Source organism: Pinus tabuliformis, chromosome 3_2 (assembly GCF_031772625.1).
Source record: "Pinus tabuliformis cultivar Carrire ecotype Pingquan chromosome 3_2, CPIR1, whole genome shotgun sequence".
Lineage (NCBI taxonomy): Eukaryota > Viridiplantae > Streptophyta > Pinopsida > Pinales > Pinaceae > Pinus > Pinus tabuliformis.
The window spans coordinates 1,121,168,429-1,121,240,517 of record NC_142302.1 but is presented as its reverse complement, the minus strand read 5'-3'; the positions used below and the strand labels follow the sequence as shown (position 1 = coordinate 1,121,240,517).

Sequence of the window (72,089 nt, the reverse complement as noted above, 5' to 3'; positions counted from 1 at the left end):
AGTCTCCACCAGTAGAAATGCCTCCTGGTCTCATCCTCTAGCTTTCCTCGTCCTATCCACTCCCTCTAAGGGGTTCTGGTGTCCTTTTAGTCAAATATCTCCACGAGCCTCTATGTGAACTCTTTGTAGGATGTGATACGTACATGACCCAAAGGGATCATCCCTCAGTACCACCATTCCATAGCATCTCCATCCAAGTGCAAAGTGGCATGTCTAATAACATCTGCCTCTCTCATGGGGTTTAACCGGAAATATGTGTCCAATTCTTGTACCCATTTTCTAACAGAACTCCTAGCTGAACCATAAATGTGGGTGAGGGTCATTTTTCCCTCAATGATACTCACTCTCCCTTGAGCCATGGGCTTGTCTATAGTTCACCCATCACAATGCATACATGCCCAAATCTTCCATGATCTTGATGGCTACTCCACAACTAGCCAAGATCATGCCATGATACCACTGTAATATTCCTAATGGAAATTTTACAATGATAACAAAGTCATGCAAAGATAATAACACAAAAATTTTCAAAAATTCACACATAAATTAGAAATATCTTCAAATCCACAAACTGGCCAAGATTTTATTAATAATAGTGTTGTGGTACAAATGAGTTGGAGAAAATTCACATGGGCTTGCACAAGAAAAATTACAAGCACCAAGTAATGAAAACAAGAAAGCTCAACAACTATAGTAGCAAGCTCCTCTAGAAAATTGCATTATTGCTCCAAAACTACACTGCTGCTTGACTTCACCCCCTCATTTTCTCACTCTAGAGTGCCCAAAAAATTCTATAAAATTAAGAGAGTGCTCCTTGCCCAAAACCCAAAAAGGGTTTGGCCTGTCTCCAAGCCAAAGTCGAACCCACAAAATGGTGCAAATTCCCCAGCTAACTAGAAATTCGCCCTGCTCTCAAAATTAGGATTTCAGATCTGAATATCACCCAAAAAATCTGTAAAAATATCTATAGACTCCTCTCAATAAACCCACAAAAATCCAGAAAGGGTTTTGGCTGAATCCACCAATCCCCGTGACCCCCAATAAGTGAAAATTGCCCAATTTGGCTAAAAAACGCCCCACAAAACTAGTACTGCTGAATTAAGCCAAAATCCACCACTGGAAATCTCTCCCAACTTTGGCTAAATTCTCCCTTGAGGAATACCTCAAATCTCCGACCTTTATCTCTCGTCAAACTCTATTTCTCCAACCCCTGTGCACTTCCAGAAATGTAGAATTTCGGCCCCAGGAATTCTCTCAACTCAACCCAGCAGAAATAACTTGCAAATATGCATAATGGAAACTCTAAATTGAGCTCCCCAAATTGCCTCACTAGGGAGACACTCGAAGTTCTCTGAAATGAGGGTGGAATTCCTGCTCGGAAATTCCTTGTGCTAAACAGCACGGTTGTCTTGGCTAAGCAGCTCAAGAGAACTAATGTTGAATTATCAAATGATCAAAGATACCAAATGGAAGCTCTATTTATAATTGCTAGTCCTCTCCCTTGGTGGTCCCCACCTTCCACTAATAAAATATTACTTTGTCGCCATTCTTCATTAAAATAATAATTTCCACTTTTCTCCCACAAAATAATAGTCTCCTTTTTATTTAATATAACCAAAAATTGGCAAAACGCCTTAGTGAATTTTGCACTCACAAAAATTGGGAACATTACACTAGAGTTGTTGGGTTGCTCATGTTGAGCGAATTAAGAACCCAATCTGAAAATATATGAAACGTGGTTCGCATGGAGGAAGTGAAGGTGTGTGTAGGTTTTAGTATAGACAGTGATTTGGTTGATTCATAGTAGGAATAGTTTTATCCATCCACTAGGATTTAAACAATCCAATGGTGGTTGCGCAAGGATTGTTGGTCGTGGGAGATTCCAGCAGATGATTGTCCATAGATCCGCAAGAGAAATGGAGTTCCAAATTGATAGTTGCCAACATATTCTAGATGAAGTGAAGTCTTTCAACTTATGGTAGTAAGCTAACCCATGTAATTTGTTTGGCAGATTAAAAGAAGATTTGAGTAACGTAGTAGCAGCAGGGGGGGTTTTCGCCCGAAAGGGTTTCCACCAGAAATACTTATGTGCTTGTGTGTGCATGCTTGTATTTCTCATGGTGATTTTTCATGTTGTTATGATTTTGTTTCTTGCTGCTAAAATGTTTGATGAGATAATATTGTGAATGCACATGGATAATAGACTTTAAGGAAAAAGTTTAAATTGGTGAAAAATTATACAAAGGCCACCATTATTGATTCAACCTCCTCCTCCCACCCCCCTCCCCCTCAGTAGTGAATATATTTCCAACACATCCTTGATTTGGAAAAAAATAATAAAGAAAAAAATGCATAGGTAATTGTTGCAAATAACAATGAGAATATCAAATAAATGATCCAGTTATACATTGTTTGCCCAAAATTAGAATTCATGATGATTAGAAAAGAAAATTGATGAACAAAACAACATTACAATAAAAAATAAAAAAATAAAATCAAAATTTAATAAGTTTATCAAGTTGAACATTCCTCAAGATATATACAAAAGATATCAACTCCAAGGAGGGTAAAAGACCAATCCATGCAAGGTGTTATCACTTAGAGGAAACCCAGATGTGGGAAAACCTCTAAGGTAACCTTGAACCTTTTTGAGGTTGAAAGCTGGCCCTTCAACCTGAAGAGGGATCTCTCCCTAAAACACAACTATCCTAGGTCACTGTAGTAGTAGGTTTTACACTTTAAGCTCTATGGCCAGATTTAGTTTGTGGAATGAAATTTGGTTGGGTTGTATATAAAACACACCATTGGGCATGGAGTTCAGTTTCATCAAATGATGTTACAAATCTAATGAGCAAGACACAAAATGAAGGGTAGCAATAACTCTTTTGACAATTTGAGAAATTTGGAACAAGAAAACTAAAGAAAACAATATTATAGCTAATATAAGCAACAAGTACTAATCACTGAGAAATAAAGAAACCAGAGCATAAAAAATCCCAATTTCAGATACTAAAGTTTCCATACATGAAGAAGATTTTTCATAAACAGAGAAATAACGACAGGGAAAATTTTAAGAACCCCCCCAAATTTACATGTATAATAAATGGGCGAATCTCCATGATATATAGGAAAAATGGAAGGCGATTTTATCAATAATATGATATGTATATATAATTTTTTGGCGAATCTCTCACCAGGAATGGCGAATATTTTACTCAATTATAAAATCTTGTGTTTATTGAATACACAAATGAAATCATTGCATTCTTTAAAATATCTTTTGAAATCAAAATTACCGAAATTACATATCAATAACCTAGTGGGTGTAGGATAAAATTCACCCGTGCCATTCACAGAAAGCATGAGAAAAAACCTAATACTATATATAAAACCAAGAAAAATTCAAATTCATCACTTCTAGGGACCTCGTAACCACCCTGCCAATACACAAGTATGTTCTTGTTTGCAATTAGAAAAATTACCCAAATTACAATCTGTTTACTCCAGCATATGTTGGAAAGTTATAGAAAGATGACTAGTGCAATCAATCCATTCCTTTTAGCCCTAGATTTGTTTTAGTTTAAAACAGAAGTATACAAATATACTTGTCCAATGTCTATGCTTTAACCATTCACCTTAAGATGTTTTTACAATATAATTTCCTAAGTCTATTTAATATCTTCATTACCATAAAAACCAACCTATATCCATCTTAACTCCACATCTACCACTCTTAGGGGGATGAAATCTATTTATCCCTCTGAGCACTTGGTAGACCATTAAGATGGATCTAAGATGATAGAATTTCCCCTTTAAATAGTTTATGCTCACATGAATACCATGGTATTACCATGGGTCAATACCATGGGTTATCATAAACCTGGAGCTTAAAAATTACTATTAGTAATTTATAAAAATTAATAAAATTAATAGTTGATTTTTATTTTATTTTATATTTTAACCAAGCTAAAATGTTTAACGTACATTAAATTACAACATCCATTTTTACTCTTGATCGGATCAAATATTTTTTCACTCTATTGTAGTTTGCATATCACAATATTTGATACCTCTCAAGGGTTAGTAGATCCAGAGTAAATATGGATCTATGCTCGTTTAATTCCCCCATTTAAATAGTCTACATTCTAGGTGAATACCATGGGTCAATACCATGTGCCATTTTGGTGAATACCATGGGTCAATACCATGTGCCATTTTTATTTTTATTAATACTAATATTAGGGTTAATAATATTTTTTTGCATGGTATTAATAACAATCTAGTCCATGGTATTTGTCCCATAGTATTTTGCCCATAGGTTTCACCTAAATATAACGCATTTTTTTAGTGTTCGTAAATATAAGGTGACTTATGGAGTAAATATAAAAAAATGTTTTATTTGTTTACCATACCTCTCGTTTATTTATATTTTATTATTTACCATACCTCTTCTACAAATATGGTATTTGGCCCATAGGATTCACTTAAATAAAACCTCTTTCTTGAGCCTTCATAAATAGAACGAGGGTTATGGACTAAATATAAAAAGAGGTTTTATTTATTTACCATGCGTCTAGTTTATTTATATTTTTATTTATTTACCATACCTTTTGAGCAAGTATAAAAAGAGGTTTTATTATTTACCATACCTCCCTTTACTTATATTTTTATTTGTTTACACCCTTGCATGTATATAAGGTGACTTATGGAGTAAATATAAAAAATGTTTTATTTATTTACCATACCTCTCATTTATTTATATTTTTATTAATTTACCATAACTCTTTTATAAATATGGTATTTGGGCCTTTGGCCCATAGGATTTACTTAAGTAAAACCTATTCTTGAAAATGGGCGAATGGATTCACTTAAATAAAACCTATTCTTGAAAATGGGCAAATGGAAGGTTGTAACTCCTAATTTCAAGGGATAAATTTACCTTTTTTACCCTCCCCCTTAAAATAAGGTGGGCTATTTGAGGTGATTTGTAAAAATGTACTATGATACAAAATATTCGCCCACTAAAAATTTAAAACCCCTTAATTTCGCCAAAGGGCGAACATTCACCCCTAAAATTTTCTATGAATAACGGATAGGGAACTACAACACATGAATTTTCTGAAAATGTTCATCAAACTGCAACAAATTTAAGATATGCTCAAATACACCAGAGTGTTAATGTTTTTACAATAAAAACCAACCCTTTTCCTTCTTCAGAAATTGTTTTTATAGACACTACATCAAATGGTCACAAGATTATAGTTTCAATCTTAATTACAATAATCCAAAAATATCAAAATCTTCTAAGTTCATGCATGTGGAAAATATTTTTCAATTACATAAAGTTTTTGTAAAAATACAATATATGCTATAACATATGCTATCATATAGGCAAAGAAAATTATCTTTAGAATATCTTCCTCGAAAATAGAAATAGGTCCTTGACTGATAGAACTGAATCCTTGTTGGCAAACAGGTCCCTCTACAAACAGGTTCAATCTTCACCAAAATTGTTTTCTGTTATCATTCTTTTCCATCGGGCTTCCTGGTGAAATTCGTTGATACTACCACTATCAGCTTCTTTGTTTTTCTGAATTGAAGCTTTCGTTGAAAGATTGAATGTCAGCATTTCCTTTCCACATGTTTTTAAAATTTGTTGATAGTGGGAACGTCAGCATTTTCACCTGTCCAAATTTCGTTGACAACGGAGATGTCAGTGCTACCTCTCAAAATTGTTGACAATGGAGATGTCAACACCCCCTGCTTCTTTCAAAATCACTGACAGTGGGAATGTCAACTCCTCCCTGCTTTTTTGTATATAAAAACGTTGTTAAGCATATTGTCAGCGATAAAGGAAAAAACGTTGTTACTTAAGTTCATAATAAAAAAATTCAAAATGACCCCAAGCCTCCTAGCCAAGGGTGTTGGCTGCTTTAAGAAGCACATCCACCTTATCCAACCTCTATTTATTTCTTTGTCTTGTCTCCATATGACCTTTTCTTATAATGTATGTCTCTTTTCTTCTTAGAGCCTACAGTGTTCTTTTCGTTCATGATAAGGTCCTTCAATGGAAAATTATCCACATCAAATACCTCCTTGGCCAAATCTAGGTTGTTTCTCAATTTAATTTTGAACCTTGATTTGTTTGTTGGCCTTGTATGGGGTCTTTTTCCTCCTTTAAAAGTTTCAAACAATGTTTCCTCAGCTCGAGTCTCAACTTTGACCTCCTTGCCTTTAATAATTTTTGGTGTAGTTGTGTCAGCAGGGGAGGCTTCAACAAGTGAACTCATGACCTCGGGAGAAGTGATAGCAGAAGGTAAGTTTACAGGAGATGCAGGGTCTAGTTTACTAAGCTTGGCACTCTTTCTTTGGTAGACTTTGGGGATTTTAGGGCCAGAGGATGTAGAAGGGACCTCTATGTCTTTTTGGCTAGGATTTGGCTCAACAAGGTTGTTTCTTGAGTCTTTTTCCCCTTTTTAGTAGTCTTTGGCCTTCCTCTTCGATTTTTAGGGGGTTGAGGTTGAAAACCTCCCCAAAATAGGAAGTGGCTCCAGGTTCTTCCTGCCTTGGCCAACTGGTTTTCAATCAACAATTTAATGAGGGCTTTATGGTAGATAAAATGGGGAGAAGGCTCAGTTCTAGCTTTGAAACAAGCTTCCATATGCTTGAGACTCTCTAGTAAATAAAAACAGGGGTTCTTTCTAACCTGACCAACCAAATGTGCAAGAAAATGGAAATGATAGAGTTTTACCTGATTGAATCTTCCTTCGCATGGGAAATATTGTTGAGAGATGCGAAGGAGGCCGTACCATTTGTCTTGTAGCTAGTCCCTCTGAACCTCGGTTCTCCAATTGTGATTCTTCAATCCTTCCTTCAAAAATGAGGGCACATCGACCCCTGCCAACACATGGCTTCTAAAAACTCATTCTTTCTCTGTTGGTAAGGTTATGGCTTCTAAAATTATCTGCTCTATAACGAGGAAGGAGAGCCCACTGACGTCCACTTGGTTCCCATCAAAATTTTGAGTGAATGAACGAGCCACGACATCGTGGTAGTCTATGTAGTGGTGGAAACAATCATTCCAACCTGCCTACTAAAATTGCTAATGGATATTGGGATATATGTAAAAAAAATCGGTGCTTTGGGATCAACCCAGTTAGCTTTGCCACCTTCCCCCATCATAGTCTTTAACTGGAAACTGAAAACCCTGGGATTTGATACTTGATCCTTACAGGAGAAACCAAATGATATCTTGCTAGTCGTTACAAAATAAATATCATTGTAACGAAACTTACAAATGAAAAGATGAATTTACAAAATGCAGTGAGTTTAATGGCGGATAAGGGAAATCATTACAATTCGGAGAAAACATATTTTAAACCATGATTATTCAACGAAGCATACACCAATGGCGGTGGATAAATATATGATTTAACCTCACACTTACTCGTGGCACGCTTGCAGACCTCATCACTGACACTGTCGTGGTCAATGTAATTCCACATTTTAAATTTGAAATTTGTTTTTGGCGCTGACAATTAGCCTGTCAATTTTATAAGAAACACTGATAAGCCCATTGTCAGCAAATTTCTTCAGAAAATATAATCGGAACACTTAAAGCATTGATAGCCCTGCTATTGATGATTTCCCTGTTTATTACAACTAAAATGCTGACATTGAAATTGTCATCATTTTCTGAAAAATAAATAAGTAAATAAATAAATACAATAATATATATATATATATATATATATATATATATATATATATATATATATATATATATAATTTGATAACAGTTGGCTCCACGGGGATGTTTTCGATCAATTGTGGCAACAAGAACCCCATATATTGGTTGCCTTTTTATTACAGAACACTTTGTTCAAAACAAAGACTATGTTCACTCAAAACTAAAAAAAATCATCTCTTAAAAGATGTAATTTCACAAAATCTGAATTTTTTGAAAAACATAATTGGTTGTCAAACAACTTATTATTTTGAAAAACATAATTGGTTTTCAAACAACTTATTCTTTTGATAAATATTGTCAGAACCTCAGGGCCTTCTCTTTGGGCTTCAAGTTCCTCAAAATTCTCATCCACACCTCCAAGATTTTTCAAACAAAATATATGATATGTACAATGAACTCTGAAAATTATCCTTCATCTTTAGGAAATGAATGCTTCAAGAATCGTCCATTAATTGGACATCCTAACAGCACTACTGCTTGCAAATATTCTAGAATGAAAATGTTCTTACCCCGAAAAGCTACTATTCTGTATGGTCATTTCCAAATGTTTTCAAACTTCCCATGATTACCCTTGTCCTCAATACGAGCATCCCATTTTAAAACTAAGTCTTAGCATTTAAAGTCATCCTCCTTAGTTTTTTTGTCAAAAACTTTCTTGATCTGATCTTGAACTTCCTGAGATATTTCATAAAATCTCTCTTTGTTTTCTTGTACCTCAATTAACTAATTTATCTTCCTTTGAAGATGATTTGGCTCTTCTCTTAATTCTTGTAAATATCTCATAACAGGGATGCCAATTGAAACAGGAAATGTAGCATCAACACCATACACTAACTGGAAAGGAGTAGTATCAATTGACCTTTTAGTACTAATCATGTCTGCCCATAAGGCAAACTTTAGTTTTGTATGCCAAGCCTTCTTATTATCTTCTAACCGTTTTTTAATAACTCTGATCAGGTTTTATTTGAGGATTCGGCCAGTCCATTACCTTGAGGATAATAGGTTGTAGAATGACTAAGTTTGATATGGTAATCATCACAGAATTTTACTAGCCTCTTAGATTTGAAACATTGTGCATTATCAGTAATAATTCTCTTTGGACAGCCAAACCTAGAAAGAATATTTTCTAGGAATTGAATAACCACGAGATCAGTAGCTTGCCTGCTTGGGAGTGCTTCAATCCATTTGGTAAAGTAATTTGTTCCTGTTAAAATCCATTTGTGTTGTGATGAATATGTCGGATGAATTTTGCCTATGAAACTGTTGTGCCCTACAACAACCCCCCATTTCTTAACATTCTATTCACAAAATTATCATATGAAATGGGTCTCTTTAGAGTTTGATTGGTATCAATATTATATATTTTAAAAAAGGTCCGAAAACCAAATGAAAACATTATAAAACCCTTTTTGAAAAATCCCATTTTAAACAAATAAATCAATCTTTATCATTGCGATAAAGCGATCGCAAGATCGCATATCGCAATGACATAAGGTACATAAATAAGTGGCACATTGGTTTCCGCCGATGCGATATCGCTATCGGCTATCGGCAATACTCTATGCACATTTTAAAGCGCCCCCATGCCATTGGCCCCGATGCGATGCGATATCGGCGATCGGCGATATACTATACATGTCTCATATGATGCCAATACTCCCGATGCGATGCGATATCGCTATCGGCGATCGGGGTTTTCAAAAGGTGTCAATATAAAAGGTTTAAGCTTTCCCCGATAGCCGATTGTGATAAAGCGCAGATTTCAAAAAGCCGTTAAAATAAAGGGATATCACGATTAATTCATATTAAAGGCTTGATCCGTCCAACAATGATTCACCTGCGCTCAACCGCCAAAACATCCACAGCACGCTTAAACGGGTCATTCGGCCGATTAATGATATAATGGGCATTTAAGGATTGGCAGGTTTTAAATGGCCATTTAATGTAATTGCAAGATCTTCCCATGGATTGTATCCGCGGCCATTTTTAGAGTTAATCTCTCAGCACGCTTTGATCAATATATCTTTCCCGTATTGGATTTTCATTGTCATTTCTCTGTGTTACGTTTATTTTCGCCTCTGTGCAGAATTCATCCAAAGGAGAAAGCTCAAGTAAAATGGGGAAGAAATCCAAGAAGACCACAGGCGCTTCTGTTGCGGCAGCCGCAGGACAAGCTGTCGCTGATCCCTCAAACAAAAAGAAAGGATTAATTTCGGATACCACATGTTCCGGTCTCGTCAGAACTACCTGGCAAAGCACCTACAACTTGATTGAAGTTGAAGAACCCAAAGTGACAACGGTAGAAGCTACTGCAGATTCAACTCGAAAATTTGATGGCACTCTTAAGGACTTAGCTGATTCCTTCCTTCACCGGATAGCAGCTAGGGAACAAATTCTCCCATACACAGACGTAGTGCGGTGGGCAATTGAGGAAATCTCAATCCTCGATAGAACCTTCAGCACCAAAGATGGGAGAATTTTCGAGTCGTTCAAAGCTGATGATCTAAGGCAAATGTATCATTTGCCTGAGCCAGAGAAGACATACAATAAGGCGTTCCTGGAAAAATTCCGAAACGAGAACGAAGTTGAATCCGAACCCATCCGGGATTGGAGACAAAATCCAGCTAAGCACAAACATGAATCTTCCGGTAAGTACTCGGTTGATTCCTTGGCTTCTCCTTATTGCTACGCCGGAATAATGATGTGTAGATTGTGGGGATTGCATGATTCTTCTAATTTCACTATAGAAATGGTTCCTTTAATGGAAGCGGCATGCAACAGTATAATAATGGATTGGGCCACTATTCTCTCAGATAAACTAGCCAAAGCTGTTCTTGAGTTTAGGAATAAGACTCGCATCTCTGAAAGGATAATTCCCCCATTCTATTACAGTGCCTATATTTTAGATACCTTGTGTTTCAATTCTAAATTTCCCGTGCTCGGCTGGAGGTGGACGCCACAAGACTCCACGCCTATTCACATTTATCACTAGAAATTATGGAAATCCTCTTACAAGCACCATCTGTACCAAGTCTGCAATGGCTTTATGTTGCCTATTTATTATTCTATTTTTGATAAACCCATTCCCAAGATTTCCTACCAAGCTGGGATTGATTTAACAGCAGTAGGGAGATGGTTTGGAGAGGATAAGTTCACTTATATAAGAGTTTTCGGTAGCCAAGCCGAACCTCATGTTCTCCCTTTATACATACCTGATAAACTGTTGGCAAGGGAAATCTCTTACCAGATTATTGCTGAGAGTGTTACACAGACTCTCAAGAAAAATAAGAAGTAGGGCTGGCCCTCTTTTCCTTTGAGATGCGGTGTCTATACCTTGCATGATCTCAAGCATGCAGAAAAGGAAGCTACGAAGATTAAATCATTAACTCTGGCGACTCTCCCAAATAGGCAATTTGATCCAAACAAAGTTTCCTATAATGCACTAGAACAGGCCAAATTGTCAAAATTTGATCATAAAGAAGATATGTTTGACGACCTGTTCTCTTCAGCTGAGACAATAATGCAGGTTAAAGCATTGGCCAAAATGAAATATCATGATGAAGGGTTGACCGAATTTAATAAACTTAGAGAACAGAGGTTGCAAACTCTGCCTCTAGATCTACTAGCGACAACCCCAGCGACATCGTCAAGCGAGCCTGATCGGCAACAGTCAAAGGAACCTCCAGTTATAACAAAAGAACAAGAGAAGCCACAGGAGGAAAATCAGAAGAAAGAACAGGAGGAAAAGCAGAAGAGAGAGCAGGAAAAAGTGCGGGAGGAGACCCAAGCTGAAAAGGAAAAACAGACCACCATTGATGTCAATGTGGATACTCATATTGACCCTAAATTGCTCCAGGAATGGAAGCAATTTGATTCCATTATCAGTGGTTTGGAATGTTCAAAGGACACATACACTTCAAAGGTAACAGACACACAGGGAATCACTTCATCACAGGTTCTAAGTGGAACCAGCGGCCCACCCATTTCTAAAGAGGTAGAGATAATACCAAAGGACCCCTCCGACCAAATCATTTTGCAGGTAGAAGAGATTCCTCCCCTGGATGTCTTCTACAGCCCAAGGCACAAAGCTGTAGTTAAAAGACAAAGGAAAAGAAGAAGGATTGATCAACCTCCCCTTTTCCCAGAACAGACAGTCACGGGCAATGTGGTTTGGAAGGAGGAATTTGACCCCTCCGATGACCTGACAAAACTGTCACAATATGCTGGAGCTTATTCGGCAGCAACAATATATAAGGCATCGGAGGTAAGCCTTTTACTGAAAACAAGGGATTAGGAGATTTTCTTGTTACAGGCACAGCTAACTGAAGCAAAGCAGAAAGCGGAGCAGGCAGAGCAGCAATTGTTGACGCAACAGCAGTTAAACAGTCAACTAACTCAACAATTGCAGGCAGAAAAACAAAGGATTGACCAAAGCGCAATCCAGAAGCAGAAAGAATTATCAGAGGCATTGGCACAATTGAAGGCAGCGAATGAGCAAATGGTGAAAACAAAAGATGAGCAAATTGCTCAATTATCATCACAGCTCGAGAAAACAAAGGGCATTCCACAAGTAGCTGAATTCAGAGCATAAGCACTACAGATAAATATTGCATTACTAGACCAAATTAAGCTTCTATGTGAACAAATCGCCCAAGCAGAACCACTGTGCGAGTTAGCGGTATCCATAAGCAATAAAGTTGACAAGACTAGGACTGAATTGGATCAAGCTGAAGAAACGATAGCTGCATTTCTCGACTGGTAAGATTCTGATCAAGGACAATCAGCGAATTTACCAAGAATCTTAGAGTCACATAAAGATATACTCTTCACAGAATGGCAGTCCCAGCTGATGAAAGCAGAGAGGGCAGTTTCAAGATGTAAATCAACTTCGAGCAATCTAGTTGAATTAGTAAAAAACAATCTCTACTTATCAAACATGATCTCCCAATGCACACCAGGAAAATTAACAACGATGAAATCATTGGAGCAATCATGTTACCCAGATCAGGAAGAAAAGGGGAGATTAATCGCCGGGATTAACAGTTTAACCTGGGACACCTATTGGTTCTTCCTGGTAAAGCCGCACACACAGAGAGCCGCCCTCAAGTGCCTTACGGATGCAATCGGGTATATTATCTCCGATATTCAGGATGCCACCTATGCCGCCCAGCTCAGCTCGCGCCTCAAAAAACCACCTAAAGTGGAGCCAATTCTTGCTATAAGTCAGCTCAGATTTAAAGGCAAGCAGCCTACTTGATGAATCATGCCACCGACTGCCAGATCGCTGAAGAAAATCAGATCAAAATTTATTGGTACCAATTAAGTAGGACTTCTGTTTTATAGATAGGTAGATTAATTAAGTATTTATAGACCCTTTCATTGTTTTGGAAAGGGTCGTAAAGTTTTGTACCTGACTTAAAGACTGAAGTTGCACTATTGTGCTTCAGTCATATTCTTTTATGAAACTGGACCAGTTGTTCTAAATTTGACAAGGAAGCTTTTTATGCAATTGTGCACTATTGTCTTTGTTTGAAAGTGTTTCTGCGTTGAAGGAAGAATCACAAGTAGCGATTGATATTGGGAGTGTCAAGCAGCTCATATGGTATTTCTATCTATGTCTGAGTTCATTCCTTTCATATGAATTGTTATTTGATTATCCTTGCTATTATCGATTATATGCATGTGATTTAACAGCAGTTCTATATTCCTTCCACTATTGGATGTTTATGGTGTGCTTTTCTTTTAATCATGTATGTGTCGATGATATAAATGATAAGTGTAGTAATATTGCTTTAATCACTTTGCTTAACTATTTAAGCGCAGTAATCCTGAATGAATTAATGTACATGTCTGTTAGATGGAGTCATCTATATGCTTGTCCATAGACATAGATTATCAAGCGCTACACTTCAAAGCTTAATAATTCCCAGGGTAAGTAATAGCTCTTATATTTTTGCTGATAGATTTAGCTATTCGCCTATCATTAGATTAATCAATCAATCATCCATTCATCTCGTTTATTCATTACTGGGAAACTGGTCCCATTATCCCCAGTCGGAGCCACCATTCCAAACGGAAAAGGAGTTGTACTAAGGTCCGGACCGGGTGGTTATCCCCCAATGTTGTTGTAGCGATTTTCGAGGCATCAACATTTTTGGCGCTAGAAGGAGGGCATCAACTGTGAATGGCACACAAACCAAAATCTGCAAGCCATTCTAAGATTAATTCTCCCTCCGTATCCCCTCGAACTTCCCATTTGCATGCTGGTTCTCCAGCATCCAAACAAGAAGAAGAGGAATCAACTACCACTGCTCAAACCCATCATACTCCAGAACAATTAAGTCTTGAATCCCCTGAAGTCCAGTCTCTTATCCACAAACTTCAGAGCTTCTCGATTTCACCACAGAAATCTGAGGTATCACAAAGCAGTGCGACTTCGCAGTTCAATTTACCTCACCCTCTCACCAGACTTCAGAGCAAAAAGCTTGGTATTGAACCCACTGAGTTCCCTTTACCCAAAAGGAAAAAGGCGAAGAAATATACTGAAGGATCTGACAGTGAAGAGATTTCATCCACATCCTCCATTGCATCTTCCCCTCTGCAAAGTCAACCATCCACTCCCCCATTACATATTGTTGTTCATCAGGGATTAGGAGCTTCAACATCCCAACCTGCTCACTCCTCAACATTATTTCCTTCCCAGACATCTGGAATTCCAACAGTAGTATCAACCACTACTGCTATTACAATGGCAGATCCATGGACCAGGCCTGGTGCAGTCAACATGCCTGCACCATTGCATGCATTACCAGATGCTCCTGAAAAATGGCTACCTAAGTTTAACCCAGATGATGGGACCCAGGCTGAGGAACACATTAATAATTTCATGTTGGCAGTCAACTTGAAAGGAGTAACAGAACAAGATGTTGTTGTTAGACTTTTTCCATATACCTTGCAAGGATCAGCAGGATCCTGGTATTTTTCTTTACCTTCTGGTTCCATTACCAGTTGGAACACTTGCCAAGAGCAGTTTCTTACCAAATATGGAGATGATAGGTCTTTGGCTACCCTAATAAACGATCTCTCCAATCTGAGGATAGAGCATAGGGAACCAATTAAGGAATTTAATGCCCGCTTCAATAAACTCCTGAATAAAATCCCTACAGCCTCCAAACCAAGTGAACAAATTCGAAGCGAATGGTATATAACCGCCCTACCTGCTAATATAGCCATTTTTGTAGACAGGGCTGGGAAACCTACCTTAGCCGAAAACATGAGAGAAGCACTTGCTGTGGAAAAGCGCATTAATGCTCTAGAAAAGAAAGCTGCTCTGGAAGACAGAAAAGCCAAAAAAGTCTCTTTCAAAGATGACTCAAGAAAGAAAACCCCAAAAGACCCATATGACATGGAGGGTTTGCAAAAAGTCCTAAAAACTTTATCAAATGAAATGGTTGAAATAAAGAAACAGGTAGTCGAAACCTCAACCAAAAGACCCTTTAGGACTTATAAGAAAAATGAATCAAAGCCACCGAATGTCATATCTAATGCAGATTCAGAGCAAGAAGAAGAGGAAGAGGAAACAATCTCACCAACTGATGATGAAGAAGAAGTAGTAGAATGTCATGGAATGTGGGATTTTATACTCCCCAACTCCGATACCGATAATGAAGAAGAAGCGTTCCCGGTCATTACTAGGAGTAAAAGTACTTCCGAACCTGTTCAGGCAACGTCAAAGAAAAGGAGTGCAGGTGCTGCTACAACCAAAGAAAAAATACCTGCAAAGAAATCACCTGCAGCAGTTCCCCAAAACCAGCCTTCAACTTCTAATACTCCTTCAACATCTAAAACTTTAGTGGTATCCGATTCAATGGAGTACAATATTGTTGATGACATGAAGAAAACTAAAGCAAACATACTATGTTTGAACTTAGTAAATTAAAACATCAGCAGAAATTTCTTCTCAAAGAATTGAATGCTGTTCCTTCTACACCTCTTCCCAGTGCTAAAGCTGCTAATGATTCAGGCCAACCCCCTCCCGGTATGGTTGAAACTGCCGATTCAGTTCTGATTGGAGATAGATCAAATTCTCATACTCCACCGTTCCTTCTAACCTATGAGATCTACAACAGAAACCTGCACAACTGTTTGATTTACTCAGGGGCATCTTCTAACATAATGCTAGCTTCAGTTTGTTCCAAACTGAACATTGAACCCCAGAAGTCTGCTATTCATATTGTACAGTTGGACAGGACCAAAGTACAGGTTGTGGGAGAGATTAATTCCGTAACTATCAGGTTATCTGCTGATCCCAGAGTAGTACAAAGGATTGATATCCTAATAGCCGATATACCTGAATTTTACGGTTTAATCTTGAGTAGGGATTGGTCTGAAAAACTACATGGGTATATTTCTACTGATTGGTCACATATGTGGCTTCCCTATAAGGGTAAGCCAAATCAAATAAGGATTGATCGAGAGAAACATATGACCCATACAGTTACTGAATTTGAGCAAGAAAACCAACCCGTAGCATTTAATAACAACATTTTGGGGAATTATTCATCTGAGTCATTCTTTGGTAACTTTACTGCCCAGTCATCCCCTTTCTCAGTCAACCATTTTACATCTCAGATTGAGAATTTTTCACAAACAGATAGGTCTAGATGTTTCAATGATACTGAGAAAACTGTAAATACAATTGTTAATACTTCTTTATTTTGGTCATTATATTTCGATGGGTCCAAGTCTAGCGAGGGCTCAGGAGCAGGATGTATTTTGGTTAGCCCACAAGGAGAAAAAACAATGCTGTCTTGTAGGCTGGAATTTGAATGCACTAACAATACAGCCGAATATGAAGCCTTAGTCCAAGGACTGTATAAAGCAATCGGCCTTAAAGTGCAATATCTAAAAGTATTCGGCGATTCTGAAATTATTGTCAAACAGGTGAGAAATACAATTCATTGTCTTTCAAATCATCTCAAACATTATCAATCGCTGGTACAAGAACTCACCTCACACTTTTCGGCATTCAATATTTCCTCCATCCCTAGGTCTCAAAACTCGGCAGCCGACCTACTAGCCAATGTAGCTTCCAAGCTCTTACCTTCTGAAGACTACAGCCCAGATAGATTTTCAGTAGAATTTCTTTTTAGGCCATCTATTCCTGACAATGTCACTAATTGGAGAGTATTTAACCATGATGAGGATATTTTACAATTCTTAACTTCTGAAAAGTCCTATGATAATCAAATTATTGAGGAAAATGAGCATGACCTTCAAATGAGAGAAACACCTCAGGAAAATTCAATCCCCAAGCCTGTGGTAAAGCTGGAGGATCTTTATGATATTAAAGACAGGTTTAAACCTGTGATTAATGCAAAGCTCCAAAGCTCTACCCTAAGGTTTGAGTTGATAAATCTTGGTACTGAGCAATCTCCTCAAAATATTAATTTAGGATTAGGACTTTCCTTGGAAGAGAAAGAGGCATTCATTAAACTGTTAAGGAAAAATAAACAGGTTTTTGCTTGGAAATATGATGATTTGAAGACCTATGATACATCTATTATCCAGCATACCATTCCAGTGCTTCCCGATCAGAAACCAATTCAACAGAAGTTAAGAAAAATACATCCCAGTTTAGAGAGTCAAATAAAGACTGAGCTTAACAAACTCTTGAAAGCCAGGATTATTTTTCCAGTCCGACACTCAAACTGGGTCTCCAATATGGTGCCAGTCAGAAAGAAAAATGGCGACATTCGGATTTGTATTGATTTCAGGAATTTGAACAAGGCAAGCTTAAAAGATAATTTCCCATTGCCTACTATGGAGCAGATACTCCAATCAGTAGCAGGCTCTGAATTAATGTCCTTTCTGGACGGTTTCTCAGGATATAACCAAGTTTTGGTCCATCCTGATGACCAGCTTAAAACTACATTCAGAACAAAATGGGGAACATATGCATATCAGAAAATGCCCTTCGGACTTATTAATGCAGGAGCAACATTCCAAAGAGCGATGGATACAACTTTTAAAGGGATGATTAATAGAACAGTAGTCATCTATTTAGACGATATTACTGTATTCTCTAAAGAGAGGTCCAATCATTTGCATGACCTAAGTCAAATCTTTCAACGCTGCAAAAGATATGGTATTTCTCTTAACCCTAAAAAATATTTCTTTGCTCTTGACCAAGGAAAACTCTTAGGCTTTATTGTGTCTAAAGATGGCATTTACATTGATCCTGATCGGATCAAAGAAATCTCTGAAATCCCTTTCCCACATAATAAGAAATCCATGCAGTCATTTTTAGGCCAAATCAATTTTGTTAAAAGATTTGTTCCAGATTTTTCTCAAATCATTTTGCCACTTCAAACTATGATCAAAAAAAATTCAGTCTTTAAGTGGGCATCAGCAGAAAAAGAAGCGTTTGAGTTAATCAAACAATCAATAGTCAATGCCCCAGCCTTAAATACTCCCAATTTTTCTAATCATTTTACATTATATACTATCGCATCTACCTCGTCTTATGCCGCAGTTCTCACACAGTTCAACGATCACAATTTGGAAGCACCCATTTCATTTTTTAGTTCAAATCTTCAGGGTGCTGAATTGAATTACTCCGAAGTAGAAAAACAAGCCTTTGCTGTATTTAAAGCGGTCAAACATTATAGACCCTTCCTTTTGAAAACCCACACAAAAGTTATAGTTCCTTTCCCTGCAGTTAAGCAACTATTAATCCAAAGAGAACTGGGTGAAAAAAGGGCAAACTGGGTCACAGCGCTTCAAGAATATGACTTAGAAATTAAGCCAGCAAAGATTGTTAGGGGCCAAGGTTTTTGCAGGTTATTGGCAGGAGCATCCAACATCCCAGAATCAGGTGATACAGATCAAACTGAAGAAATCAATCAGATAAGTATTACTGATTATGAGTCACAATATGCAGATTTAATCTTTTATTTGAAAAATGGATATGCACCTCCTAACCTGTCTTACAAAAACAAAAGGGCCATAAGGTTAAAAGCGAAAATTTTCACAATTATTGATGATGTGCTTTTTAGGCAGAATTATGATTCCATCTTATTAAGATGCCTTGAGAAACCTGAAGCACAAAAGGTTTTGCAGGAGTTACATGATGGACCAGCAAGAGGACATTTTGGAGCTGACGCAACAGCTCACAAAATTATTCATGCTGGATACTATTGGCCCACTCTGTTTAGAGATGCCCACGAGTATGTAAGGAAATGCCTCAATTGTCAAACTTCTAGTGGAAGACAATGTAAACCAGCTTTCCCTCTGCAACCAGTCAACATTGAACAACCATTTGAGCAATGGGGATTGGACATCATTGGGGAAATTACTCCATCGTCTTCCAAACAGCATAAGTATATCCTTACTGCTACCGACTATTTTACTAAGTGGGTTGAGGCAATTCCTTTGAAGACAGCAAATTCTGAAGCAATCATTGAATTCATAGATCAATTCATCATTACCAGGTTTGGTGTCCCAAATGCTCTTGTTTTTGATAATGCATCTTACTTCTCAGGCAATTCTATGTTTGATTTCGCTATTAAAAGAGGATTTAAATTGAAATATTCTGCTAATTACTATCCCCAGGGTAATGGTTTAGCAGAGTCTACTAATAAAAATTTGATCAAAATCATTAAGCGAACTATCGAACAGAATCATAAAAACTGGCATAAATCCTTAATGTTTGCATTATGGGCTGATAGGATAACACAGAAAGCTTCTATAGGATCTTCTCCGTTCAATCTTGTGTATGGAAAAGAAGCAGTAATACCTACAAATCTTGTTCTTCCTTCTCTAGCCTTAGTTCAGTTCATTGAGGAGACTCCCTCTTCTTCTATTCAACTTAGACATGATCAAATTCTAAAACTAGAAGAGGAAAGAGAAAAAGCCAGGGTTATTCATGCCAAACATCAGCAAATCATCAAGGCAGCCTTTGATTCTGTCTCATCTGGTTCAAAACAATTTCAAGTCGGCGATTTAGTTCTGAAATGGGACAAAGCCCATGAGGACAAGGGAAAACACACCAAGTTCCAGAAGATGTGGCTTGGACCATTTCAGATCTGCGAGAAGATAGGCCATTCGACCTTTATATTGCAAGATTTATCAGGTTTGAGAGATTCTCTCCCTGTTAATGGCCTTATCTTGAAGAAATTCTTTAATTGAGGAGGTAACCCCTTCTCCTTTTAGTTTGATAGAGTTTTGTAGTTTGTAGGATTTTTAGAAAATAATGTTGTAAGGTAGCTTCCATTGACCTTTGTTGTGTTTGAAAACTTGATCCACAGAAGTAGTATGATATTTACTTTTAAAATAATAGAAGTCTTAACCCAAAAGGGATAATTTCTAGGAAACTAGGTATCATTGTGTTCTGAAACCACACTTCAAGTTTTGTGAACTCCTCTCAAAGTATAGAAGTATTGTAAATCATTTTCTGTTTTTAAATTGGTCACAAAAGGTTATCAATATCAAGATAGAAGCTAATCCAACTTCAGCATCTTCAACTCTTACCCTGTCATCCATCTACTCTTAAAAGAGAAAATTGTCCATCCCATTCACCAAAGTTTATGATTACTCAGAGTGTAATTCTAAAATTTTGATATAAAAAGATAAGAGGTCTTATTACAAGCCTGCTTACCATGATCATAGGGAAATAGTTTAACCGACATTACCAATACTGCATACCATAACAGGGTAATGGCTTAAGAATTTTAAGACAAGGGGTCTCATCACGAGCCAGCTTGTTCGGTTAGATTACTACCAGTGAATGGCATTGTCAATAGTTGGCTACCAAACCAGGACAATGGCTTTTTATCTTATCAATAACAGGAAAAGAAAGAAATACAAAATATGAAAACATATTTTGAATTCATGCTGTTAATCACACTCTTAAATTGGATGGGACAATGGACAATAACATGGTTAAAAGGTATCCCTGTCGAAACTATGAACGTTTGCTGGCAGCAGAGGCTCTACCTATGACAGACGAGTTCATTATAAAAGCTGATTTGGAAAGGTTTTCTTTTTTATCATTATAAACCAATAAAGGCCTATTTAAAACTTAGAATGTATCTATTGTCTTTAAAAAGAGAGGAAATTAACAAAATAGTTTCATTTTACTCGGAATGCATTTATACCTAGTTATATTAGAATTTTCCCCTTTGATTAGAACTCTATTTTGAAAAAGTTTAAGTATTTCTATACTTTTCAGAGATAATTGTTTCTTCCAGCGAATCGCCAATTGTTGTGCCCTACAACAACCCCCCATTTCTTAACATTCTATTCACAAAATTATCATATGAAATGGGTCCCTTTAGAGTTTGATTGGTATCAATATTATATATTTTAAAAAAGGTCCGAAAACCAAATGAAAACATTATAAAACCATTTTTGAAAAATCCCATTTTAAACAAATAAATCAATCTTTATCATTGCGATAAAGCGATCGCAAGATCGCATATCGCAATGACATAAGGTACATAAATAAGTGGCACATTGGTTTCCGCCGATGCGATATCGCTATCGGCTATCGGCAATACTCTATGCACATTTTAAAGCACCCCCATGCCATTGGCCCCGATGTGATGCGATATCGGCGATCGGCGATCGGCGATATACTATACATGTCTCATATGATGCCAATACTCCCGATGTGATGCGATATCGCTATCGGCGATCGGGGTTTTCAAAAGGTGTCAATATAAAAGGTTTAAGCTTTCCCCGATAGCCGATTGCGATAAAATGCAGATTTCAAAAAGCCGTTAAAATAAAGGGATATCACGATTAATTCATATTAAAGGCTTGATCCGTCCAACAATGATTCACCTGCGCTCAACCGCCAAAACATCCACAGCATGCTTAAACGGGTCATTCGGCCGATTAATGATATAATGGGCATTTAAGGATTGGCAGGTTTTAAACGGCCATTTAATGTAATTGCAAGATCTTCCCATGGATTGTATCTGCGGCCATTTTTAGAGTTAATCTCTCAGCACGCTTTGATCAATATATCTTTCCCGTATTGGATTTTCATTGTCATTTCTCTGTGTTACGTTTATTTTCGCTTCTGTGCAGAATTCATCCAAAGGAGAAAGCTCAAGCAAAATGGGGAAGAAATCCAAGAAGACCACAGGCGCTTCTGTTGCGCCGGCCGCAGGACAAGCTGTCGCTGATCCCTCAAACAAAAAGAAAGGATTGATTTCGGATACCACATGTTCCGGTCTCGGCAGAACTACCTGGCAAAGCACCTACAACTTGATTGAAGTTGAAGAACCCAAAGTGACAACGGTAGAAGCTACTGCAGATTCAACTCGAAAATCTGATGGCACTCTTAAGGACTTAGCTGATTCCTTCCTTCACCGGATAGCAGCTAGGGAACAAATTCTCCCATACACAGACGTAGTGCGGTGGGCAATTGAGGAAATCCCAATCCTGGATAGAACCTTTAGCACCAGAGACGGGAGAATTTTCGGGTCGTTCAAAGCTGATGATCTAAGGCAAATGTATCATTTGCCTGAGCCAGAGAAGACATACAATAAGGCGTTCCTGGAAAAATTCCAAAACGAGAACGAAGTTGAATCCGAACCCATCCGGAATTGGAGACAAAATCCAGCTAAGCACAAACATGAATCTTCCGGTAAGTACTCGGTTGATTCCTTGGCTTCTCCTTATTGCTACGCAGGAATAATGATGTGTAGATTGTGGGGATTGCATGATTCTTCTAATTTCACTATAGAAATGGTTCCTTTAATGGAAGCGGCATGCAACAGTATAATAATGGATTGGGCCACTATTCTCTCAGATAAACTAGCCTGAGTTTAGGAATAAGACTCGCATCTCTGAAAGGATAATTCCCCCATTCTATTACAGTGCCTATATTTTAGATACCTTGTGTTTCAATTCTAAATTTCCTGTGCTCGGCTGGAGGTGGACGCCACAAGACTCCACGCCTATTCACATTTATCACCAGAAATTATGGAAATCCTCTTACAAGCACCATCTGTACCAAGTCTGCAATGGCTTTATGTTGCCTATTTATTATTCTATTTTTGATAAACCCATTCCCAAGATTTCCTACCAAGCTGGGATTGATTTAACAGCAGTAGGGAGATGGTTTGGAGAGGAGAAGTTCACTTATATAAGAGTTTTCGGTAGCCAAGCCGAACCTCATGTTCTCCCTTTATACATACCGGATAAACAGTTAGCAAGGGAAATCTCTTACCAGATTATTGCTGAGAGTGTTACACAGACTCTCAAGAAAAATAAGAAGTAGGGCTGGCCCTCTTTTCCTTTGAGATGCAGTGTCTATACCTTGCATGATCTCAAGCATGCAGAAAAGGAAGCTACGAAGATTAAATCATTAACTCTGGTGACTCTCCCAAATAGGCAATTTGATCCAAACAAAGTTGCCTATAATGCACTAGAACAGGCCAAATTGTCAAAATTTGATCATAAAGAAGATATGTTTGACGACCTGTTCTCTTCAGCTGAGACAATAATGCAGGTTAAAGCATTGGACAAAATGAAATATCATGATGAAGGGTTGACCGAATTTAATAAACTTAGAGAACAGAGGTTGCAAACTCTGCCTCTAGATCTACTAGCGACATCGTCAAGCGAGCCTGATCGGCAATAGTCAAAGGAACCTCCAGTTATAACAAAAGAACAAGAGAAGCCACAGGAGGAAAATCAGAAGAAAGAACAGGAGGAAAAGCAGAAGAGAGAGCAGGAAAAAGTGCGGGAGGAGACCCAAGCTGAAAAGGAAAAACAGACCACCATTGATGTCAATGTGGATACTCATATTGACCCTAAATTGCTCCAGGAATGGAAGCAATTTGATTCCATTATCAGTGGTTTGGAATGTTCAAAGGACACAGACACTTCAAAGGTAACAGACACACAGGAAATCACTTCATCACAGGTTCTAAGTGGAACCAGCGGCCCACCCATTTCTAAAGAGGTAGAGATAATACCAAAGGACCCCTCCGACCAAATCATTTTGCAGGTAGAAGAGATTCCTCCCCTGGATGTCTTCTACAGCCCAAGGCACAAAGCTGTAGTTAAAAGACAAAGGAAAAGAAGAAGGACTGATCAACCTCCCCTTTTCCCAGAACAGACAGTCACGGGCAATGTGGTTTGGAAGGAGGAATTTGACCCCTCCGATGACCTGACAAAACTGTCACAATATGCTGGAGCTTATTCGGCAGCAACAATAGATAAGGCATCGGAGGTAAGCCTTTTACTGAAAACAAGGGATCAGGAGATTTTCTCGTTACAGGCACAGCTAACTGAAGCAAAGCAGAAAGCGGAGCAGGTAGAGCAGCAATTGTTGACACAACAGCAGTTAAACAGTCAACTAACTCAACAATTGCAGGCAGAAAAACAAAGGATTGACCAAAGCGCAATCCAGAAGCAGAAAGAATTATCAGAGGCATTGGCACAATTGAAGGCAGCGAATGAGCAAATGGTGAAAACAAAAGATGAGCAAATTGCTCAATTATCATCACAGCTCGAGAAAACAAAGGGCATTCCACAAGTAGCTGAATTCAGAGCAGAAGCACTACAGATAAATACTGCATTACTAGCCCAAATTAAGCTTCTATGTGAACAAATCGCCCAAGCAGAACCACTGTGCGAGTTAGCGGTATCCATAAGCAATAAAGTTGACAAGGCTAGGACTGAATTGGATCAAGCTGAAGAAACGATAGCTGCATTTCTCGACTGGCAAGATTCTGATCAAGGACAATCAGCAAATTTACCAAGAATCTTAGAGTCACATAAAGATATACTCTTCACAGAATGGCAGTCCCAGCTGATGAAAGCAGAGAGGGCAGTTTCAAGATGTAAATCAACTTCGAGCAATCTAGTTGAATTAGTCAATAACACTCTCTACTTATCAAACATGATCTCCCAATGCACACCAGGAAAATTAACAACGATGAAATCATTGGAGCAATCATGTTACCCAGATCTAGAAGAAAAGGGGAGATTAATCGCCGGGATTAACAGTTTAACCTGGGACACCTATTGGTTCTTCCTGGTAAAGCCGCACACACAGAGAGCCGCCCTCAAGTGCCTTACGGATGCAATCGGGTATATTATCCCCGATATTCAGGATGCCACCTATGCCGCCCAGCTCAGCTCGCGCCTCAACAAACCACCTGAAGTGGAGCCAATGCTTGCTATAAGTCAGCTCAGATTTAAAGGCAAGCAACCTACTTGATGAATCATGCCGCCGACTGCCAGATCGCTGAAGAAAATCAGATCAAAATTTATTGATACCAATTAAGTAGGATTTCTGTTTTATAGATAGGTAGATTAATTAAGTATTTATAGACCCTTTCATTGTTTTGGAAAGGGTCGTAAAGTTTTGTACCTGACTTAAAGACTGAAGTTGCACTATTGTGCTTCAGTCATATTCTTTTATGAAACTGGACCAGTTGTTCTAAATTTGACAAGGAAGCTTTTTATGCAATTGTGCACTATTGTCTTTGTTTGAAAGTGTTTCTGCGTTGAAGGAAGAATCACAAGTAGCGATTGATATTGGGAGTGTCAAGCAGCTCATATGGTATTTCTATCTATGTCTGAGTTCATTCCTTTCATATGAATTGTTATTTGATTATCCTTGCTATTATCGATTATATGCATGTGCTTTAACAGCAGTTCTGTATTCCTTCCACTATTGGATGTTTATGGTGTGCTTTTCTTTTAATCATGTATGTGTCGATGATATAAATGATAAGTGTAGTAATATTGCTTTAATCGCTTTGCTTAACTATTTAAGCGCAGTAATCCTGAATGAATTAATGTCCATGTCTGTTAGATGGAGTCATCTATATGCCTGTCCATAGACATAGATTATCAAGCGCTACACTTCAAAGCTTAATAATTCCCGGGATAAGTAATAGCTCTTATATTTTTGCTGATAGATTTAGCTATTCGCCTATCATTAGATTAGTCAATCAATCATCCATTCATCCCGTTTATTCATTACTGGGAAACTGGTCCCATTATCCCCAGTCGGAGCCACCATTCCAAACGGAAAAGGAGCTGTACTAAGGTCCGGACCGGGTGGTTATCCCCCAATGTTGTTGCAGCGATTTTCGAGGCATCAACAGAAACCAAGGGCGCATTGCTGAAAAGGTGCCTCCACAGAAATAGGTTTCAAAGGTAGATACATTAATTTTGACTTACCTTCAAACAACTGACATTTATGACAGGTTGCCACTTCTTTTCTAATATCAGAAAAAATTGTTGGCCAATAGAATCCAGGTCTCAAAATTTTATCTGTAGTAGACTTCCAGTAATGATGTCCTTCGCAGGCTCCTTCATGGAAATCTTTACTCATTATTTTAGCCTCATCTTCTAGCAAGCAGTGCAATAAGATACCTTGAGGATCTTTCCAATACAAATAATCATCTAAAAGATAATATTTGACAGATTTCAATTTCAAAAATGTAGTCGACTCTTATCCACCCATGATGGTGCTTGTAGATGTTGTAGAATGTAAATAATATCAGCATACCACACACATTCTTTGAAACGATCTTGTGCTTTAACCATTGATTCTTCGACTGGAAAATTTGATAATTCCAAAATTGAATTTACACCAAAAGTGTCAATATTTGTTTCAGACATAAGTCTATCGAAACCTTGTCCTTTGATTAGTTTGGTAGGCTTAATCTCTAAGTCAAATTCTAACATCTTAGCAGTCTATGTCCCTCTTCTGCCATCATTTTTGGTTGTACTAAAATACTCTTAATTATGACATCGGGCACATATGCAATCACATGAGAATGGAGAATAAAAACCCTAAAATATTTAAGTGACTATCAATGTGTATTCTTGTTTGTCTAGTATATTATATTTTAGTTCAACATCTCTCAATGCCCTGTTGAAAAAGGAGATAGGTTGTTCCTGACCTCCCTGGTTTTTTTGAAGTAAAACACCATAAATGGTGTGCTCAGAGGAAAATGAAAAATGAAAAAATCCTTATAAAAATTTGGACTAATGAGTAGAGATGTTTGGCTTAAATCTATTTTGATATCATTAAAAGACTATTTTGCTTGTTTGGTCCACTTAATCTTTCTCCCTTTCTTAAGCATGCTTGACATTACTTCTAAAATTTCTGCAAAATTTGGAATAAAATGCCACAGAAAAATTACTTTACCTAAGAAATATTGCACCTCCTTCTTGTTTCTTGGCTGCTCAGTATTTTGGAATTTTTCACTCTGTCGGGGTCTATTTGGATGCCTTCCTTTGATACTATGTGTCCCAATAGATTTCCTTATTTCATGGCGAAATGGGATTTTTTCTAAGTTAGAGAAACTCTAAATTTCCTACACTTGTTAAAAACTATCCTCAAACGGTTCAGATGGGAAGATTCATATTTTGAGAACACGGTGATTTCATCTAGATAAATTACCACGAACTTATCTCTTTTGTCAACAAAAATTATATCCATTGCGCAATGGAAAGTGGCTCTGCCATTCATGAGTCTGAATGGCATCTTGGCCCTACATGAATGTACCCTGTGTTGTGGTAAAAGAAGTATTTTCTTAATCTTTTGAGTCAACCAAGATCTTATTATATCCTGAAAACCCATCTAGCATAGAAATCCTTTCTACGCCAACCACCTTCTGCAGAATGTGATCCATTTTTGGTAAAGGATAATTATCCTTCAGTGAGACTTTATTTAGATTTTTGAAATCTACACAGGCGAATTTCCTCACTCTTCTTTCTCACTGGCACCAAGTTTGTTATCCAATTTGAAAATCTAAGTGGAATGATGATTTTTGCAGCTAACATTCTTTTTACTTCCTTCTCAATCAGTGGCAGTAGCTTCAGATTGATCCTTCTTAACTTTTGTTTAAAAGGTTTCTCATTTTCCTTAAGTGGTATAGTATGTTGGATGATGGTCTGGTCATAAATCTTCAAATCTTCATATCTCCAAGCAAATATATTAGCAAACTCTTTCAACAATTCTACATATTTTGGTTTCTACTCCTTTTTCAAAGTATTAGAAACTTTGACTATCTTTGGGTCATTATCAGTTCCCAAATTGTAATCTTCCATCTCACCATCACTTGGTAGGATTCTTGGCTTAACTGCCACATCATTAGAATCGAACAACCTTTCTAAAGGAACCAAGCCTCTAGGGATTAGATTGTTACTTAATTGAATAATTTCCTATCCAGCCACAATGTTCAAAAAGACTGTTGATTCAGAATTTTTATCTGTAGTTTCATCTTCATGCTTGTCTATTGGAGTGCTGAGAAATTCATTTGTTCTTTCAAGAAATATTTTAATTTGTTGATCATCTTCAAACACATGCCAGTGCCTAGTATTATCCAGAATAGAAGGCTTGTGTCTAACATTGATCTCATACTTTTCATTGGGATAAATTGGAATCCTGAATGCACTAGCATTTGTTGCTAAAGAGTCTGCAATTCCATTCTCCTCTCTTGGTACCAGCGAGATTTCATGTTCAGAAAAGAAGTTAGAAAATAAATCCCATACCTCATTTCTATAGGCTCTCATTCTCGGATGCTTAGTTTGATAGGTACCTTTGACTTGGTTCACAATCAACTCCGAATCTCCAAAAATGTGAATTTTCTTCGCCTTTTGCTCTCTTAATAGATTTAGCCCAATAATGAGAGCTTCATATTCTGCCACATTATTTGTACAGTCAAAATACAATTTAAATGAATGTAATTGGCTTGTACAATATAGCGGAACAATCCATATTCCTGCTCCAGAGCCCTTCTCGCAAGTGGAGACATCAAAGTGCAATTTCCAAACTTCATCTGAAAATTTCTTAGCATGTTCTTGTTGAACATTAGTTTCATTTTTTCTGATGTTTCTCCCTCAAAATAGCAATCATTGAATAAAATTTGTGATCCTAATTTTGTATTTATTGCATAGATAGGATGATTATCCGGTTGGGTTCTACTGCTCACCATATATTTCATTTGGACCTATCGGTATAATCTTTTGATTTCACCAAACAAAGGGATGGAAGCATAGGACATGTCCATCTGCAAAGTTCCTCTCAATCTTTTTTCCCAAGATCGAGATAACAACATTCCAAATCTAGCTGGAATGTTTTCTACTACTATATTCGTCATCACACTCTTAGAAGGAAGTTGAGCTAAGGTGACAACTAAATCCTCTATTAGCCCTAGACATTTTACTTTTCTGGAATCAAAAGAGAACAAATCTTTGTAGGGTCTAGTAATTTGGAGTCCTAGATGGTCCATGACTGACTTAGGCATGAGGTTATGTGAATATCCAGAGTCTAACATGGCGTTGTGCAGGAACATATCATGTATATTCAGACTTACATAAAAAGGGGGAACATCATCTTTTATACTGGTGACATGTGGGCCAAAAACAAATTTAGGAGCATCATCATCTAAGTTTAAATAATCTTGTGAATATATGTTGACTTGATCAGTTCCTGAACTTTTAACCATAATAAAAAATATTTTCCTATATTTCTCATTTCTCAAAAGTTCAGCAAAAGGAATGGATACTTTCAACTTACTGATTTTAGATTCTAGATTAAATGTTGACTGTGCTTTTTCTGAATCTTTGATCTCCTTTTTTGCTTCTTCTGCTTTTCTCAGATTTTCCTTCTTATGCTCTAGGTTCAGCTTATTGTTCAACTGTTGTCTTTTGTGACAGAGCCTTGATAGGAACATTTTGGCTCCTAAGATTGTACCGCCTTTGAAAATATACTATTGCATTATTATAGACTTGTTGATAAACTATTGAATAACAAATATTAATGATGTCCTTCTCGCCTGAACATCCAGCAGAGAGGTCATCTTCTTCTTTGTTGGAAAATACTTATGTACCTTTATCATCAAAACACCCAATCTGGTGATCTTCTTCATCAATGGAATCCTCATCAACAAAAGATTCTGGAAAAGGAGGTTGAATAGCAGGTTGTTATTCTTCATAACCTTTCTGCTCTCTAGGACGATTTTGAGCAGCATGGGGTCCTTTGAAATTTGGTTTCCTGACTTGAGGTTGATTTTCAGTTCGGGGAGGAGTTAATTTGTCCACCAACTTCTCCATTGTTTTTAGCATCACATCAGAATTTAAGTCAGGAGATGAAGATGATTATTCTTTGAAACCCACTCTCCTTTCGATCTTCATTTTTTCCTTCTTTGCCAACAAATTGGCTTCTACCCCAATTGCATTACTCTGCATTGCCTCTAAAGTAGCAGGATTTCTCTCACGAAGCTGATAAGCCAACTCAGCATCAAAGCCATCAGGATAGTGTAACAAAGCTATTCGAGAGGGGGTTTGATCTCAGTTAGAATCGAATTATAGACCTTATTAAATCTAGTTGTGAATTCTTGGACAGATTCCCCTAGATTCCTTTTAAGAGTGTCATATTCAGCTAAAATTTGTAGGGGATTTTTCTTCACCTCCCATCTGGCGAGAAACAATTGTTCAAACTGCTGGAAAGTATTGATACTTGTTGCAGGTAAATATCTGAACCATTTATTTACCTCACCTGATATACTTTGTGCAAAAAGTCTCAATTTGATGTCCTCATGGTCAACCTCCTCTAGATCTATAAAGTCGTTAAGCTTGTCTACATGCTGTTGAGTCGTATAATATCCAGTACCATCAAACTAAATCAGACATTGTCCATAATTTAAAGGGAGGTCATGTATCTGACCTCCAAGATCCAAAGGTGCATATTGGGCAGCCATAGGGCTAGGATGTGCAACTACACTAAGATTAAGAGTTAAGACAACGGATGTGAGAGGCACTAAGACTGTTGTGATAGCAGTTGATGGAATAGGCTTTTGGACACCCACAGAGGACAGATGAGTATTTGAGGCAAATAAATATGGGATGAAATAAGGAAAAGTTGGAGATCTAGCAACAGCTTCCTGAAGTTCCTAGATTTTATGTTCTAATTTCTAAAAATGAGACCAAATCTCAAAATATTGTGGTAATAATTCTACTTTTGGGATAGAGGGCCCAGGAATAAAGGTCTTAAATCTGTTGGATCAAGAACAGTATCTGATAGACTACTTTCAGACTTAAATCTAAGTAAATTAATTTCAAAAATAATATATAACACCAAGTCTTCAAAAGCTTCAACCTTTGTAGGTAGAGAAAAAGACCTTTCTAAATTGACTGTACCTGATTCCTTAAGAGATTTTTTCCTGAATAACTTTTCTGGGCTTGACAAAATATGGGGTGGATTTGGATCAAGGTTCCTCTGAGTATAAATTCCTATATGAGCTAGAACTACGTTAATAAGAACACTTCATATTGTAATGTGGAGTCTCCAGAGCAAACATCTTGTAGCCAAACTGATATGCAAATCTTTGTTTTCCCTCAGAGATTTCATCTTCAACAATCAAATCGTTTGGGGGGGAATAAATATGCCTTTCATTCCCCAGCAACGGCACCAAAATGTTATCACTTAGAGGAAACCCAACTATGGGAAAAACTCTAAGGTAACCTCAAACCTCTTTGAGGTTGAAAGTTGGCCTTTCAACCTGGATAGGGATCTCTCCCTAAAACACAACTACCCTAGGTCATTATAGTAATAGGTTTTACACTTTAATCTCTATGGCCAGATTTAGTTTGTGGAATGAAATTTGGTTGGGCTATATATAAAACACACCATTGGGCATGGAGTCCAGTTTCATCAAATGATGCTACTTATCTAATGAGCAAGACACAAAAAGCATAGTAGCAATAAGTCCTTGGACAATTTGAGACATTTGGAAGAAGAAAACTGAAGAAAACAATATTATAGTTGATAGAAGCAACAAGTGCTAATCACTGAGAAATAACAAAACCAGAGCATAAATAATTCCAATTTCAGATTCTAAATTCTCCAGACATGAAGAATATTTTTCATAAACAGAGAAATAACAAGCAGGGAACTACAACACATCAATTTTCTGCAAATTCTCATCAAACTACATATTTAAGATCTACTCAAATACACCAAAATGCTAATGTTTTTACAATAAAAACCAACCCTTTTCCTTTCTTCAAAAATTATCTTTATAGACATTACATCAACTGATCACAGGATTATAGTTTTAATCTTAATTACAATAATCCAAAAATATCAAAACCTTTTAAGTTCATGCATGTGGAAAATATTTTTAAATTACATAAAGTTTTTCGAAAAATAAAATATATGTTGGAATATATGCTATCATATAGGCAAAGATAATTATCTTTAGAATATCTTCCTCAAAAATAGAAACGAGTCCTTGAATGATAGAACCAAATATTTTTTGGCAAACAGGTCCCTCTGCAAATAGGTTCAATCTTCACCAAAACTATTTTTTTGTTATCATTCTTTTCCATCGGGCTTCCTGGTGAAATTCGTTGATACTGTCGTTGTCAACTTCTTTGTTTTTATGAATTGAAGCTTTCGCTGATAGATTGACTATCATCATTTCCTTTCTGGTTGTTTTTAGAATTCGTTGATAGTGGGAACATCAGCAATTTCACCTGTCAAAATTTCACTGACAATGGAGATGGCAGTGCTCCCTCTGAAAATCGTTGACAATGGAGAAGTCAGCACCCCTACTTCTTTCAAAATCATTGATAGTGGGAATGTCAGCGCTTCCCTGCTCTTTTGTATATAAAAAGGTTGTTAAGCATATTGCCAGTGATAAAGGCAAAAATGTTGTTTCTTAAGTTCATAATAAAAAATTTCAAAATGACCCCAAGCCTCCTAGCCGAGGGTGTTGGTTGCTTTAAAAAGCATATCCACCTTCTCAAACCTACGTTTCTTTCTTTTTCTTGTCTCCATAGGAACTTTTCTTATAACTTTTGTCTTTTCTCTTCTTAGAACCTGTAGTCTTCTTTCTGTTGATGATAAGGTCCTTCAATGGCAGATTATCCACATTAATTACCTCGTTGGCCAAATATGGGTTGTTTCTCAATTTAATTTTGAACCTTGATTTGTTTGTTGGCATTGTATGGGGTCTTTTACCTCCTTTAAAAGTTTCAAACAATTTTTCCTCAACTCGGGTCTCAAGTTCAACCTCCTTGTCTTTAATATTTCTAGTGTAGTTATGTCTACAGGGGAGGCTTCAACAGGTGAACTCACAACCTGGGGAGAACTGATAGCTGAAGGTAAGTTTACAGGAGATGCAGGGTCTAGTTTACTAAGTTTGACACTCTTTCTTTGGTAGAGTTTGGGGATTTTAGGGCTAGAGGATGTAGAAGGGACCTCTGTGTCTTTCCAACTAGGATTTGGCTCAATAGGGGTTGTTTCTTGAGTCTTGTTCCCCTTTTTAGCAATCTTTGGCCTTCCTCTTCGATTTTTAGGGGCTTGAGGTTGAAAACCTCCCCAAAATAGGAAGTGGCTCCAGGGTCTTCCTTCTTTGGCCAAATGGTTTTCAATCAACAACTTAATGAGGAATTTATGGTAGATAAAATGGGGAGAAGGGTCAATTCTGGATCTGAAACGAGTTTCCATATTCCTAATACTCTCCAGTGAATAGAAATAAGAGTTCATTCTAACCTGACCAGCCAAATGTGCAAGAAAATGGAAATGATAGAGGTTTACCCAATTAAATCTTCCTTCGCATGTTAAATATTGCTGAAAGATGTGAAGAAGGTCGTGTTATTTTTCTTGTATCCAGTCCTTCTAAACCCCGGTTCTCTAATTTTGATTCTTGAATTCTTCCTTCAGAAATAAGGGCACGTTGACCCCTGCCAACACATGGCTTCTAAAAACTCGTTCTTCATCTGCTGGCAAGGTTGTGGCTTCTGAAATTAGTTGCTCTGTAACGAGGAAGGAGATCCCACCGACTTCCACCTGGTTCCCATCAAAATTTTGAGCGAATGAATGAGCCATGGCATCATGGTAGTTAGTGCAACGGTGGAAAAACTCGCTCGAACTGGTCTGCTGAAACTGTTGTTGGATATCGGGATATATGCCCAACAAATCTAGTGCTTTGGGCTCAGCCTGGTTAACTTTTCCACCTTCCCCCATCGCAGCCTTTAGCTGGAAATTAAAAACCCCGAGATTTTATCCTAGATCCTTGCGGGAGAAACTGGATGATATCTTGTCATCTGTTACCAAATAAACTACATTGTAATGAAACTTACAAATGAAAAGACAAATTTACAAAATGAAATGAGTTTAACGACAGATATGTTGGGACTCTGGACACCACATATCTCCACAATGGTATGATATTGTCCAATTTGGGCCTAAGCCCTAATGGGTTTGTTTTTGGGCTTTACCCCAAAAGGCCTCATACCAATGGAGATATTTGTTCATCCTTATATACCCATGATCCTTCCCACTTCTACCACTTCTAATCAATGTGGGACTTTGTTCGTATACCCAACAATCCTCCCCTCGAACAAAGGACCATCGAGCCTCCCCTCAAACCATCCGCAGGATTCTCCCCTCTCTACCAACCAGGATTCTCCGCTCCAATGCGTTGCAAGCACACGCCTTACATGGTAGCACCACCTGTCTCGAGAGCTTGCTCCATCCTAGGTCAACTCCTCTTCACCGTGTTGGAGAACAAGACACGTCCATGAAGAATCCGGAGCACACCGCCTGTTTAACCGAGCTCATCCACAGGCTTACGGGGGCTCACCATCTTTGTTCGGCATTCCGAGGATTCATCCACTTGGGTAACCTCGAACTTGGCTCTGATACCACTTGTTGGGACTCTGGACACCACATATCTCCACAATGGTATGATATTGTCCACTTTGGGCCTAAGCCCTCATGGATTTGCTTTTGGACTTACCCCAAAAGGCCTCATACCAATGGAGATATTTGTTCATCCTTATATACCCATGATCCTTCCCACTTCTACCACTTCTAATCAATGTGGGACTTTGTTCGTATACCCAACAAGATAAGGATAATCATTACGATTTGGAGAAAACATGTTTTAAACCATGATTATTCAATGAACCATAAACTGATGGCGGCAGATAAATCTATGATTTAACCTCACACTTACCAATGGCATGCTTGCAAACATCATCATTGACGTTGTTGTGGTCAGCATAATTCCACATTTTAAATTTTAAATTTGTTTTTGGGACTGACAGTCGACCTGTCAATTTTATTAGAAACACTGATAAGCCCATTGTTAACAAAATTCTTCAAAAAATATTATCGGATCACTTAAAGCGATGATAGCCCCACTATTGATGATTTCCCCATTTATTACAACTAAAATGCTGACACTGAAACTGTCAGAATTTTCAAGAAAAAGATTTAAAAAAAAAAAACAGAATTAATGTGATAACACAAGGCACAAGACCAATCCATGAAGTAACTTTGGAATATCATATCAATCACTTCTCAATCTTTATTTTCAAAACAAACTCTTCATGAAACCTCTATCCATGATACATAAATTAGCTAGATGACGGGCATCCAAAATAGTTTGCAACATGATTACTTGTGTAATTGAAATCCATAACTACCTGGTTACTCGCAGGCTGCAGTTAGTCCACATCCAAATGATCATTGGATAATATCAAATTCAGCAGGTATATATTGTATTTTAAAACATTAGGCATATTTAACATCTTAGGCAAAGGAAACCCACCAAAAGGGAGCTAGTGTTTCTATCGTCTAACAGTCTCATCTTCCCACAGTTTCAAATTTTCTATCAAGTAAATCCTCTCAGATGTCTTTGAGGGGTAAGAACTGGAATACATATTTTCATCTCATGAATATCAAGTTATTTTTTCTCCCCAAATAGAAATTTGGATTGAATTATTATCTTTGGTGTTAGTATTGCCTTTGAACAAGAAAACATCATGGATTTATAATCATGTATGAAATTCTAGTGAATGTCATTTCACACAAACAAACATAAAGAATTTATTGTGCCTGGCTACTTCACATCTGCAAAATATGGAACAAGAAAATAGTAACAATGTCCATTTTACCAATCAGAGAAAGGGAGAATCACATAAAATGGGGAGAACCATTGGTCCCTCCTCTAGCTACTGAGAACCGGGAATGGGGAGAATCGCCTATAGAACTAAATCATAGCAAACTAAAAATAAAATAATTATTATAACATGGGGAGAATTTCATATAGAAATATATAATAGCAAAACTAAAGCACACAAGTAACTATTATGGAAAGTAATAAAAGGCATGATGAGACCAGATGGATATTGTTCCAGTTTATTTCCAACTATGTTTGCCACTGCAAAAAGGTTTGTAGAATGATGGGAGTGTACAACTAGGGTGAGGAAGAAGGACCCAACTCATCCACTTCTTCTAATTCTTCATCGGAGTAAGGAAGCTTGGGCTATTTCTTGTCATCTTTGCTTTGGTGAGAAAGATATCTACATCATCATCTTTGATAATTATCAAAGCAACCTCTACGCCAAGCATGATGTGTTTTCCCAGAAAATTGGTTAGTTATATCCTTCAAAGTCCAAGATAGGAGGCATCATCGCCACATATATAAGCCAACAGCAATCTGAGATCCATCTCAATACACAGCCAAAGAGTATACACCACACCGAATTGCAGAAGAAGTTCTTGAATTCCACTAATGACAAATTCAAATCATATTTTAATGAATTTTGTAAAATGTAAATCTAGCCCACCACACATACAAGGGAGGAATAAATCAAACAAACAGAAAATAAAATTATTTTCTTTCGACTACAAGTTTGCAACCAATATCTAAAACCAAACAAAATCAAGTTTCCAACTTTCTAGCATGCACCACAAAGAAAGCCACAAATGGATTTCATCATGAGCTAGAAAGAGTACAATAGAACAAAAAATATAATTAAATCATATTATAATGGCATTTCACATTTCAAAAATCAATGACAATATAGCGTATATCTAAATGCACAATTGGGTATTTTACATTTCTGAATTTGGGTATTTCACATTTCAGAAATCAATGACAGTATACGGTAAAAACATCTATACAGTATATCTAGATGCACAACTATGTGAAAATATCTAAATGCACAAAAGAAAGTGCTTAAACAATATTAAAATGAAATAATAAATTTAAAAAAAAATAACATCCATGTAGATCTTAGGTAAAAACATCAATGGTGTAAAAACATATATGTCGTATATCTAAATGCACAACTATGTAAAAATATCTAAATGCACAAAAGAAAGTGGTTAAAAAAAATAAAAATAAAAATAACATGCATGAGGCCCACCTAGCATTTCCAAATGAGGAAGTAGAGAATATTCATCAACCTTAGGTAGAAGCAACATTAAAAGTATGTGCTTTCTTTGATCAATGGAAATTTTAGTATGTGGAAGGTGGATCTCAAAGCCAAATCTTGATCTTGCAGATAACAAACAGGGTTTGAGTAAAAGCTTTAGAATGTGCCTTTTGTACAAGTAAATCCTCTTTTTCCTCTCTGCTTAGTTTTTCCTTGGATATTTTTAGCAGAGATTTTTTTTTTTCCTTGGATATTTTTAGCAGAGATTTTTTTTTTTCCTTGGATATTTTTAGCAGAGATGTTTTTGATCACGAAAAATTCGAACTCTGAAATGCCAGTTTAACCTCTTCATTTGAATTTATATTTGTGTCAGGAGCCAGGATAGAAGGTATCCATCTTCAATGGTACCTGCTGCAAATGTCACACAACCTGTATGGATTTATTTGATTGATTTACATCCGAGAGTATAAAGGGGTGGTCTAAATAAAGAAGGACACCGCCCACATATCTGATTGAACCCCGACGTTTGGAGGGAAGAGGAGGGGCAGATAGACATGTTACTAGGAATGTGAAATGGGGATAATCCCTCCGATTGAGGCTGATGCAGAGTACACTTTGTGAAATAGGATTTCTGAGATGAAAAATGAAATGTGTAACTCACACAAGTGTGGGCAGTCTCACCACATCAATTCATTAATAAGCATGAGATTTTCCCGTTGAAAGATAAGGGCTCCCTCGTATCCCCAACACCTATAAAGAAAATCAATAGTTAAACGGACAAGGTGTGCTGTGTAGAAAAATGTTCCTAGTTCAATTCACAGCCCAGCCAATAAACCCGAAATCAACTGGAGTGCTTCACCCCCAAATGCTTTTGATTCAATTCACATCCCCATCCTAATTGGTAGACCCAGTGAAAATGAAGACCGACTCTGACATCAACAACAACAACAGCGCAATCCATGATGGGATCCTAGATATTCTTCCCAGAACAGTTTCTAATTCGGCATCGATTCTGACCCCGTCGACTCTGGATATGAAGAGCCAGAGGGTGCTTCCCCATCGCCTATCCCTGTTAGACGAAGGATCAGATGCTCTAAAGATTGGCACCCAACACAACATATGTTATGAGATTAGTATGGAGAAAAGGTCCTTGTATAATTGAACCAAATTGGTATGGAGAAAAGGTCCTTGTATAATTAAATTGGGATTGGTATGGAGAAAAGGTAACAATCTAGACATCCATTCCACCATGGAAACTGTGTGGCAACGTTGCATGAAAACACAAAATAACAATCTCATCAAACCCTGCACGCTCAAAATATATTCAAATTCAACCATCAAAAAAACCCTAAATTAGACCTAATTCTACTCACTTTCTGCTAATGGAACCAATTTCATCCCAAATCCTCCAAATTCAAGAACAATTTGAAACCCCATACCGATTCCAGTGCTGAGAAAATGAGCTTAAGTTGTTGATAGCATGCACGCCTGCGAGAACCAAATTCGTGGCAAATCCTTCGGTGGTGAGACAGTCATGTAGGTTGAAACGACCTGTGAATTCGACGTTAACACGGCGGTCATATGGTTGTTGTTTGATCATGTAATGACGGGCTGAGCCACAATAACCACCACCTAGAATTCTCCACCATTTTCCACCGCCACCGTTTTCCACCACCTACGAATCTAGCGGACACGTGATTCCACCGCCACCATTTTCCACGGCCTGCGAATTTAGTGGACACGTGATGGGCAAATGCAGACATTGTTCACTGCCACGTGGCAATTTATAATTGGGCAATTTATAATTGGGATGAGGACAACGAAAATAAAGGCTTGCAATTGGTCGGGGTTTTTCCCACCCCAATCTCGTAGAGAAAGCGCCTATCAACATAATTATTGGCAATTTAAAAATAAAAAATATTGCTATATATAAACTTTGTCGTGCCATTTTACTGTGTTATTGGGCCATCAAAAGATAAAACATATGGTTATATGTAAATCTTGTTGTGAAAGTGTAATATGTGTTATGGGTAACAAATAAAATATTTTATTTTAGTATATTTAATTAAATATAATTTATATATTAATATAATTTAAGATATAAAATAATAGAAAATAAACTATTTATATTTATTTATTGATTATTGATAATTTGATTAAATTTTGATTGATAATTGTTTGGTTTAGTGGTTAAAAAATGGTTTGTTTTCTTATTCATTGTAAAGCGATATAATAATTATTTATGATAAAGCACAAAGATTAAAAATATAAAAATATAAAATTTTAATTATTTAATTATATTTATTTATTTATTTTATCAATAAAATAATATATTTATTTTATTAATAAATATATTAATCATATTTATTTGATTAATAAAATAACAAAATTAAATGGTTGCCCATAGATATTATACCAATATGAAAATGAGTGATTTACTAATTTATTGTTATTTCAATTTTACAAATTTTATTCTTTCATTCTTTGTCATATCATAACTGAGTGGTTGTATATATAACTTGAGTTGTGATTAGATTAATACTACTAACATGCATCAAAGGATAAAGTTAGTATCAAAGTATTATTTTGTAAATACTCATTGGATGGTAAAACCTTACTATTGAAAGATGATATATGAAAACACATTTAACCACTCAAAGTTGGGTTTATGGATGAACAATTCACCTATTTAATTTATTTAATGTATGTTACTATTTTCTATTACACCAACACAAGTTTTTACTTACTAAATATTCTCAAAACACAAATCCTATTTAAAAAGGAATATTTAAAAATATATATATAATGAAAAATAATCATGAAAAAAAATAAAAAAATCTTTAAATGAAAGCCAAAACTAACATTTCCCCTGCAACAATCAATTAAAGACCTTGGAATGTATAAGTCACTTAACTAAGTGAACAAATGTTCTCAAGTGCAACAATCCATTAATAAATCCACATTAATAATGTCAATGTTATTTTTAATAAATCCACATTAATAATGTCAATGTTATTTTGCAAATTATACATAAGCCCAACGACAATACTGAAAACAAACTATCAAATATGATACTCTCAGATCTCTCCATTTTATGTGGCATTCATATAAATCAAATAAAACGAGAAATTTTGAAATTTATTAATATATTGCTAGATTACATTTTTAATATTTTAAATCGATTTAGAAATTACAAATAATTTTAAATAACTTTGTTCTCAAGAAGGGTTTGGCCACGGAGGTCTTTATGTTTGGGAACTATTTACCTCACTTTGATCACCGTGATATACTTTTCTATTTATGGATTATTTAAATACTATTTTACGTTAATATTAATTTATATTAGAATATTTCATTTTAATATATATTTTTTATATACATAAGTTAATATCACATATTAAATATTTTTTAAAAAAATAAAGTTTGAACATTTTTCTCACATTTCAAAACTATTTAGATAATAACTCTTTAAGATTACTCACATATTTTTTTACATAAAATTATATTAAATTATATGAACAGCGAATTAAATATAATAATATATTTTTTTCTTTTTTATTATAACCAACATTATTTTTTTATTTAAAAAATATTTTATTTAAAAAAAAAAAAACAAAAAAACCCAAAAAAACAACTTAACTTCTTTACTAGTATTACTCTTCTTCTTTTTTCCTTTTACTACTTAATCTTTCCAAACAAATTATTATCATTTAACATGATTATCCACACTCTTATATATTTTATACTTCATAAAGACTAGATCACAACCACCCTTGCTAATCTTAGAAAAGAACAATAAAAATAAAAAATAAACCTAGGAATTACTATTCAATTCCTATTTTAAGAGTTGTGTAAGCGATAATAAAAAAAAATTGAACAAAAATTAAAGAGCGCTAGAAAATTCTTAAGTTTGATTGTAACTATATGAATGAAATCTTCCATTCTTTTCAAACTTCTATCAATGTTATAATAAAAGATAACACATCATTTTAAAGTTTCCACTATTTGTAGGTACATATATAAATTATACCAATCACGAGTAAATTAGAATGAAATCAGGATATATAAATATAAATAAAAATATATGTAATAATACAATGAAATTTAATTTCAATTAATAAATGAAATAGAAAAATATTATAATATATCAACCAATATAAACTTATTAGTATGGTGGTAACTTATTTTTAAAGGAGATATATTAGTTAGGTTCAATTACAAGAAATTAATATATGGAGTAACTTTTGTATTAAGTTTTTACATGAAATATGTAATAATGCATTTATAAAGTTTTAGGGAACAAAATATGTATATGTTATTGTTTAGGCAAGTATCTTTTGAAAGAGAATTTATATAATTTCTTTCTTGTATATTTCTACATTATCACTTATTATATATGTATAGATTCTCCAAAAGTTTTTTACCAAAACAAAAAATTATAATACATAAGATATTAGTTTATTTCTTTTTCTGCTACATTGGATTTTTAGATTTTTTTTACTATTCTACTTCTAATGGTTAATTAAGGTCAAGGAGCTCTTGGTTCTCTGTATTGATTGAGTTAACCGATGAAGGGGGGTCCAGTTCTTTTATGGCTAGATGTTGGGATATTTCTTCCATTTTGGATCTTAAATATCATAGTGCATTATCAATTCTTCCCATTTGAGTTTCTTATTCTATGTATTGTCCCATGGAAACTATGTTAATTTTTCTTAGGGTAGTATTGTTCTTTGCTTTAGCTAATTGCATTAACAATCTTTTCATCATTTATATTGCATTCACCCCATGTCGTCATGACATCAATAGAAAATTATGTAGAGAGAACAATAACATCAACTATGCAGCGAATAATAAAATGAACATCAAAAGAAAAGCATGCACAAATAAAGACACCATGATCTGGTCGAAGAACAGGGGAAAACCCCACAAGGGGGAAAACCCTTTCAAATTATTCGTCTTCTCGGATTTTCATAAAATGTTCAGCAAAGAGAGAGTACAATATTCAATTCACCAATCACAGGTTTATCCAATAAAACCAACCAAACGATATCTGAGAGATGGGCCCAATAGATAGATATGCTTCATATCAGAGTTTTCCAGCCTATGGTCAACGGTCAAGATCTGTAGTCAACTGTCATAAAACCCTAGGTCACAGTGGCGCAGAGCTAGTGACCATGCGTATGGCTGCAGCTCTCCTGTCGCACATAGAACCCTGCATGTGTGCACAAGGGCTTCACTGGGAGAGCAATACCATACCACGTGCATTCATATTGGGGGATATATATTGAGGAAAAAATGACATAATATATTGGGGGGATATATAGGGGGTAAAGGGTTTTTATATTGGCAGGTATAAAAAATGGATCTCAAAATTAATGAAAAAATATAAAGGGTTTTAAAACATGTTAATGAAAAAATCGATACCTACATTATCTAGTGGAAGTAGGAATTTTTTAAATTGGGAAGGTGTATTGGGTTGGTATGGGTAGGAGGTTAATTAATATGATTTTTAGAGGTATTTTCCAATATGTAGTCAAATTAGGTGTATTGTTTAGTATGCCACGAATGTGTGTGATATGTTAAAGGTTCATTGAGTGAATCCCCCATGCATGTGCGTGGCTACAACTGAGATTTCCTTGCTCCACCCTGCGGCTACAAACAAAAGACCCTACTTCACACGTGCGAGCTTTGGACCCTGCAATTTTGGACTTGTACAAACCAATCTCCATGAAACAACTTTAGACATGTGTGAACCAAACCAAAAAAGAGAGAAGAGAAGATTCTTGATTATGATGTCCAAATAAGGCTCACTAGTTGTCCTGAATTTATAAGCTTCCAAGGGTGTCCAATTTCTCTTAAGGGTCGACTTGCCCGTTCGTGCACATATGGGTTTTCATATTAAAAATATACTTTTACTTAACCAAATTAAAATCTTCAAAGGACTAGGAAGGGTCTTTCTTGATGAGGGACATTGTCCAAAGGAGGAAATTTGTCCCTGAGCTTCCAAATTAACACTACCTCTCAGCTAGGGAGAAATTGTTGACTGTAACTTGCGTCCCATCTTAAATATCAAATCAAATGTCTTCTTTGCTCATATGTTGAACACTCTCGAATCTAAAAGAAGAATAAATTGACATCATAGGGGAGTTCAAGCTACCACCCTCTATCCATTACAGACCCACTGCTACTACCTAGAATCATCTGTCAGTGGGGAGCCAATGCTAATACCCAGGAATCATTTTCCAGTGGGGATCCCAATGCTACTACCCGGGAATCTTTGTCAGTGGGGAGCTCAATGCTACTACCCATGAATCTCTATCAGTAGGAAGCTAAATGCTACAACCCGGAAACTTTACTAGCAGGGAGCTCAATGCTACAACTTAGGAAACTCTACCAACGGGGAGCCTAATGTTACAACACAGGAAAATCTACCAGTGGGGAGCTCAATGTTACAACATGGGAAACTCTGCCAACGGAGAGCCCAATGCTACAACCCATGAAACTTTTCCAACGGGGAGCTCAATACTGTTGAAAAGTGTGCAACAAGAAATGCTTGTTGAGAGTGCAACAAGATGATGGAGCTTAGTGAAAAGAGTCGCCTTCACTAAGTGGGCCCGCAGGCTATTTTTGGCGCAAGTCTATTTTTAGACTATGTCTATTTTTTAGACATATGGATCATGTCTATGGATGATTGATCAAGTTGGGAAAAATAGATGGACTTCTATTTTTGATGAAAGTGTGAGTGATCACAGTGTGAGTGATTACAGTGTGAGTGATCACAGTGTGAGTGATCAAAGTCAAAAATAGAAAAGTCAAATATTATTATCTCACAATAATATTTGGACTATAAACTTAATCTTATTCTCTTGGAGCACTTCAGTTTGAGCTACGGAAGTGGCACATGCAGCTGTCAGAAGGAAATTCGTTTTTCTTATGAGTCAGTTGAGTTGTTGCATGCATGACTTCAGTTAGAACTCAAGTGAGTTGAGTTTAGTGGACTGGAGGTACAGTTGATGGAGTTGTGTTCAGTTTAGCTTTGTTAAACTGGTTGTATTTAGTCTAACTGATCAATAGACTAAAGATGAGTTGGGTGAATTAGTTATTAATTAATTCACAAGTTATTAACTCATAATGCAACTATAGAATACATCAGTTAACTCAGTTGCATGTCAGTGCATGTTCAGTTCAGCAGGGACAGGTGTTAGAGGATCAGATTGCTATCAGTTGTGACTATAGCTGTGCATGATGATTTGCACAATCAAAGGATTGAGTATGCCAATGAGTTTGCTCACGTATCTTCATGATATTATAGCTGTTGCTCACGTCCAACATAGTGTGGGTGACTATTTTGCAGTGTAAAATCGAGTTTGGGAAGCTATTCTCATCAGTTCTCGAGCAGGTTTGAGCACTGGAGGCAGGCAAGCAGCGGGAGAGATTTGGAGATCAAATATGAGCTGTATTGTGTGTAACAGGTGGAGATACTTGTGAGAAGTATTATGCTTTGTATTGTTACATGATTCAATCAATATAATATACAGATAGTGTGGGGTTTTTAGCGAGATGCTTTCCCCGGGATACATACTGTGTTTATGAGTTTGATTGATGCTTCTATGTGTGCCTGTGGATGTTTCTGCTTCTGTAATTTGATGATCAACGTAGAGGAGATTATGTATTATACATGTTCCGCTTAAATTGTATGATCAGGATAATCTCTGTTGAATATGTGTCATATTATTCAAAATTTCTACAAATACTACAACCTGGTAAACTCTGATAGTGGGGATCCCAATACTACAACCCAAGAAACTCTGTCAGCGGGGAGGTCAAGCTACAACCTACAAGCCTCTATTGATCTTCCAAACATGACCCTTAAGAGTCAGTGGTAGAACACATGCATCTCTAGCTTGATTCGGATGCCAAATACCACAAATTGTAAGGATTACGCCTAACTCAAGCAGTCAACACCCATTGGCCATATGGGTGGGAAATATAGATGTCAACTAGAGTATACTCGGTATGGGGAGATACACACTTATTGCGATGTAAGGATTATAGATGCCCTTAGATGAAAAAAGGGGAGATACACACTTGTTGGGAGGTAAGGGTTAGACATGCCTATTTTCTACAATTTCTCTCAACCTCAAGATCTCTTCAACTCAATTCCTCGCCATGGGAGCTCAAAAAGGGGAGGAAGAGCTAGCTTAGTGTACTCGATCATCCCAGACCCTTACCTAGGAGGGTCACATCCATCAATCCATGCTTCTCTCTGAAGATCAAAAACGTATCAAAAGTGCTTGTATCTGGTACCGGCCCAGGCAGCTCATTGAAGAGTTAAATCACACTTCCTTGTCCATTACCAAGAGCAACAGTCCTCTGTTTTTCTTTTCATGTGAGACATCAAATTAAATATTATGTTAGATCAAATATATGTCATAAAATGATGCCTTATTCATCCTTTCTCCTTCTCAAGGAGGCAACAACCACAAGCCTAATCTTATCTCATATAGCAATGTTGTGTGAATACATGAAGATATCTATGTCCTAGCTATATAAAAGATTCTATGCTAATCAGATCTTACTCTTGTTGTCACAATATATTAAGAACCTACTCAAACAACTCTCTAAAGAGCTTCCTTAACCAAACTGCCTCACAACTAGCCATGTTAGCAACAGCGTACTCTACCTCGGTCGTGCTTAAAGTTATAGACTTCTAATTCCTACTCATCCAAGATACCATCACAAATTCCAAGCTAAAGCAGCGCCTAAATGTGCTTTTCCTGTCAATAAAGTTTCCATCCCAGACAACATCGGTGTATCCATGTAGTCTCACATCTCTGGAAGTAGTGCATTGTAACAAGTTCTTTCATCTTGAACTCAGAGACCAGCTCCCTCTTACATTTGATCATCATAGCCTCACTACCTGTCAAGAATAGATTGTCAACATATAAAACAAAAATCGAAGGCATACCTTGAACCACCTTGAAGTAGAGGGTAGAGTCAGTATTGCTTCTTGTGAATCCAAGCGTCACCAGGTAACTGTCAATAGGGGCATACCAAGCTCGGGGAGCTTGTTTCAAACCATACAATACTTTCTTCAACATGAAAACGTGATTCTTCTTGTCCTTCACTTAAAATCCTTGAGCCTACTCAACATATACTTCTTCATGTAGTATGTCATGAAGAGATGTTGTCTTTACGTCTATCTGGTGAAGTGTCCATCTTTGACTAACAACGAGGGAAAATGATCAATCTAATGGGAAAAAATATATCAATGTAAGCTCTCAGCATCATATAATGTATAACTAACATCATCAGATGATCATCTATTCATGTCCATAAGTCTACTTCGTCCTTCAATAAAGTGACTTTTAATCATCCATCACAAATAATAATAGGTTTCAAGATCTTATGGAGAGTCTCTCCCTCTAAATGAGAAGTCTCTTCAATCATCATGAATAAAGACATCAACTTGGCTATCATAATATTATCATGCATCAACAAAATTGTCATATCACGAAGTCAAACTATATTAGGTTCTCAGACATATATACATCATATTCATGGAGAGTCATAATTAGTTGCTTTATTGTCACATATGAACATGTCACCAAACATCAAAGTTTAATGCTATATAATTAGGGCAGCTGACAAGTGTATCTATATACTTCAAAGATCATAATCACAACATCACTTATTTATCACATTACTCAACCATTTTTCTTTAGAATCCTAACATCATCAAGTCAAGGCATCCATTTTTGTCACATTGTCAAATTTACTAGCTTATCAAAACCTTATCAAGATCAACAAGAAGATAGTTAGAAAATATTGAGTATCAATCTTACTGCCACATTATTACTATCAAGGTTACCATGCTTATCACAAGCATTGACAATAGTATCAAGTTACCATATATCAAAATCAATGTTTCTATCATGCTTTATAAAATCAGGAAATCCATCATGTCTAAAATGTAAGATACTTGCCAAATATCAAGTGCACCAATATATTACATGTGCCAGAAAGTTACTTCCATATGTGTATGCATGCGTCATTTATGAAGGTGATATTCTCATCATACCTCGGGGCTTAAATTTCCATTCAATATTGTAGCTAAATCATAAGACTTAAACAATATACTATATATACCTTGTAATATTTGGATACCTTAGCAACATATAACACTTACATATTGTAATTTTTAGATTTTATGCTACTTTGATAACTTTGCTAAAACTTTCATCAAGTACCTCTTCCTGTTCCAACACTAAATCTTATGTTCCTACACTAGCTCTCTTCTCCTGGAAATTAGATGATCCTCAAGAAGGATATGCTTATCACATATCATATTAGAAGTTAGAAGTATTCAAATGCTCAAATAGTCATGCAGGAATAATAAGCAAAAATCAATCACTCTAAACAAGAATAGTGTCATAGAGAAACAACATAAATCTAGAAGATACTTATCTTTAACAAGAGGTGATCAGCGCTTTCTTGAACCAACTTTTAAGATTCATTACTATCCATTATCCATATAACAGTGTTGCCTTCAATATTTTCAATCGTCTTCATCAGAAACCAGGCCTAATTCAGATTAGTCCATATAAGGTCACACTTAATATGTCACAAGTGCTAAAACAACTTATCATTGATCATGTTAGGGTTTCAAGACTGCATAACTCAAGTATTTTTATGATTCTCTAGGGTTTCTTCCAAACCCAACCACATGTTATCTATCAAACCATAATAATTAGATTGCTTAGGGCTTCCTTCAAACCCTAGCATTTTTTTAGATCTCTTCTATCTTCACTTACTTCCATCAATGATGTCTTCACAAGGGTGATCTTTAATGACTTTTCTTCAGCCTAACTCTGATACCATGTTATTTTTTCTTAGGGAAGCATTGTTCTTTGCTTTAGATAATTGTATTAAAAAACTTTTCCCCATTTATATTGCATTCACCCCATATCATCATGAAATCAATAATAATTATGTAGAAAGAACAATACCATCAACTATGTAGTGGGATAATAAAATGAACACAAAAGAAAAGCATGCACAAATAGAGACACCATTATTTTATCGGAGTCAAGGGAAAACCCTTTCAAATTCTTCTTCGTATTATATTGTCATAAAATGTTCAACAAAGAGAGAGTATAATATTCCAATTCACCAACCACAATTTTATCCAGCAAAACCAACCAAACAATATCTAAGAGATGAGCACAATAGACAAATCTGCTTCATATCAGATTTTTCCAGCATGTAGTCAACAGTTAAGATCTGTGGTCAACTGTTATACAACCCTAAGTCACAGCCACACAGAGCTAGCGACCATGTGTGCAGTTGCGGCTCTCTACCCACATGTAGAACCCTGAATGCATGCGGCTACAACTGAGATTTCCATGTTCCAACCTTGCAGTTGTAGACCAAAAACCCTACTTCACACATGTGAGCTTTGGACCCAACTATTTCAGAAATGTACAAACCAACTTCGGACCTGTGAGAACCAAACCAAAGAAGAGAGAAGCATAAGATGCTTGATGATGATGTCCAAATCAGGTTCACTTGTCTTGAATTTACAGGCTTCCAAGGGTGTCCAAATTCTCTTAAGGGGCAGCCTGACTTTTTGTGCACATGTGGGTTTTCATATTAAAAATATATTTTTCCTTAACCAAATTAAATTCTTCCAGGGGCTAGGAGGGGTCTTTCTTGATGAGGAACATTGTCCAAAGGAGGTAATTTGTCCCTGAGCTGCCCAATTAAAAAATTGTAAGTGAAGAGGCAAATTGATTATGATGAATTTGCAAAGTGAGAATAGTTGTGTTCAAATCTTCATCACCCCCTTGCATCTCTGCAACTAAATTTTCCAATATTGCCCAAAAATTCTTTGAATTCCTCCTTCCGCCACACTTGAAGTTGCTAATAGTCACCATTCATGGGCACTAAATTTCACTAAAGGAAAGAGATCGCAAATGACTCGAGAGGAAGATAGAGGAAGAGAAATAGAGGGGACCATCATTTATGAGCAACTAATTAGCATGCATCACCAATGATCAAACCATTGAACGTGACACAAAGAGAAACTTGGGCAATCACATTCATGAAAGTTGCGTCAAGATGATATTTTCAATGTTGAATCCAACTCCAAATGTCTGCATACACCATGTCTTCACAATTAATTTGAATGGGGATGTACCAATTTTGGGCAATACAATTGTTTCGTGAAGTTTCCTTCTGTCATTTCATGCCTAACCAATAAATTTTTTTGCATGTCATAACTAATTCATATGCTCTACTTCCTCTTTATGAATGTGATCCATCTTGGGGGAACGAGGAGACATGATGTTAAACATGGAGTGTGCAGCCACTTTTCCATTATCAGTGGCCATCCACGTGCCCTCCACACTCTGTTGAGATTTCTCATTATTCCATTTGGTGATGAGGCTCCATTAATCAATTATGATGGATATTAGAATCATAAATATCCTTTTTAAGAAATCACACCTTTTTTCTTGGTATTATTGATCATTAATTCTCCTTTTCCAAAATTGGTTCCTTGGTTTTCTGGTTGGTTTGCTCCTTATCATTAATCCCTATGATAGAGGGCTTCATAAGGTCAATTTTATGAAGCAATCCTATTATTATAATTGTTATATCCTTCAGTTTCATATTATCTGGGGTAGAGTCTTTTGTAGATACGATATGAGGAGGGGGGGAATCCCCTATTATTGCTAGCCTAGAGAGTTTTTGAGATAATGCTTGGAGAATGCCTTGGTATAGATTACAAAAATTTGCCTAGTTGTTTGAAGGTGTTCCCATGCCCCAAGAATACATTATTTCTCTTTTCCCATAGGGGTAATAGAGTATCCCCCTCTTTTCTCTTGCCACCCTTATTTACAAGAAGAATATTTTAACATGCTAAAATTTCCTTTTAACGTAAAGTATATAAAATTAAAAGGAAAATTTTCTAAACATCCAAATCTTTAACCCTAGGGCATGAGGTGGAAAAATAAATGTAGGCCTCAATTAGCCTAGTTGATATGTCAGCTTCCTAGGGCTACAACTTTGTGACACCCTTGGTATACTTTTCCCCTGATTTTTGCAATGTAATGATACTCTGAAATTATAAATGAAAATATTTTTATGAATAGACCTAAAGAGTGGGACCATAGATCCATGATCTAAGAAGTAAGAAGAAAAGAAACCTGTGTGGATCTAGTTGCCACCACCGTTTAATTTATGGTGTAGTTATCAAGAAAATTAGAAGAAGCTTCCAAGAGGAGATGAAGAGTCCAAGAGGAGCATGAAGAGGCACCCTTGAGAAATTATAAAAAGATAATTGCACAACAATGCTAGGGTTGGATTTTTCTTCTTAAGAAAACACATGAGAAGTGTTGGAGAGACCTACAAAGTGGACGGAATGAATTCCCTAGGTAGCTAAATTTTTCCCTCTAGGAGCTCAAGAAATTCTCAAGAAAATGGGAATGAGTGCTTGCTAAGAATTGGCTAAGAGATCACTCAGGGTGCTTGCTGAAGAGATAAAAAACCACCTGATTTTATAAGTGTTCCATGTCCTCTTTGAGTTGAGTATGACCTCCATTTGAAAATTGTTGAAGAAAATTTTCGTTGCAGTGAGTCTAAGGTTGGGTGGAAAATCAAATTCCCACCTTCAGTTTGGCCATTTATTTTATTGCAAATGAATGTATTTAGCTTAGAGCCATGAAATTAAATATTTTCCTTGTGGAATGTAATATATAGCCCTGAGAAAGGTTACATTGTTGTTGTGCATGAAATTATTTATTGAAATTCTTTAATGTCCTATAATTTTTCATATAAATTTTGGCATGCATCTTTAAGCTAAATGCCTGAATTTTCCTTATAATGCATGTAGATATCTTATCTATGTTTGATTTGTTAATAATTGCTTAGATTAACAGCAAGGGATTCCATCTTTCCCTAAGTGAGAATGAGGGTTGATTTTATGAATATTTTTATAGGGAATGGGTTTGATCCTGTGTCTATATTGAGCCTACAGATTTGTCTAAAGGCCTGAGAATGAAAGAGATAGACAGATCTCTAATAAATGCTTGAATGTCTGCATTAAATCTACTTTGGCGATCATGCATTAGTTTATAAATTGTAGATCTCTATTTTAAATAAATAAAGGTATACATATAAATGTCAGGTTGGGATGAGGCCATATAACCTCAAATGGGGTATTTCTTTGTATTTATATATATAAGAATCCATGCATGGCTAATACTTGATGTTATTGTCCGGAAGAATGTGCGAGAGGCCTAGGTAAAATCTTGGCTATACATATTTTCCCTTATAATATGTGCAATGTTGGGAGTCTACAGGATTGCGAAGGAGCAGGTTTCGAACCTCAGGTGTCCTTATAATCAGGTGCCTTAACCTAGCATGCAAGAAGAAGAGATATGGGCCATTGGTTGCTACAATGCATTTTTGTCATTAGATGAGCCTATTGTATTTACCTCAAAGATTTCAAACAAGGCACTTAAGGGAAAAATTTCGGGATTTAATCCCCAGGACGACATGGCTTATGGGTCCTTGTGCTCATAAACTTATGCAATAAAGTGAAAAGCCCCAAGTTTCATAATGAGCTGAAGGAGGGGTCCACGAAATGAGGGAAGACCCTATGTGGTTGGTTGATGCAACTCCTGGCAGTTTGGCGTGGCGGCATGACATGGAAGTTCCATGTAACCCCAGTCATTTTTCCCTAGAAGTATCAACAAGGGATTGCAATGGATACCGCAAATATTATCTCCAGGAGAGGTGGCACAGAGGGGCGCATGTGCCTCGTGTATATATATATATATATATATATATATATAGATATAGATATAGATATAGACATACACACACACACACACACTTGCAAGACATGGAAAGGGGATCGCCTATATAACGTGACTCCGGACATGAATGGGTTGAGAGTTTCCATGTGGGAAACAACATGGATTCCCATGTGAGCACCAGTGGAGACCACGTAGGTGCCACATGGAAGGCTAGAGTGATGTGGCACTGTCTATTAGGCCAATATTTTAGGGCTTATATATTTTGATCCAAAGTCATATTGAGGAAAATTGTATATCATTGGAAAGGTTTCGACAAGACAAATGCAATGATGTTATCCATTTTAAGTTTTAAGAAAGGTGGAAAAGATCAAAAAATTTAGACCCCATTTCCATAATTGTACCTTGGAGATCAGGTTGGCATAATAACTTCCCTCTTTCTACCCTAGCAGTATTATGGGTGTTAAGGCAGTTTGTTACAAAGTTGTATCAAAGCTTCCAAGTTCAACACTTGGATTGGATGGGCTCTATCATAGAAGAAGTGAAGATAAAAGGTTCAACACTAGACCTTTTGGAATAAATGGGTGCCTTGATTACGAAATTGGCAAAGCATTAGGTCAAATTCTTGGATCTTTGGATATGAGTGGAGCTATAGCTCTAAGTATAGTAATTGAATATGATTGTATGTTATTTATAATATTTGATTGTGAAATTGCATGTTGACTACAAGGATGTTTCTGGTAGGATTTAACTAATTAATAAATGCAATAGTATTGCATGTGCTTACTATTAAGCATCATGAAGGTCTAGAGAGTCTATTGTTATGACCATGGATGCTTGTCGATTCTTAATTTTGGGAGAACTATCTCCATGTTGGTGTGCATAACTGTTTGTAGTGTAATAGAACTATTTGTTAAATGGTGTATTCTTACATCTTGGAATTCGAATTCCAATGTCTCTTCACCTTCCTTATTTTTGTATTTACAACATTTACATAATTTTCCTAATTCCAAAGATTAGGTGTCAACATCCCCCCCCCCTTTAATCTAGAGGGATGTTGGTGAGTCCAAGCATCATTTTGAATCTTGCAAACTTTTCCCTTCCAAGTGCTTTGGTGAAGATGTCTGCAGTCTATTCACTTGTGGAACAATGTCGTAGGTGGATTTTTTTGGCTTCAACATGATGTTTAATCAGATGGTATTTTGTATTGATGTGTTTTGTTTGATCATGGAACTTTGGGTTCTTGGCCAACTACATTGCATAAGTGTTGTCAATCAAAAGAGGATCTGAATGTACTTGTTTCTCCTACAAATCTTCCAGAATTTTGTTGAGCCACGCAATTTCCTTTGTTTCTTTCGTTGCTACCACATATTCTACTCTAGTTGTGGAATATGTTGGAACTGAATGTTTGTGTGACCTCCAGGAGACAACTCCTGATTGAAGACTCATAACATAACCTGAAGTATATACTTTGGTTTCTTTATCTCCATCAAAATCTACATCAGAGTATCCAATCAGGTTGAAGTCACCCACCTCGGTATACTTGAGTCCAAAGTCTCGAGTTCCCTTCAAGTACTTTAGAACTCTTTTTGTAGCAGACCAATGACCCTCACAAGGCTTTTGCACAAACCTAGAGAGGATTCCAACAACAAATGAAATGTTTGGTCTAGTAGTAGTCAGGTAGTTGAGACTTCCTACGAGTTGTCTATACTTTTTTGCATCCTCAAATTCTTTTCCTTCAATGGATGTGAGCTTTAAGTTCTCTTCCATTAGAGTAGTCAAAAGATTGCACTCAGTCATGCAAAACTTGCTCAATAGATAGCCAATATACTTCTTTTATCAAATGAATATAAACTTTTGATGTTGAGTTACTTCAATACCAAGATAGTAGTGAACATAGCCAAAATCTGTCATTTCAAAACATTTCCTTGGTTCTTTCTTTATGGATGCAATGTAGTTATCATTGTTCCCTGTCATTAGAAGATCATCTACATACACCACAAGATATACAATTGTTTTTCCAACTTTCTTAACAGACAAATTTGCATCATCAAGGTCATAATGTTTGAAATTGAGTTTCAAAATATGCTCAGTTAATTTCTCGTACCAGGCTTGTGGTGCTTGCTTGAAGCAATAAAAGGATTTTACAAGCTTTCATACTTTTTTCTCCTGACCTTTCACAACAAATCCTTTTGGTTGGGACATAAAAACATTCTCTTTCAAATCTCCATTCAAGAAAGAATATTTTACATCCATTTGATGGAATTTCCAACCGTTCTGCGTTGCCAGGGCAAAGAGTATATGGATCGTAGCCCATTTTTTTGTGGGGGGAATGTTTCCTCATAATTGACCCTTCCTTCTGTGCAAAACCTTTTTCCACAAGCCTGGCTTTATGCTTGTGAGGTGAGCCATCTACTTTATACTTTTTCTTGAAGACCCTTTTGCAACCTATTGGTTTGGTTCCCAATGGAGGATCAACTAACCTCTAGATGCCATTATTTATCGAAGAATCATATTATTTTTGCATCGCTTCTTTCCATTCATCATGAGAAGTGGCTTCTTTGAAGGAATTTGGTTTGAAATCTATAGACAAATTTAGTTCACAGTCATAAGAAACATTCATATCAACAAGTGAATTAGGATAGTCTACATCACCTACATTCTATCTAGTTGAGCTTCTTGGTCCTGTCTTTCCAACCTCATCTAGATGAAATATTTCAAGTGTCTTTGTCAGCCATTTTTGAGGACCTTTGTGAGATGGACCAAGTTACTCAATTTACTGAGCTAGGGCTAAATCAATATTTAGTCTCCCAATTTTGTCAATCACATCACTCAAAGTTTCATCAGTGGTTGGAGCTTCATGCGGGGGAGAGAGTGCTTCAGAAGAAGATTCCACAGATTGATCCAGTATAGGGATCCCCCCTTCAAGATGTGGAATCTCATTATCAAACTCTTGAAAATACTTTGCATGTTTGAATCTATCCAAGTGATCAAGTTGTCGCTCAACAACATTGTTAGTCTTGGAAGATTCAAGAAAGATCACATATCTAGATATTATAAACTTCTTATTCACTTCATCATAGAGATGGTATGCTTTGGAGGTATTTGAGTACCCCAAGAAGATACATTTGTGACTCCTTGCACCAATTTTGTTTCTTTGTTCCTTAGGTATCAAGGCATAACAGGTGGAACCAAAAACCCTGAGATGCCTCACCAAAGGAATGTGGCCATACCACATTTCATAAGGAGTCTTGTCTTTTATAACATGAGATGGACACCTATTCTTTATATACATAGCACATAGAAGTGCATCAGCCCAAAAAATCAGTTTAACATTCTTGAAAAACATTATGGAATGTACCATATTTAAAATTGTCATGTTCATTCTTTTAGCTACTCTATTCTGTTGTGGATTATAAGTCACAGTTGTTGCATGTTTGATCTCATGTTGGCGAGGATAGTTTTCAAATTCATTTGAAGTGTATGCTTTTCAATTATCAGCATGAATAGAGCCAATATGAGATTGTGCATCATTTTCAATCCATGCATGAAAGTTTTTGAATGTTTCAAAAGCTTCATATTTGTTCTTCAATAAATAAACCCAACACATTATGGTGTAGTCATCAATAAATGTCATCATATATTTATTACCATTTGCATAAGGAACAAGCATTGGGCCACACAAATTAGAATGAATGATTTCAAGCTTTCTATGTGCTATGGAATGAGAATCATGAAAAGATTGTTTGTTGTGATTTCCTAAGAGACAAGAATCACATTGCTTAAGTTTCCTAGGAATTGTAGGCAAACCAGTGACACCATTTTTCTTCAACAAACGAAGGTTGACATATTTTATATGTCCAAATCTAACATGCCATAAAATACTTGATGGAAGTGTACATTCATCATAGTGAGAACTGTATGGAAAAAAAATTGTGTGAACATAGGTTCCTTGCAGCTTCAGAAGTCTTTATTCTTTTATCCCAGTCATGAAAAGTGAGTGATCTGATGCTTTTCTGACCTCAAAATTTCCATAAAATATGTAAATGGAGTGTCCTTGCTGGTGGATGTGGACCAAAGACAACAAGATTCTCCTTAAATCTGGGAGGTTCAGAACATCGTGTAGAAGAAAGTCTAGAAGACTAGGCAGTTTGAGCACGATGGTGCCAAGCCTTGATGGCTTGATGTCTACAAAGTAGAATGATCTATCAACATTGTTAGTGAAGTATTCAAAAAAATATCTTATAAAAATCATGTGGAAAGTTTCTCCTGATCAAGCAACCAAGAACCTGTCCATGAAGCAAGTGAAGCATTAAATAAGTCTTCATTTATTCCAATGTTTCTAGGTGTTTTACCCTTTTCTTCATTTCTTTCCTACTTTATTTTGTCCCAAGAAAGCTTACATGTAGAAGAATCATGTCCATCTCTATTGCATCGTATGTAATGAATATCATACCTTTCTCCTTGTAAATGTTTGCTTCCCCTGCCTCTAAAAATTTTTCTTCCTCTTCCTCTTCCTCTTTGGCCACCTCTTCCTATGGAAGAATCTTGTGCATGATTCTTCTCTTTTTGTGCAAGGCACATAGCTTCTTCAAAATAATGAGGAGTTGTCTTGTTCCCACTATCCTACTCTCTTTTAGCAAACTTCTCAGGGGAGTCAAAGGAAATATCCTTAAGTTTGCCACCTGCTTGTAATGACTCAAGATAATGTGAATAAGTGGGATATAGTTCCTTAACATAGACTATGAGAGGAACATCTATTTCAACACCAATGGCTTTTATGTCATGCATAATGGACCTTATTTATGATGGTAAGGATATAGGATCGTCATTTTTAAACTCGATATTGAACAACTTGATCATCAATTGAACAACTTCAAGCTCAGAGTGTGAATCATATAATTCCTTCAATTTCTTTAAGGCTTAAAATGCATTTGAAAATGGAAAAATATGACGACTCGCCTCTTCATTTACTAACATTGAAATCAAGGCATAGGCCTTGTTGTTCTTATTTTCCCAAATGGCAAGTTATTTATCTAAAGTTATCTTTTCCAGAGAGAACTACTCCTACAATGGAGATGAGTGAATGCATCACAAAATCTGAATTGGGCTCAAAATTCTTGAAAAAAATTGATATGTCTTCAAAAATATTCAACTAAAAATATAAGCTCTCAATACATCTTTAGGACATAATGCTCACATATCCTAATGCATACCACATATAATCTTTATAATGTAAAGGGGGATACATTAATTGTTGTATGGGAAATATGTATTGTTGAAAGTTTTAATTAGCGATTAAACCTCCTAATATTTAATTGTCAACCAGGACTCGTAAACATGAGTTGTACTGCATTTTTGGCTCAAGGTTAAGTTCAGAGTATGTAATTTTCCTTGATAATGATCGTTAAGTACAGAATGATAAAAACACTCTTCTATCAATTGAGTAAACTGGCACTCATCTCGCCCACATAAAAATAATTCTTCACTTTAACATAAGCAATCCAAAGGAAATCAACTTAACTCAATACATCAGACCTTATAACACTCTCTTTCCTATTCTAAATTTCTGCAATCCAATTGGAAACGAAAAGATAAACCCACTGAAATAAAAGGCTGAATGAAATTCAATCTAAGCACAAATATTAAAGTAAACCTCTTCACTTTTCAAAGAAGGAAATTCAAACTCTAATTATTCAAAAGGCAGAGTCAACCAATCATTTATCTTTAGGACAACCTAGTGTGACACAGCATTTTGTCACTGTCCCTGAACTCCCCGTTCCTTGATCCTGGAGGACCTCTACAGTGAACCTCGCATGCTTTGCCTTCATGGAGAAACTCCCATTATGTCCCTCTTCATGAGCAAATTATTTCCCTTTTACACCATTTCCCCTAAAACTTCTGTTTTTCCCAATTTACAAGACCGGCGCTAATGACCTTTGTGTCCCCCGCGCCGATGTACAGATATTAGCACTATTCCTCGCACCAATCGGTGCAACTGAGTTGTGTTCTAGTCGCGCTGGTCCTGTTATGGAAAGCTTTTTAAATTAGAGCCGAGGCTTCCATCTCTAGAAGCTTCGTAACGGAAGTCTAGTAAATGGTTTGGCCAGATGGGGTTAAGGATGACAGTTTGGGCTCCTTTCCCCTATAATGATGGAACTAGCTCAAAGGATAAGTCCTTCTCCCATGAGAAGAAGATCCATCTCCCATCCATCTTTCCTATATGAACCTCTCTTCTTCCCAAGCACAGACTAGTGTGAAAGTTAGAGTCAGAGTTTTGGCTGAGTGTGAATATACTATTTTAGACAAGCAAGCTATTATTAGTTGTAGCCATCTAGTTGTGTGAGGGAGAAGTGTGTTTGGTTTGGAGTGAAGCCTGAAGCGAAGAGTCTTTAAACTATTATTGTTTGAAGCCATCATGAAGTGCTAGCAGAAGTGTGTGGGAACCTTTTATTGTCAGAGGAAGACTGCAACGTCAAGACAAATGGTTGTAATATCTCTTTGATATTAATATATGCAACTATTGATTGATTTCCTACATGTTTTGTAATATTACATATTCGTGTCTTAATGCTTCTTGACTCATTAAATAGGTTGAATTGCAATTTGTTTATTATTATGTTTGTGTGTCGTTGTTGTTTATTTGTTTCAGGAGCTTGAATAAGGAAGCGAGAGATTGTTGGAGCGAGCAAGCAGGGACATCAATAAGCAGGATAAGCGACCAAGATGTAGGCCCTCTTGATTGTTTCTAACCTAAGGAAATCTTCCATAGAATGTATCCATTGTGGCTAGACCCATTGTCGGGCTACAGGAATTCGTTCGTGTTTGCACTTATAATTTTACTTCACCACACATTGGTGACTCCGCTGAGGAGATCCCATCCTTTTGTTTGTTTTAGATTTCATGATTTCATGAGAAATTTTCTAGTTTTGTGTTTTCCCTTTTGTTTTGTTGCTTTTCTCCTACTTACTGGCCTAAGTCTAAAATCCATAGTAGCAGATCTGGTCCCTATTTTGAAATTTTTTATCTTTTCCTAGTTCCCTCGGACAGCGTGTTTAATCGGCTGACAGTCGCACCGATCAGTGTGAATTGCATAGGAACAGTCGCGCCAACCTGCCTCTGGCGCTTTTTGTCAATTAGGAAATCGTGCCGATCCCTGTAAGTGAAGATTAGGGCTAGACCCCAATCTTGGCCAGTGTGTTCTGCTCTTGTGTTTTTGACCCTGTGAGCCTTTTGATTGTTTTCTCCCTGATTAGAAAGCTACTTTTCATTTGGTTTTTGCTTGCTTGTAGGCTTGTCATCTTGCTGTTTGATTGATCGAGCCATTGAGTGGCCAACGACACTAGGACATCTAGTTAGTCGTCCATTCAGCAGCTTGTGGACTCATCGAGTCTGGTTGTAGGTGTGTCTACTCCTTGCATTTGTTTTTTGTCCTCTCTATGATTTTGACCTCTTTTGCACAAGTTTTTTGAAAAAGTTTCATTTACTAAGCTGAACGTCTTTTTTTGGCATAGATTACACTGTCAATCTTGTGCTTGACAAAGTCGATGTTTCATTGATCTTAATGAACTTCTCTTTTTATGTTTTCATTTGCTTGAAGAGCTCATGGTCTCGGAAACCTTTTCATTGAAGGATTGTATACGAAAATATTGTTTCGTTGTTTCATGAGAAAGTGTGAAATTCTAGCTTGTTGCATCAGTATGATTCGCATCTCTTAAAAAACTAGAATTGCATTAGCATTTGAAAAAAAAAAAAAAAATCTCATTTCAAAAGGACTAATAGATAAGTTCTTGTCAGGAAATTAGGAATTGGAATGCAATTTTCATTATTTTATTATCTGAAAAGTAAATTAGTGAAAAATCATTTTATTTTCAGTTGCTTGACTGTTTGTATTTTGATTGAGCGGTTTCTACTTTCTCTAGTGTAAGCATTTCATCGAATTGAAAGGATCTTGTCTCATTTAGTTACATTTTTAGGTTTTTCGAGTAGCATCGCTAAGACCTGAAAACTGAAACTTAACTCAAGATCAAATCTAAAATGAATTCAATTAACCTAAGGCACATTTGACATTAACAATCACATCTAGAAGGTCTAGTCTAGAGATGTCTTCCGGTGTCTATAAACCTAGCAGTTGTCATTAGCTTCGACATTAGACAACGCTAGCATGGATTTGTGCTCCCCGTACCATCGCATATATGACCGGAGACCCCACTAGGCTGAAATCCTTTTATCCTTAGGAAGCCGGGTCGGTCACCTTGTGAACATGATACACCAAACACAACATTCGGGGAGATTGCCTGCTCGTACTTCTTGGTTCACCAGGAGCTATTCTGCAATTCACAATTGCTTGGTAATCTTGTTTACCTAGATCATCCAAAGTAGTCATTTGATCTTTTTGACTCATTAAACTTAAAAGATCATCCGAGAACTTGTCCTTTTGAGCTCGTTTCCAATCCAAAGCAATAGAGTCATCTTTGTTTCTTTCTTGACTCTTAAAAAATGAAATAACATCATCCATTTATGCGTCTTAAATAATTGATTGCCCATGATCCAAAACATCCTATTAGATTTTTGACCAAATCGTGAGTTCCCTTAAAAGGACATTTTAAATCCTTGAAGTTATTTGTTCTGTCAACTAAGACAAGGTCATCGTGGCTGAACCATCTAGTTCACCCATTTCCTCTTCCTCTCCTCCGTCTGAAAGATTGTCTGAGGAGCCGCTTCCTAAGTTATCAGAGCCATTTGAGGACCAAAATGTTGAACTCGTGATTGTTTTGAGTGTTCAACCATTATCATCTCATCCTCTGCCTACTTTTGATTCAGGGTCATCTGCTGATCTTGACCCGGAATCTCCAGATAATCCCATTCGAACTCCAGAGAACTCGCTGACCACTGACGGTCAGCTTGGACTAGTTATCTATCCTCCAAACCCTCTGTTTGACGTTGTTGAGATATCACCACAATGCCCTTACAGTCTATACGATCAACCGAGTGTTCCTTTGGAACTATCCCCCAGTGCACGTTTGATTATTCTTCGTTGTTTTTTTTCAGACATGGAACCTGAAGGCGATGCTCTAGTCACCTCTCCCGATGAGTCCAAAGTCTCAACTCCACACACTATTGAGGGGGAAGAATTGCAGTTGCAGTTCCCTCCCGAGGGTTTCCCTTATTCAGAAGGTATTCCTGCCAGCTTGCCACCCGGCTATGTGTCTTTGGGACACTTAGTTTCAGGCACACCTAGTGCCTCATCACTCTACCATAATTATGTTTGGGCGTTAGGTGTCAGGCCTATGTCAGGTCCATTCGTCACGAACACGACTTCCCAACCAGTTGTTACTTCAGTCCCAGTGCAACCCATCGTCCTGAACACTCTTGTATCATCGATTCCAGTTACGTGCCCGTCTCAACCGGTGATTTCAAAGATTGTCTCTGCCAGTTCTTCTATCCCATTAGTCAGTGGCCAGATTGTGCCACCGCCTGGGGGACAGAACCTGAATGTCTCTATGGTGTCAGGTGCCACTAATGTGAGCGGCTCACATGCTTGGTATAAACCAGCCCTCTTCTGATATTATCTATAACGCTGCTAACCCTACTGGATCAAGCAATGTCCAGTACCAATAGGTTCAGAATCCTAGTGGTCGTTCTGGATCGAGAAATGTTCAGTATCAGTAGCCCTATGGGGCTTAGGTCCAATACCAAAATCCTTATGTTCCATATGGTTCTCAAGGATTGGTTAATCAACCTTACACCATCCCATCTAGGCAGTACATCCAGCCTGGCTACGGCCAGATTCAGTTCGGTAATTTCCCGGGCACTGTTCAAGTACCCTTGCAACAGCAAGGATAGCTTTTGCAACAACTAGGGAAACCTTTGTTACCACAAGGGCAACCTTTGTTGCAGCAAGGGCTTTTCGCACAACAGCAAGGGAAGATTATCCTACAACAAGGTCACCTGCAACAACCGCAAGGTCAGACCTTTCAATAGTTACAGGAGATCGCGCAGCAGTAGACGCAATATGCTCTGCATACCTCTCATCCCATACCCTCGCAGGGCTAACCTCTGCAAACCCAGGGACAAATTTTGCAACCGCAAGGTCAACAAAACCAACCTGGGCAACAGAAACCCTTGTATACCTATCAACAAGGGCAACCCTTAAGGGACAGGTTCAAGGTCAAGTCTTGCAGTAGCAGGTGCAGAATCCTCTTGTCCAAGGCCAACAGGTTCAGAATCCTGTTGGCCAAGGGCGCTAGGTACAAAATACCTACATCCAAGGGCAACAAGCGTATCAACCTTATGCCCAAGGACAACAGGTCTAGAAACCTCTTGCTAAGGGACAACAGGCCTAACAGCTCGATGTTCCAGGACAACAAGTCCCATACCCATATGTCCAAGGTCAACAGGCTCAACAACCTTTTAACCCATACGTTGCCTATCAGCAACCTATGCATGGACAATTTCAAGGTATTCAAGGTCTGAATCCTCCCTTTGGTCAAGGTAATCCACAATGGGGGCAGCCTTAGATGCCATATGGCCAAAATCCCCCACTATGGGGTCAAAATCCTTACCAGCAGGGATGGGCTCCTCCTTATGGGCCCGCCTATCGACCTCCCATGCCTTTTAACACTCAATTACCTTTCTTGGCTACACTTGAGTTGTCGGATGTATCGCGTCTTACGAATGATCTGATTCTTCATTCGTCGTACTGGCCTCCAGTGTCGTCCAAGATACCAAGTGATTGCCCAAAGTTCGATGGAAAAGCTAAAGAAGATCCTCAGGCCCATGTGATGACATATCACCTCTGGTGCTCGTCAAACTCATACGTGGACGATTCCATTCATCTTCGTCTTTTCCAACAAACCCTTACGGGTGCTACAGCAAAATGGTACATCGAGCTACCTCGAAGTACTTTTCATGACTTCAATTCGTTAGCCATGGCCTTTCTCATGCATTTTCAGCTGCCGATTCGTTATGAAATGGGCACCTATCTGCTCACATCGCTTAAGCAAGACACTGCGATGCACATCTCTAATCATATCCATGAATGGAGACGTAGACATCGACTGATCAAATTCGATATAGCTGATCAGTTGCTCAAAATTGCTCGCGATATAGTCATGGGTTGATGCGTTACTGAAGATCAAGCCATCGCTCGTGCCCAGTACTTGGACCTGGTCTACTCTCAGTCTGGCACCTTATACGAATTATTACCCAATGCTCTGCGTCATCATCCGATCCTGCGACATCGAAGTCACCCGTTGTTCCTCCCGTTGATGGAGTTATTGGTTCAGTATCCCAGGCCCCTGCCAAAACTTCTTCCAAACAGAATTCAGTCTCGAATACTGCTCCCAACAGTTCATCTCAAAACCCTCCAAGCCCTGGTAAAACCTCAGAGGTCCACACTATCCAGTCTACCGCAACGGACAAATCCTCAAAAGGAAAAAAGAAAGGCAAAGGCAAAGCTAAAGCCAATGCCCTGAAACAGGGTCCTCCCAAATCATCTGATGGCGAATCCTCGTAACGTAAACCCAAGTATCCATGTCTCATCTGTGAGGAGGATCATTATACTAAGGATTGTCCACGATGATCCGAAGATAGTCGTTTGCTCAAGGGGACCCTTATTGTCCTCAAAGAGCCTTTTCCGTCAGAACAGACTCAGATGGTAGACTGACCCTGATCTGCTTCCTCTGGATCTCAAGTGTTCATGATGATCATGCCCATTAATGTGGCTACCCGATCAAAGGATTATCAAAATCCAACTCCCACAGCAGGGAAATAAAATGAAGCGCCACCTTCTTCTTCTACCCCGAGTTCTGACCCTCTGCAAATTGAGTGCCCTAACCCTAATTTCGCTACACGGCCACCCTATCGAGGTGTGCTACAGAAATCCTTGTATAATCCCAACACCCGACCCGCTCAACATTACAATATTGTTGAATATTTGGCTCAGGTGCCATCAACTATGTCGGCTCTCGAGGTACTCCAAAGCTGCCCATCGCAGCAGAAATCTTTGTTATCAGCTATCAGGGCATTGATCCCACTGATTCTAATTTGATCTATTTCGATCTAGAGAACCATGTTCCGAGACTCCCTCATCAGATTTCCTTTCTTATTCAGGTAATCATTAATGAAAAGACCATCCACCGCACTGTCATCGATGAGGGTGCTTCTACTTGCATCAAGTCAATTGCGTGCTGGAAGGTTATTGGTTCCCTTGCACTGAACCAATCTCCGAACACATTGGAAGCTTTCGATGGCCATGATTCACAACCCTTCGGTGTCTTACCCAACCTTGCCATCACCTTGGAAGGCAAGACAGTGCAAGTCGAAGTAGAGATTGTTGATGCCAATCTCAATTATAATCTTCTACTTAGCCGAAGTTGGACTCATGCCATGCATGTCGTGGCCTCCTCTTTGTTTCGTGTGATCCATTTCCCCATCAAGGGAGGATTTTCACCGTTGATCAGTTGTCTTTCTTTGCCTCTTCCTCGTCTGATGGCAACATTCCGTATGTCAAGCACTCTGGTGCTCCCTTTGAGAGTGTGGGGGCAGGTCTCTTCAAATATTTTGCCTTAATGGGGATTTTTCCACTCCCACCTCCTCATGTTGCCTTCGTCAACATGATCTCAGTCAGATCTGATCCCTGGGTCATACCTACACCAGATCTGGTTGATGCTTGGGGCGACGTCATGCCGCTTAGTCCCGCCGAAGTCAATTACGTGGAAATTGTTTCGGCTGCGAACTCTGCATCCTTTGATTCTCATATCTCGAAGACCTCTCTCGATATGTATTCTCAATCCCCCTGGCTTGGCACTTTGGAATCATCTGATCCCTTAGCCGAGACCTTCCTCGTCGATGAAGGTATCATGGAAATCACGTCTCTTGAGGAACCCCCATGGTTCGATACCCATCATCGCTCCTCATTCCTGCCTCGCCTGGCCATCATGTCTACCTTTTTCAAAGAATGCACTTCTCTGCTGCTCATTGATGTGTCAGTTTACCCTGACATGACCAAGATCTTTCAACTGAGAGCACCTTTATCCCTCCATGGATTCAGGATTTTTTACCCTCCCCGAGTTTTCCACAATTTCCCTCTGACTCGTAACCCTCCCTCGCCCAAGGGGAATGGGGGCAAAGCCTTATATGAGTTCTACTATGTTATTTGGCCGACTCGATGCTTACTCATCATGGCAACGATCAAAATCTAGTGTTCATCTGTGTTGATTGATTACCCGAGTCCCTGCATGGACTCCCTCAAAAAGTACTATGCTTAGGTCATCTTGCATGGTTACTTATGTACATTAGTGTGTGATTCATTTCTGTACATCATGGTTTTGTGTGATAAGTTTTCAAACAACCCTCTTATTTACGATGCTTTTCTTGCTTTGTAGATGTTTGCGTCTCCTCACGCTGGTTTTGCTAATGGTGCTTGTTGTAGTACCCGGAACCTATCATCTGTGGCATGGGCTATCTATAACCCTAACAGTGAGTTGATTTACCTTCAAGGTATCTGCCTAGGTCGTACAACCAACGACATTGTTGAGTACAGTGCGGTCATCGAACTGTTATCAGAATCTATCGCTCTGGGTATCAGAGAATTGGTGGTCAACCTGGATTCACAGCTTGTCATCCTTCAACTCAACAAGAAATATTTTGTCAGGAACCCTCAAATTTTATGAATGTATCTTCATATCCGTCTGTTGGAAATACATTTTGATTATATTACATATCATCATATTCCTAGACGCATGAATACATTAACAGATGCATTATCTAATTACGTGTTGGATAGACATTTGCGAAACACGTAAAAGATAAGACAAACCATTTGTACAATAATAAACACGAAAATACAACATATATATATGTGTGTATCTGTGTGTGTGAGAATTTTTGATACATAAAAACCCCAAAAAATAATATGTATGTCCATAATAACATTGGCAGCTCACAGGCCTCGAACGTCTGTGGCACGCAGGCCTCAAAAAATATGTAAGTACTGGACCTAGGAACTACTCAGCATGGTGGTCATGATAGCATGAGACAGCTCATACGACACGACTCAGCAATTGGCAGATCCGATCTGAGACTCCCACTGTGTGCCTCTAGTATCGCCGAGGCATGTCTCCTATTTGAGCATACTCCAGGATACCATGAGTCAACCCCTCGAGGTTCCTCGCAATCTCCTCCTCGTTATCACTCCCTTCCTAATAAGGGGTGATAACATCAATAGGACAGGGGTAGCACCTATCGGGGACATCGTGGTTGGCCGCTTTGGTCCAACATCTGCATACACAAGAGAAATATTATAAGCATGCATATACCAAAAACAATTTTAAAAAACATCGAAAATTTGAATTGGTATTTACCTTAGTCATCAAAGTCCTCCCCATCTGGCAAGGGCATATCTGGGTCTCCACAGAAATTAGTGTCGTTGTACGATCAGTCCTCTACGATGATTTTATGTCATCGTAGCCATGAAAAGAATGCTAGTCGGTAGGACATCTGCTGACCCCCAGTGATCCTGGGCATCAAACACCTCCAGCGGGATATCAATGGATCGCGTGGCGCAAGAGGATCAACCTCAGTCAACTGATACTGGAACAATGGCACTCGTTCCAGGAAAAAGGTCACGAGTACTGAACTGAATCCAAATTGCTTCAAATTTCTCGCCTTGGCCTTAGACAACTGGCGCTTGATGTTCATCTTCATGGCCTTTGCCAAGTTTAAGATCATAGGAGCTGTGCAGTCAATAGTGTAAAGGAACTTCGACTTGTTAGTTTCATGTTCTGCCTGGGACCCTGCCACTCTGCTGATGGTCAACAGAAGCACCCTCAGTGTCAATTCCTGCACACTAGAAATCTCAATCTTCCCACTTTTGGATTTCAGGGCCTCACGACAATGCTCGGCAAGCAAGGAAGATATGCTTGCCCTGATCAAACGTGACCCATAGAAGTTCACTAGCTCACCTTTGCGGGATAGCCTAGTGATGAAGTAGATGTCTAAATTTGTCAACTCCAGCTCTTGGTCCCCAATGACAAAAATATCACGATTGATGTCCTAAAGGCTTATCAAGTATCGAAGAAATTCGAGCTGTGCCCGCATCCCTAGTGTAAGGAAAAAATTGAGGAGCCCTCAAAGCCTCCAGGAAATTTGGATCATTCAATGCCTAGGTGTCCACATCTCGTGTTCTCTTTCCTTCCAATCCACCATTTTCAACAATTTCTCTCACGTAAAAGCCATTTATTTAAGTTAGTGATCAATTTTGGCACATAAAATCCAAATTTCAATGGTCAGTTCTTGAGGAAAATTGATTTTACCCCTTTCACGGCATCATCGTACCTGTTTTAGAAACATTCACGCCGGTCAGTGCAGATGGTTATGCAAATAACCCTCAGCTGGTGTGATTCCATGCCCAAAAATCGCGCCGACTGATGGTGAAAAATTTTCTCAAAAACCTCCCTAAAAATCCTAAAAATAGCTAAAAACATAAATAAATGGCATGAAAATGGAGCTCAAGGCTTCGACTGTTACCTGGAATTGATAGCTCGTCGAATGACCTCCTAGACCTCCCACAATCTGCTCTAGAACAATTAGGGAAAAAGTGGGTAAAAAGTCTTCAAAGCAAAGGTAAAATGGTAAATGGTAAAAATATATTTACATTTCCCCTTTTTATTCATTTTTTCATGAAAATATCAGGTTTTGTAAATATTTTTGACCTATTTTTCCTCAAGGACTCGATAATACACTTTGCCTTACTTGTGTAGTAACAGGTGATGGATGTTCGACGACAACGATGAGTTGCATTTCAGCTCTTTTCTCGACTCGTTAAACTCATATGAAAATATTGTCGAGTATTTTTCCCTTTTTGACTCGTTAAAGAGAATAAAAACGGGGGCTGAGCTTTCAACTCTTTTCCGACCCTTTAAAAACAAAAAGATGGTCGAGCCCTTATCATTTCAAACTTGTTAACAGATGCAAAACATCGTGTGCCCAGTATAATTTTACCCCTTTTTCGAGGTGGGAGGCACTATTTACGAAAACGGTACTTCTTGGCTGAAATGGCCAAGCGGTTCTCTCAAGTATTGTTTTCTACCTTTTCGGGGCTTGAGTGACATAAATGTACTAAAAGGGACCATGTGGATTTTTCTTTTACGTGTCTTTTTCAAATCTCTAAACATGAAAAAAATATCGAGTTACACCTTTGTCGAACTCGTTAAACTATTAAACGACATCGGATTCGTCATCATGACGAACACAAGCTTCTCCTTCTCAGGGCACGTTAAACATACTAGGTTGGATTCATCCGAAGGATGAAATTACAATGCAAGCATATGCTATCCCCTTCAAGCTTGTGATTAAAAAATAATTAGGGTACTCGCCAGAAATGGTGGAGGAAAATTTGGAAATCTATCGAGTCGTGTCGGCAGCTTACTCTTGAACATGACACTCTTTGCTTCGTGTTAGGTTGGGATATCCTCCTTTGTATCATTGACCTTCCTGAGTTTGGGCTGTTCATTTTTGCCTTCCATTTTATCTCTGCCATGTCATCAAGACCATCGATCCTATGGATCCAAAAGCTGTCAAACTTCCAGTTGTGTCGCCGATATGTTCAAGAGTTGTCCTTTTGTAGTTACACTTACCTCTATTTCTTTGTATCATCCAAAATCATTTTGCATCCTCTCGTCTCGCGTCGATGATGTGGGATTCATTATGGCCCTCCTTTGACACGGTCACTTTCCGTAGACATCAACTCATTATCTGGGAAGTTGATAGAGAGACTCCCCTCCAGTACCTTAGAGCTTGCATGCCTTAATGGCAAGTTCTTCGCACTCGACAATAATTTCACATCATTGGCTTTCGATTGAGTGATTTCACGGGTGTTCGACTTCAGTTCCTGTATTCACATTCTGTGAATTGTGTTGATAGTACCTTGAAGGCCATTGTCATTACTGGTTGTTTCTCTCGCGCTTGTTAACAGTTTACATCATTAACTGGTAATCAAGCGAATTTCTAGCATGTTCAACGTCAACACATCCATTTGCATGATAGGATCTGTACTTTGATCAGGTCGTGTTGGAGCGCAAGACCCTGGACTCAGATCACAAAAGTCCAAGTTGCAAACTGGTGTGACATGGTTATGATGATACGCATGTCTCTTTCAGATGGCTGGCTGCGACCAGACCATGAGTTATCATATGTGATCCTTCTCATTATTGGATGGTTGCAAGCATACCTTGGTTTCATTACGATCCTCTTTGATGGGTGGCTACACCCATACGTGGATCCATTTACATTATCATTCTCTTGATGGTTGCATCCATGCCGCGATTCATGTATCATTTGATAGAGATCTCATTTTATGTATATGTATAAGTACTTGCAGGTTTTCCTATGGCAAACCAGTTCCCCGCACTAATTCATAAAGCATTTCATCCCTCACTCTGGCTCGAAATTCACGCTTTAGGGGGCATATGTTACACAAAAAAAATTCACTGTCCCTGTACTCCCCGTTCCTTGATCCTGGAAGACCTTTACAGTGAACCCCGCATGCTTTGCCTTCATGAAGAAACTTCCATTATGTCCCTCTTCATGAGCAGATCATTTCCCTTTTGCACCATTTCCTCTTAAACTTCTATTTTGTCCAGTTTACAAGGCCGGTGCTAATGAGCTTTGTCTCCCCCACACCGATGTGCAGATATTAGCACTATTCCAAGCACCGATCGGTGCAACTGAGCTATGTTTTAATCGCGCTAGTCCTGTTATGGAAAGTTTTTTAAATTAGAGCTGAAGCTTCCAGCTCTAGAAGCTCCGTAACAAAAGTCTGGTAAATGGTTTGGCCGGATGGGGTCGAGGATGAAAGTTTGGGCTCCTTTCCCCTATAATGATGGAACTACCTCAAGGGATAAGTCGTTCTACAAATACTGATTTTTAAATCCATCGATGCTTAAAGGAAAATGAAATCTCAATGAAATTATTAGAGTTTATAAATGAAATTGAATTCCTGTCACACTACTATGAAATCAATCTCTATGCTATTGTACTTGGAATGGAAATCAAACTTATCCTATCATGTTGAAATAAAACTAAATTATCCTGTGATATCTCAATGACTCAAATCAATGCTTTGAATTAAATCACACAAATCAATCACACGACTTGAATTAAACAATCACTACTTGAAATAAATCACACAATTCAAATTGCAAAAATGAAGAACACAACACCTATTGCTACCAAGCACAAATTCGTTTGCAACTACAGTCAATACCCTTCAAACCATAAATCATTCACTCGAATACACACAGAAAATTCATATTCAAACCCACGCCATACATCAAAACTCAGAAATCGTTATGTTCCTATATCGTGAATGCTCCAATTACAAATATGAATATGCTTGGCTCTAATACAAGAAACAGAGTATGACTCTATATTAAAATATGAGCGCGGACTATGTAATGAATTGGCAATCTTCAAACTCAGGAAAATGATCCTTCAATCATTTGATTTATAATGCAATGATAGCTAAAGGCTAGAAAATCGAACCACACATATTACAAAATCACACAAGGAATGTCTGCAACTGTAACTCAATGAAAGCTTATACTGTAAAATCACACACCTAATTATCCTACCTATTAATCAAGCTTATTTCCAAAGGTGGTGGGCCCTCCCACACCTAGAGTAAGCTAACTTACTACAGTAAAAGAGAGATTTAAAGCATTAAAAACATGACTCACAATCAACCACACTAGAAAACGCTCTAGTTCACAACTTGGAAATAGCCATATGCATATAACTTCAGAACAGAGTCTTGAAAACAAATTACATAAATCATTGTATCTTGCTAACGACTAGCATTGTATTCTATTACATCGACCTTTAAAGGCAATTAATCAAATGTAAAACTAATAGCGTATTCTAACTATGGAAATCTTCAGCAAACTAGAACTAATCTGAGCATGTTTGATTTGCTTCAAATCGGCTTTGCCTTGCTTGGAACAAACTGTTTCCCTTCGAGATAACTAACTGCTAACATTAGAGTAATCTGCTTCTATTTCGATATGGAAGATCTTCAACTTTGAAAGCATCGAGCTCAGCATAACAAAATCTTCTTGAGTTGTGTACATCAATCTTCAAGAAGTCAAAAAGGAATGTAGAAGGAGTCCACTTGGCCACGACTGTCTTGAGTATAGATCAAGGACCGACTATTGAGTACGAAAATGAGAATGATGTTGATGACAAGGCATCCTTTCCATCCTTGTGCTGACCTGCCAATCCTGCCACTAATCTTCATAGCTAAACCCATAAATAGATAGTTAGCATATTAAGAATATGACTCAAAATCCACTTAAACTTAATCATAAATAGAAAAACAATTCCAGTTAGATGCATTTACCTCTGGTCATATATGAGCAAGGTTTAGGTAGTGATGTAGGTGGTAGGGTAGGTGGAAGGAGTATTTTTTTCAAACAAAAGATAGTGAAAATAAGGGTGAAAAGCAGAAAATTTGGGGACAAAAATGGGCGCCAACATGTATTATTTATATACCATAGTGTTTATAAAAACGTGTTAAATCACTCCACATAACATATCATTATACACCCCTCACAATACTTTATAAAAAGGAACTCAACACATTCCATACCATAAGAACTCACTTTATACCATGTAACAATCAACACGATACGACCCTCTTAAAAAACTCAATGTATCATTCAACACCATACGACCCTTATGTTTCATGCATCATGACCTTTCTTTAAAAACTTAACATCACGACCTCAACAAACTTATCAAATATCCAAAGCATATAACACAACACATAAAAATGTTATTTAATGCAACATATGCATACCATTCATGGAGGCCATTAACACAAAGATAAACCATAGTTCACAGGAGCACCATTTAACACCAATACAGCTTCGACAACATACAAATGAATCAATGACCCATACACAACAAAAATGGTTGCTTTGCCTCCAATGCAATGTACATATAAGAGCGACCAACACCAGTTCATCGTCCCCATAAGCCTTTACCAAATTAACTCCCTTCAAAACGCTTCAGCTCCTTTTTCTCTCAGTGAATATTATGAGCCCACGAGTTTTTTCAATTTTCCTTGCGATGGGCCTCCTCCACTATATCGACCACTACCTTGTAACGTTACTTTTGGGCATCTAATTGGAATTGGATCTGACCTCCGGAATTAGTTATTCATTCCAGGAAATACGTCCTTTGTTTCTCATGTGTTTCTACCACCCATTCAACCTGGGTTTGTAATTGATGAACGA

The 72,089-nt window shown here is 37.5% G+C and overlaps 1 long non-coding RNA gene across 2 annotated transcripts; it reads right to left on the bottom strand.

The window, feature by feature from the left end:
* Positions 1 to 32,796: 32,796 nt before the first annotated feature.
* Positions 32,797 to 38,760, bottom strand: LOC149184614 (uncharacterized). Of its 2 annotated transcripts, XR_016257300.1 has the most exons (3): positions 38,413 to 38,760; positions 34,765 to 34,860; positions 32,797 to 33,850 (listed from the first exon to the last, which is right to left on the bottom strand). It is a non-coding gene; the product is annotated as an uncharacterized LOC149184614 (long non-coding RNA). The 2 variants fall into 2 exon arrangements; XR_016257299.1 differs by lacking the exons at positions 32,797 to 33,850; positions 34,765 to 34,860 and adding an exon at positions 36,169 to 36,324.
* Between the last annotated feature and the right edge of the window lie 33,329 nt (positions 38,761 to 72,089).